Raw genomic sequence first — 72,089 nt, forward strand, 5'->3', positions numbered from 1 at the left:
CTTCGTAAGAAAATTTAGCTGAGTGCTAAGAACCATCAATATCTGACTTACTATTAATTTCAATGAAATCTTTATCACTAAGAAAAAAGAATTCATATTGTTTTGTTTGTGTGCAAAATATTAGAATGACTTTCTTTTTTTTTTCTTTGAATTCAAGAATTTAGGCATGTAGGATTTTCTTTTCTTTTTTTTTTTTTTTTTCCAATTGATGAAATTGAAACATATCAGAATATGCAGTTTTTAGTGCAGCATTATGTAGCACTAAAAAATGCTTACATTACAGTTATGAAAAAGATATTTAAAGTATGCTGTAAAAAAAAAGTCAGCTTTAGTGGTTACTAATTAAAGTTGATGAACAGATACGTATAAAATTTTTAGCTTTTTTTTTTTTTTTTTTGACAAGTATGAATAATGTGCTGCACCAGTTGGTTTTAGCCATATAAAAAAAACCTCACCTTGAGTACAATCTATTGAACCTAACAACTGTTAATAAAACCTATTTATTTCATATTGTTACTTTTATAGGCTCTAATTTTTGAAAGTAGTGAGATCATAGGAGTTAATCTTTTTCATTTCCAATTTCTTGTTCTCCTACCTCTGTTTACGAAACGTATTTTCACAAACAGTAATTGGTTTAAATAATACTGCTTTTATTTTGCAATTTAAATACAAAATTCCCTAAGTATTATTCAGTTGTGAGAAAATTATTGAAAACTCTTTGACCCTTGTCAGATTCATTCTCATGCGTTTCATTCAAAACAAATACAATATGCATGTAGAACATATGACGCATTTCTTAAACGGCAACATTTTTATATTGAATTTGCTTTCTTTTCCAATTGCAGAGCTAAAAGTTGAAAAAAATATATCCATTACATGAGAGAACATGATTTCATCAATAAAAACAAATATTGCATCACGATTTTCACCCCTCTGCTACCTCTCTCAAACCCAGGGAGCTCAAATCTCATTGGTTGATATCAATTAGTCGCTTCAAGTACATACGATCTCGACTTCCCACTCCAAGCGGGTTTTCACATTCACGATGCGATGGAACGGTCGAAAATCGGCGCGGTGCGATGGATTTCAGCTCGGCTGGATATCCAGCGAGCCGCGCCACGCCATCCAAATGGATGAGGCGTTCGGCATTCACGACCGGATTTTGGAGTGGTGCCGCGCCATTCGGATGAATGGAGCGCCCGTGAATGGCGGCCCTTACGCTGGACGAGCTCGACCAGTAGCAACCGATTAATTGTCACGTGACAGCTAATGACGTCAGCTAATGCTAAAGCATTTGAGATGACGTAATTTTTTTAACCGTTGAGCTACCGGCAATTCACCGAACGCAACCATTACCATAAGTTGCGTTCGACGTGATTATTAGCTGTCACGTGATTAACTAACCGGGCGCTACCGGTCGAGCCGAGGCCTTCGGTCGAGCTCGTCGAACGTAAGCATTGAGAAAAGACAATATTTTACAAAAACTAAACTACTACTACTTTTCGAGTTGTGACGTTTCGCGCGGTTCTTTGGTTTCCAAGCATTTTTGCTTTTTGTTTGTTTACTTTCATTAGTAACTCTCCATGTGTCAAAACGAATAATAACTATAAGTTTTAAGAATGTCACGATATTTATCTACTCTTCCTTTACCTCAGGGTGTTCGCTATAAACTTGCTAAAAGTGGGTTTAAGAGTGTCGACGATTTAAATGGTTTTAAACCGCTAGAACTTTCAAAAGGTATTTCTGTCTTTCTCAGTGTTGTGATTTTATTACCCCTACCAAAAAATTTACTGTGTTTACTCTTCAATACAAGTCTATTTTTTTAGAATACCAAGAACTTGTTTAAAGTGAATTTTATTTCTTTAGCATGTTTTTCCTTAGCTTGGAGTCCAGGGCTATTCTGCAAAAATTTCAAAACAACCATTAACTTTACTGACACAGAAAATGTGCGAAGCAACATTTGACTTGTTCATGTGCAGTTGACACGAAGATAATAATTTCAAACCCCATGTGTTTAAAATTTCGTCTAAAAATCGAAATGTTTCTGCTGTTGCCTTGTGTAGTTCTTATTTTTAAAATGAAAGAAAACCATTTTCATTTATAAGTTTTTTCATTCATAAAAATGCAAATTCTCAGTTTTCGGTTTTTTATTTACTATTTCAACAGTAATTCGAGCGGAAAAAAATACTTTAGCTGATTATTTGAAAATCCTGTTCAGATTCAAGCATTCCACTTGATCAAATTTCAAAGTACGCTATTCAAATGAGAGATTTTAGTGAAAAAAAAAAAAAAAACTTATGGCTATTAAAAGAAAATATGATAACTTTTACTGTATACCTAATGTATGTTTTTATTCTAGCAAAACAGTGTATGCAAAAAAAACAAAAAAAAAAAAAAAAACTAATTAAAATATGATAAAAAAAAAATTGGATTTTTTCCCAAGTTGTATTTTTTTTGACCTTTTTTTTTTTTGCTTCATGAATACTGACCAGTTTTAAAATCAAATCAAGGATACCGTGCTAAAAGTTGTCTCTGCCAATTCACCTACACGAAATCCTCCCCTCCCCTCCCCCCACGCACTGGTTTTTCAGTTAAGACATATTTAGGAATTTCAAGTCAGTGAAATGATGAACACTAGAGGAAAATGGCGAAAGAAAACTTTGCTGAAAAAGCAGGGGTTGACATAACAACAGGGATTTGGCATTTTTTAACAGCAGTTCTTTCTTTTAAATGCGACTTTTATGCAAAATAAATCTCGAATTTGATCAAGTTGAAAGTTTAATATTATTTAGCAAGTTGTTATGCCACAAAAATATTTACAAAGCACCTTTAGGAATTAATAAAATTATAGTTTTTCCATGATAAACATATTTTCATCTTGGCTATTCTTACACTTCATATTGCGAAAATGTTGCACTTCAGCATTGATTTTATTGGAAGGGTGATTATCAAAAGTCAAGGTACCCATTATAAAATATTTCATTTGTTATCTCCTTGAATGACTTATGTCTGATGGGTGATTTTCATTTCTTAAGCAGGGGTCGATCCAGCTCCAAATTGGGGCCGCTTCGCGGCCCCTTCACAAAATTCCGCATGGCAAAAGCGGCCCCATTCACAAAATTCCGCGCCGCAGAAGCGGCCCCATTCACAAAATTCCCCATCGCAAAAGCGGCCCCATTCACAATATTCCGCGTCGTAAAAGCAGCCCCTTCACAAAAATTTATAAAAAGGCAACCTTTTCACAATATTTTTTAACCGCAAATGTGTACGCATCTACGCGGGAGCCTCTTCCACCTTCCCCCATCTTATCTTTTTGCTTGCTGCGTGAGGTGTTTTTGCTTGAGAGCGTCAGAAGGGGGACGGGAGAGGGAAACTTGTGATTGGTAGCTTGTTTTCAGGAAAATCTTAAATTTTACTTTGATTATGCAATATATATTTAGTATTAATTTGTGTTGAGTTTCAAAATCCAATTCTAAAATAACTTTACTTAAAATAAACATATTTACATGCTGTTTTTATATTTTTATTTGTTTTGAAGATCTTAATTTCCTTACATCGGCCATGGTAAACGAATTTTTCGCATTTTTGATGTTTACTGTACCTTGTTAAGAGGCAAACAAAGAAAATTTCTTATATATTTATTAACATTATTAAATTGCAAAGTTTTAAACGAAATACCTACTCTGTAAGAACGTCAAAAGTCAAAAAATTAAACGCTGAATGCTGGTGCAGTATTATTTTGGGTTTTAATTACTTTTAAGTTTTTCAAACACATACATGGAATCTTTAATGAGTATTTCACTTCTGTGTTAAGAAATATGTGATATCTTTGAGTCTGTTCATATTGTATTTATTAGGAGTTATCATTACGTTCAACAGCATGTGCAATTTTCATTGCTCTTAAAGTATTTGAGAGGGGCAAACAGGAAATCTGTTGTGAGACTTTCACCTTAAGAAAGTGTGCCTTGCATATGTATATTTGTAAAAAGCAATAAATGTAATGTATGTGTCAAATTACGAATAAAATGTTAAGGGTCTTACTTCCCCCCCCCTCCCCCAGCGCATTTTCTCTTGACTGCTTTCATGCATTCTTCAAGAACTTGCAATCACCCCTGAAACCTGTCTAGGGCTTTTCTATAACGATACGACAGCTAAAAATGCTTTAATATAATCTTTTCCAAGAAAAAAATCACGAGAAGGTCTTTTTTACAAAAACAAAGAAAATTCACAAAAATATTTTGCTTTTTCACAAAAATAACGAAATTTCACAAAAATATTTTGCCTTTTCACAAAATGGGGACCCAAAAAATAAAACCTGGATCGACCCCTGTTAAGTATATTCTAAAGATATTTTAGTTTCGAATTTTAATATTTGTAACAGCTATTTTAAACTTTGAAATTGGTACAAAATTTAAATCTGTGATGCACATCATGGTTCACATAGAGTATATTTTTCTACAGAAAACGAATATTTAAAAAGAAAGGGGGGGGGGGGAAGCATTGGAATGTAGGTATTGTGAATTTTTAAATACAGTCAAACCCTGATTTAATGAACCCCTATTTAACGAATTTAGTGATTTTTCTTTTCCCGTGACTAAAATGAAGGCAAAAACCCCTATTTATCGAATAATAAACCCCAAAATAAACATAACTTTATCTAACTTGTTTTTTTTTTTCAATGCTTATTTTATTTTTACAGTCGATTTACATGATAGCATAGATAAATGGATTAATCAATAAATAATTAATAGGTTGAAATTGTGAGAAGATGAAATTCTTAACTTAAACAGAGTATTGATCCATCCTGTCAAAATTACATCATTCTCAAAAGAGGGTAATTAAGCCAATGAGCATGGAGTTAAGAGAAATTTTTACTTGCGTTAACCTCATTTGCATCAATGAACAGCTAAAAGCAAAGGTGCAGTCAAAAACAACGTAGAAAACTGTTCCACGAAAAACAAGTGAACAGAAGCATTAAAAATGGCAGAAAATAGCAGGAAGGGGATAAGCAATGTAACATTTTAAAATTTGCAGTAAAAATGAAGTGAAAATTTTCTTAATAATTAGCATTTAGTAACCTTATTTAATCATAGATAATTTTTTTTTCCAAGTCAAGTAAATTGATGCATTGGTTCTCCTCACCAAGCAGCAGATATGTATTCAGTATGGGGAATGAAAGTCAACTGTTAATCAGTGAAGTAAAAATACCAAAAAAGGGTTATGTGTCTAATTATTAATTTTCCAACTAACTCTATAACCATAAAATATTTACCTTAGTGTATAGTATGATATTGCTAAATGTTGATTCGAATGTGAAAAAAAGGTAAACATTTCAGCCTTTTGACAACTTTTAATTTTTATATACAAATACAATATTTAATCAAAACAAACATATGCCATATAACACCATGTTTTTTTTCATCCCTTTTACACATCAGTATTACAACCCAAATTCAAAAAAATAGAATGTCAGAACTGTTTAAATAAAACTTATCAGTGAGTCGGGTGAAATGAATGTATGCAAATTAAAATGAGTAAAATAATTCCAACAAAATTAAATGCATTATTTTACTCATGTAAGGGTCTTTAACACATTTGAAAATTATGTGGATTTTTTTATACTGGTAAAAAAATTAGAATAGTCATTTTATTTAATGTGAATTTAAAAAGTAGCTAAAATATTTGCATATTTGTAAACTGTGCAGGTTGTGACAAATGTAAAATTTGGTGCCCACAAAATTTTAAGCTGTTCTTTTGCTGAAAATTGGTTGCCAATGTGATAAAATTAGAAGCAAGGAAGTTGCTTATTGTATCATTGTTTAAAATTGTCTAAAATAATAGTTTTAAAAATGCCTCTTACATCCATATAAGTGTTGGAAAGAATCTAGTTATCGTGTCCAAGCCAACTGCACTTGGTTGATTACGTAAACTGCAGTTGCAATTGCGTGTCCTCATAGTAAAACCAAAGATAAACATGAAGCAAAGACGTACGCTCTCCTGGAGCAAAGAGAAACTCATCTGGGGTATCATCATGCAACAAGACTGAGAAACGGTCTTAACTTGTCATATCATTTATCTAAATACAGTAGGACCTTGTTTATCTGAGCTAAGTGGGACCACAGGATGTTGTGGGTCTCGGTTAGTGAATACTTTGTACAAAAGCATGTCACTCTCAAAATTTTAAAATGTATTAAATAAAATACAATAGAATATTTTTAAAGGATAAAAATGAACATGTAAAAATAATGTTTTACAGTTAAAAAACTAAAATAAGAAAATAACTTATAGTAAGTTTTAAAAGTCGATTGATTTTTTTTACAATGCTAATTTAAATATTAACAGATGCCTTTGAAAAGCACAAAATTTCCAGAAAATAAATTTAGTTTAAAATTGAAAACTCATCATTTTATTAAATGTACATCTTTGTTGTTAAATCTGTTACCATTCTTTGCAAAAGTCCTGAATTTCTGGCAATAGCTTCCTGATCAAGCAATTTTTTAAGCAAAAAAAGACTATTGGTGTCGTTAGTATCTGTCATCTGCTCTAAGTATGAGTCTGTCTTATGTTTCTTAGAAGTTAGGGAACTGATGTGATATACCACACCCTTGGCGACTTTTTCCTGTTGGCGCCAAGAAAGCGTCGCCAAGAAAACGATGTATGACGGCATATGTCATACATCGTTCTTAGCGATGCTTTTTTAGCACCAACAGGAAAAAATCAGATAAAAAACATGATCAAAGCACTTCAGAACACAATATATATAAAAACAACATAAAAGCACAACAAAAACATCACGAATATATATGCTTCAAAAATGTACAGGGCCGGGGTTTTTTGTAAACATGTTAAAATACAATGAAATAAATTATTGTATTAATTACAAGTCGAAATTGATGCATTAATTGTTTTTTCATCATTTCTCCGGGATACGAGCCCTCGGTCTCATAGTACTTTCGTAATGAGACCTCGGCTCGCAGGCCCTGCCTCGGTCTCATTACGAAAGTACTATGAGACCTCTGGCTCGCCAGGACCTCGCTCCGCTCGGTCCGTTATCCCTCCGACTGTTAATATACACTACAGTCGGAGTATGGTCACAATTATGTATATTTATGTATATTATGCAAATTCATGTGTATGTACACCCAAGGGTGGCTCCTTCCGTTCAGTGTACAATAATGACACAGTTTTAAGTATGAAATATGCATCATTATTGTGCAGATTTATTAATAAAATTCAGCATTTTTAAGAGTACAACCGAAAGAACTTTCAATTGTTAACATAAAATTCAGTACCTAAAGGAGGCACGTTAATGTCTAAATAATTCGTGGCATCGATAAGAATTAACTTTTAGAACAAAATAACCAAACTATTTTTGTAAAATTAATTAACATACAGTAAAAATAAAGTTAAAAGCTACAAGAACCCCTCAAGGAGTTGTAAAAAACAAAGAATTTCCGAAGTGAGAATTTTTATGTGAATTCTAAAATAAAGAACTTACCTTTTTATGGTATAAATCCTCACACTCAGTCCAAAACAAAACATCATCTGACAATGGCGCGTTACAGATACACACCACGTTGGAGTTAACTTTTAATTAACCTTCAAGTTTGAAGAAACTGGCATTTTCTAATGTTTTTACTTCAAAACACAACTACTGAATCTAAACTAACACAAAATAAGCATTCCTGTAAGGTATATTGCACAAAACAACACGTATCTCTCCTGCGTAAAACCAAGAACCCAAGTAAACAAGTTCGAACAAGTTTGCCTTCGCGTTGCCAACCACAGGTTAGTTTCACCAGGGATGCCATGCTTAAAAATTTATCGCCTCATTGGCGAGAAAAATATTTCAATTTTGTGCAAAAAATTGGATGTCGCCAAATGGGGGGGGGGTATATCACATCTGTACCAAAGTTAGTTTTTGAGGCAGAACAGCAGGCAGAGAAATAAAACACGTCGTCCTTTTAGAGCTTACGTATTTACGCAAAAGAAAAAAAGAAAGACTTCATTATCAGCTCAGTTAACAGAAACATCAATTAATTGAAGCTCAGATAATCGAGGTTCTACTGTATATATATACATGGGAATGTTTACATATATACATCCACAGTGCACTTTGAACAGAGGCAGCAATTTGGCGCTTGAAAAGGGGGGGGGGTGATAAAAAATTAACATTTAAAAGCAATAAAACTTTTAGTGGCAGTAAAAAAATGAAAAAAAAAAGAGAGAAAAGGACAAAAGGTTGGTTTTGACTTAACTTACATTTTTCTTAAGATTTTGATGAATTATGTACACAATAACTTTCCTTGAAGAAACACTTAGACACGAATTACACTTACATTATTTATCCCAAAGTATTTTGAGATGTGTACTAACACTTGGTAATAATTTCATTAATCAAGTATGGCTTGTTTAAGTAAAACAATTGATTTACTAATACCTATACAATAAATACATAAACTAAAAGTGAGTGCTTGTGCTAAATGATGTTTCGTAAACAGATATACAATAACATAATTACTGAAAAGTAATTATGTTCTGAAAATTTTGACGGAAGTCAAGTTTTTTTTATAATTTTTAGTTTTTGTTCCTATATTGGAAAATAAAATTAAAAAAAAAACCATGAAAAATGGGAAGGCGGTTGTCCCCCCCCCCCAAATTGCCGTCACTGGTTTTAAAGACAGTAAGGCCTCCTACACACAAGGTCAATAGTTAAATCCCCATTTCTGAAAATTTACTGTCAACTAGTTGACTGGCATTTTTCGTTGTCTTCATACAAGGTAACTTAGCTGAATCAACCTTTCTGCTCAAAAGAAAAAAGTACATAAAAAAAGTAATTTCCTGCCTCGCATCACTGGACTAAGATTAATTTTTATGCAAGTAGCTGCTCTACAATGTTATTAAATTTGTGCCGAGTAGACTCAACCAGCTTACTCATAGTGAAAGTTCAGCTAATCGGGATGAGAATGGTAGAGGCACATGAGCCTGATGAGTTGAGTGTTGTGAGAAGGATGCCAGTCGATTCCCTCATTTTTCTGCCTAGATACACTTCCTAATAACCCCCCATTCAAAAGTTGATTCAACTAAGTTACCACATGTGTAGGAGGCTGTAGCCTATTGTTTAAAGGAAATGTTTTCTGTCAAGAACTTTGTTTGTAGATAAAGATTGTTTGCGTTAAATTTAAAAGATCATTTTCAAAATGGTTTTTTTTTTTAATGCTTTCTATTGTGCGATGCATTTTGGCAACAAAACACAAAGTCTTTATTTTCCCCACCAAACCCTTGCAATACCTCTTCCAGATATTGACAAATATATATCTCCAGATATATAAAAGTTCAGCTACTTTGAAAATAGTTTTGAAACAGAAGACAATGCAGGGAATTAAAGACCTGTAAGTCTGACTTCAATGGTTTGTAAGATTTTTAAAACTTTGATCAAAAGTCAAGATTATGAGTTTCTTAGAGACTAATAGCCCGTTGACTAGTTTGCAGCAGGGCTTCAGGAAAGGTAAATCGCAAACCAAATATTGTTATCATTACTAGATTTTTATTTTATTGAAGCAAAGTTTCTGTTTTTCAGTATCTATTTTTGAGTCTGCCTCCAAATTTGTAATACAGTGACAAATCTTGATTTTTCATTTTGTAAATTCGAACAAACCATGAGGCCACACAGATCAGCTTCACGGGCTATTATAGGTTGGCACCACTGTACTACAGAATAAGTTTTGTGTCAAAAAAACTTATGTAGAATGATTAAAAAAACTGTTGCATACAGCACAAAGAGATGCAAATAACCTACTATTGGAGTTACCCATATGCTTTGTATTTATTAAATTAGCTTTTTATTTCCTTGATTAATCAATCAATGTGCAATACCTTATGTAATTTTGCGGCCTTTTCGAATGACCTCACTGAAAGATGTAACTCTGGAAATTTGCCAGGCTTTAGTAGCATTTTTTTGTTTTCAAGGGCATCTAAAAAATGACAAGTGTGCAAAGTATAAAATATAAGAAACAAAAGCAAGATCACAAAAGTATAATAAAAAATAAGTAGTATGAAACAAAAATGATTTTGTTTGTTTGAACGTCTGCTTAAAAATAGCACCCATTACCCAACTAAAATTTTATAAATGTAGTTAAGGAATGCTCTAAGACAGATTACTATTTAATACAATAAGTTTAAAAAAAGAGGGGGGGGGATAGCACATGCGACATTATTTATTTATTTCAGTTAATCTTCGAGATTTTATCACAAATGGAAACAGGCTTTTCAAGATAGAGAAGCATTAGGTAATATTCTTATGAATCTATCTCTGATTAAGAGCTTACAAATGAATATGTAAAATGCTTGCTGTCAACTTCATTTCTTTTTTAATCTTTCGGCACTAAAAATATATTATTGAGTTAACTAAACTGTAACTAAATTTGAAAAATGAGAGGGCATATGCTGAAATATTTGAAGGAACACAATGTGTAACGTGGATTAACGTGTAAAAACACTTTCTGAAAATACACCTAATATAGCAGGATGAAATGCATATTCACCAAGAAACTATAATAAATTTCTAACACACAATGAAAAATAAGTAATAAGAATTAACTTCGAATAATAAAATATTTTGTGTGTTTTTCATGTTAATATATTTTTTTTAATCACTAAAATAAAACATAAAATATGATGCTCAATAAAGCTCAGAATGTATATGCTGTTTTTCAAATGAAACCAGAAGACACACAATAGTTAAATTTAACATTACAAATTATGTCCAATCAAAAATTTTTAGCCAAAATTTGAAGTGGGTTTTAATAAAAATAGTGTGTACTAAAAGGAGAGGAACATGAAAAGGAAATTTAAAAATTGAGTTTATAAAACTTGTAAAAGGGAATTTAAAACCACAAAAATCTCTAGCTTATATAGCAAATGTTTTTTTTTTAATTAATCATTTTCACTATTGTGCTTTCCGACTGAAAATTACATTTTATCATTCTAATACTATGTATCTAAATTATTAATGCAATAGAAAAAAAATAGCTGTTCAAATTAAATAGAACAAATTAAATGCACTTACCAGTTTTCTTGGTAAGGAAGTTACTTTGAAATGTCGACCACATACTTTCGCATACTTGCTTGGAGTTTTCGAACACATTACATAACTACATACACTGTTACATAATTTTATACATGAAATTTTAAAAATTTCCCTAGTAGTAAATGAACCTCTTTAAGGAAAAAAAAACTTCCTGTTTTTTTTCTTGACTATTCCTATCCTCTAGTATAGGCAAACTGAAAATTGTACCTGGCCAGTGAAAATACTTAAAACCTTAGTTGGAAAAACTGCATTGAATGATGTAATCTGTTATGAGTCAAAAAATCAATTTAATTTTTTTTTCTTTTCTTTTTATTTCAGAAGCAGAAATTTACAGTTGAAGAAGCTTTGAATGTTTTGGACATTGCTTTTTCTGCATCATCTACGTCTAAACCAATATCTCAATTATTGAGCTGCAGTGCTTTAGACATACTAACTGAAGAAAGAACATTGTCTCCTATCACAACGTCTTGTACTTCGTTGGATAAAATCTTAGGAGGTGGTATTCCATTGAAAAAAGTGACTGAACTTTGCGGTTGTCCAGGAGCCGGAAAAACCCAATTGTGGTATACCTTTAGTTTTGACAATCTTAGAACTTGGATGATACTTATGTTAACCAAATGAAGTTATTCCGAATTGACTCTATTATATATTTCGGTCATTCTCTGAAAAAGCAGAAATTTTGCAGCTGACTCTTTAAAAAATAGAATTTCTCCTAATATGTTAACTACTTAAGATTAAGTTAGATCAATCCTAAAGTAATTATGCTATTACAGTGGTTCAGATCAAGTGAGCAAATATTTTAAGTTTTTAAACTTACTTTGTTAGTGCCACATCCATGGATAAACTGTCCTCTGATGTGATGACCACAAATGTGATTAAAACAACTGTTTTTTGCATTTAAGATCATGTGCTTTGGAAGTTTTGACTTGAAAGTTGAAACACAAATAGTTTATATTAAATATTATCAATTCATTGAATTAGTGTATTATCATACTTAGTTATTTTAAATCTGTATGAACCACAGATGTGATGAGTTGATCTTTTATAAATCAAGGACAAAAACTTTAAATAAAGTCACAGAAATCTCAAAGCAAGCTTCTGTTTCTGTCTCGCTAAACAAAATGGTTTCTTGAGAGTTGATCCTTCAACCAATACAGTTTGATGAATTTATTGGCACTTTCTTTTCTGTCCACAGATGTGACTATTTCTCTGGTTATAAGTTGCAATTAAATAAATGTGAAAATTAAGTTTAACTTTAAACTTAGAAGTGTGTACTATATGTGTACTTGATCGAAAATATAGCTTAAACAGCTAATTTCTTATTTGGTGCATGAAATATAAAATATGGAGACAAAAAAACATATACAGTCCATGGATGTGATAAATCACATTCTGTGGCCAAAATGTAAACAATAAATAAATTATTTTTTATAGTAATTTTCTTTATAGTAAAAAAACCAGAAACTAAAATTCCTGATTTTTCTGAAAATGACCCATTTAAGACCAGGTTTGGCCTACCTAATGTACTTGAAATGACATGATATCACCAAAAGTATTGAGCAACTTTCCAAAATTTACGTTTTACTTGAGAAGTAAGGGACCAATTGTTTTGAACTTTTGTCACATTAAAGGTATGCTTCAGCTGTCGTTTTCCAATAAAAATCAAATAACTCATACATTTAGGGGATCAGTAACAAATTGAGGAAAACAAAAACATTTTTTGATCATCCTTCATCGTAAATAGTGGGGGGAATAAGCTGTAAATTTCAGAAACTAGTGCTTACTCTGTACAGTTATTTTATCCATTTTTGAGAAAGTATCACTTATATTCATGAAAGTATAAGCATTTGTTTCAAAACTGAATTTTTTAAAAGGTTTTTGACTTGTACACGCAAAGTTTTCCATCAAACCTTAACAAATCCCCAGAAAACTTGACAGCATACAGGAAAAGTATAATACTAAAATTTGAAGTTAAAATACATTGAAAATTTGATGAAATACAAACATTCCAAGCAGTAAAAATTTTTACTGCGCATACGCAAATAATAGTAATTCACAACTTTCATTATTACAAACCCAAGTAGATCCCGCAATGCCTAATAAAATTCCAGTTCAATATCTTAAGAATTTAGAAAGGTATCAGCAATCTAATGAGCTGAATTGGAATAACTCTTGTATAGGCCACAAATTGTAAGGGAAATTGTAAAAAAAAAACTTTTTCAATAATTTTTTCAAAAAAAGTGGGGTTTCTCTGTTTAGTGGGTTCAGCTATAAGTGAGCCATGATAAACGTGGTATTTCTGTGCTTGTATATTGGTTTTCTTTTTTACCCCACAGTTTGCAGCTGTGTGCCAATGTTCAGCTTCCTAAATCTGCTGGGGGAGTAGAGGGCGAAGCATTTTTTATTGACACAGAGGGTAGTTTTGTCATCCAGAGGTTCGTTCAAATTGCCAATTCAGCTATAATGAAATGTAAAAGTCAAAGTAAGAATTATTAATTTGTTTGTATTATTTTCAAATATATTAGTACTAATTTATTTTAAGGGAACACAAATTGCAAAGCTTAAAAATGTATGCTATTTTTTATATATAGTATACTCTCAATATCACGAAGTCGAACGGACTGGACTGTAAAAAAAACTTCGAGATATCTAGTTTTTGAGATAACAAGGTCATAATAATTATAAAATAATGTTCTACAAATGATAGTTCAAAATAAGTGGAAACATATAATGGGAGTTGAAAAAATGTCTTAATACAATAACAAAAATTTTAATTTAAAATGAGCCAAAAATAATGAAAAAAATAAAAAAAGAACGCTCTAGTGAGTAGCAAAATGTAGTGATTTACCGTGACTAAACTTATCAAAGATTTGGATTACCAAGTTGCAGAACAGTTTCAAACGAGTTTCGAGCGTCCTAGAAGAAAAGAAGTTGGACAAAATATTGCGCCATTCAATGTGTCTCTAAAGAGATTTTCTGTTCATCTCCCCCTTTATGCGGAGGTGAAAATAAAGTCAAAAGGTCCAATGAAATGGCGTGAGAAGGGGGAGAAAAGTCTTTAGGTAGGTTTTTTGGGCTTCTCAGGACTTGCATTTGGGACACCCCAAATCAAGTATGGGGGTCTAGAATGAAAGTGACAATAGATAAGCTTCTCCAAATCGTTCCTAACCCCTGAGAGAAATAATGAAGGGTGTGAGAAAATTTTGGAAACATTCCTTGAGTTGCTTCGAGACAATAAACTGCGGTTATATTTGACTTCGTAAAATATTCAACAAAGTTTTGATTAAAAACTCTTTGACATAAGAATGAAAATAACATGAGATAAATATACACAAAAGCAAGGGGAAAATATTTTTTTTGTCATATCAAGGTTTTTGAGATACCAAGAGTATACTGTATTTGAATCATATATTCCAAAATACTTGCAAGTTGAATCCTTATAAGACCATGTGATGTAGTAATATAATTGCACCATTAAAATGGCTAGAAAAAAGTGTCCTTAATTATTGAAAATAAATTTTTAAGAAACGGAAATTTTCGTTAACAACACAAGAATATAATTAAAGCAAAAACAAATGTACATAAAGCACAAATGCTTAAGAAAATACATCATATTGCTATTTCAAGGCTACAAGGGAGCCTTTTCATCTGTGCAAAAAACTTATCACACAACAAGAAAGTTATGACAGAACTGAACGCCACCATGTGGATACCGGTTGTTTTCAAAATGTGATTGTTACTTCACATCAATTTTTTAAATAAGTCCAGAAACTATGAATTAGGTACTTTTTAGATTGGTTCTGTTGCAGCATACATTATTGAGTTTTATTGTAAAAAAAAGTGTTTTTTTTTTTTTTTTCCAAACCATCTCTTTCATTTTTGTAATTTTATTTCTTTGATTTTTTTCAGTTTATACTAATTTGATTTTCAGGTGCAAATATTGGAACTTTAAGTGTAGAAAATTTTTTGAAAAATGTATATTATTACCCTTGCAAGTCATATCCTGAAGTTATAGCTAGGGTTAATCTTCTTCAGGAATTTCTTGAAAGCCACAAAAAAGTAAGCTCCTTTGTACTTCATTTCAAAATTTACCCAAAGTATGTATAAATAAAATTATTAATTGCTTCAAAATCAAGTGTACATATATTTATACCTTTAAATGAAAATTTTGAAAAAAATCTTTATTTATTCAATTTTGCTTTCACAATTCTTTTTGTGTATCAATGTTTATATCTATCTTTAGTAATTCAAAAAGAAATGTATTCTTGCCTCAAAACAACAGTAAGACATCTAAGCCTCAGAATTACGGTCAGATATTCTATTGTTGCAACAGGCTGACATTTTCAAAGAAAAACTAAATATTTTGTAACACTTAACCCGTCCGGGACGGCAGTTCGCAGAAGATAGCGCTCCCTCAGGACGGCGACTGTTACACACGGACTGTGCGCACAGGCCGGGGCAATTTCTCCCGCTAAGCCTAATACGAAATTTCGCAAAGTACGCATATATAATAATGGATAAAATGTATACTTTAAGCAGAAATGAAACCATTTTTTAATATATGATAAAATATATCAAAATTTCAATCATAACAAATTGGAAGAAAATAATTGATATTTAACAATGAAAATGCAAAATATATTGTTTATTACAATAACTAAACGTACCAAAATTAAACAATATATCTTCTACAAAACAGGAAAAATATTTGCGCTTAATATTATGAAATACTTGAAGAATATTGTGACAATTGATATTTTAAAGCCGCATGCAAAATTTCAAAGCACAGATAAATGCACATTGAGCATTTTACACTAATACATAGCGTTACGTCTTTTATTCTGCTTTGAGCAAATTACACATCTCTGTCTAAGTTCTTTGCCTTCTTTTTCAGTGTATGATTTTCGAAAGTAACTACTGTATGAAGAACTCCAACAAAAATAATTTATAGTTGTTTCAATGTGACCCAAAAGATCCATAGATGGATCAGTCATAAATTAAGATATTTCCTCCTCAGAAAGATAACGTGTTCACCATGGCTACTAAATGAACAAAAAAGTAAAACCCCTTGCTAAAATATCTCCCCTCCAATCCCATTATAAATGGAACCGAAACTAGAAAGACCCACTTCAAAATGAGCATACGTTTCCCTTCTCACTTGGGAGCACATGTTTATATTTTCTATCATGAAATCCAATAAATTACAGACATTTGACAGACCCCATTCTGACGTCAGACAGCGAAATACTAATGCAGGAGAGCAATCATTTGAACAGAACATGGATAAGTAATGGAACATGGATAAGTAACGCCATCTAATAGTAAACATTTCATTCCAAATCTTCTGAAGAGTTTTGATTCTATGAAGCCAAAGCTGTAGCCAACGGGAGAAGGGTCCCCTCCCCCTGAAATTTCCAAAGTTTTACAAGCTGGAAAATAGAACTTCCAAAATTTTCTTTTTTCAAACTTCAACTCTGGAAAATTCGAGTTGTCCCTGCCCCCCCCCCCCCCCCCCCAAATATCACCAAAAATCGTCTAAACTCGTTTTCAGGGCTTCAATTTCAAAAAATATTTTGGGGGAAAGCCCCTGAAAACTAGTGAAGAGTGGCCTCCAAACCACTCTTACCATTAACATTACCGAAGATCTTCTAAAACTTGTTTTGTAAAAGCTAACTTCAAGAATTTTTCAGGGGGGGGAATGTTTTTCCACACCCGTCAGTTTCAGGGGATAAATTTCGAGCTTCAGTTGGAAAAGATTGCCGATATGCTTAACGTTACCAAAGATATTCTGCAATGGTGTTTTGAAAATTTGAATTTCAAAAAATTCTTGGGTATTAGCCCCGAATCTCTCTTCTCCCTAACATTTCTAAAGATCCTCTAAAACTGCCTTTTTGCAAACATAATTTGGAAAATTTTCCGGGGAGTGCCCCCTGAACCCCCCTCTTCATAGCATAACAGGTGATATTCGAGAATTATACTTTAAAAGATTAAATCTCATAAAAGAACCAAGGGAATGCCCACTCCTTTTACATTACCTAAAATTGTCTGAAATGCATTTTTAAAACTACAAATTAATAAAATTTCTGGGGTTGGGCCTTTGAATCTTTCCTTCCCATCACCAAAAATTTTCGGAAACTGGATTTTTAGAGTTACAATTTAAAAAAAAATTGTTGGTGAGCTCCCGGTCCTTCTATTAACATAATTAGGGGATATAACAATTGCAGTTTTACGATTGCAATTTCAAAAAATGGGCTGGGAAGTACCCTCAAACAACTTCTTCCCAGGACCAAAGATCGTCAAAAATGCATTTTTAAAACCACAAATCCTTAAACTTACTGGGGGAGAAGCATATTTAAGACACATGTTATGGGGAAAAAACAAAGCCTTTGATGTCATACACCTCCTCACTTTTTTGATCTCAGAATGGCCATGTATGTTAAAAACAGCTGATCCAAAAGGTTTTAACCCCTTTGACAAGACCATAATATCACTAAAAGTAACTTATAATTGCATTTTCAGAATTTTGATTTCGAGAATTTATTTCAGGACAGCTACCAATTACATGATCCTTATGCCGTCGTACCAAACATAATCAAAAATCATATTTCTTTTACTTCGATTGCAAACAATTTTCTCTAGGTTACCTCTTTCCCTTGCCTAAGGTTGTCGAAAAGAACTTTAGAATGTGTTTCATGCAAGGAAAGCTTCTAAATTTTCATTTCCTTCCCATGAACTCACCCAAAGAAAATTTGTAACGGCGTTTTTAAAGTCTTACTGTCAAAAATTTGAGAATCCCCCAAACCTTCTCTTCTTCCCCAGTGTCATCAAGCATAGGCCTAACAACTTCAAAAAATTTCCGAATTAGAGCTACCCACCTCCTCCCCCAAGATGTCAACATGTATTCCAAAATTGCATTTTTAAAACTTCAATAACAAAGTTTTCTGGGGACAGTCCCAAATGCATTTTTAAGGCTTCAAAAATTTCCAGGGGAACGTGAGCTAAACCAAATCCTTTCCATGGTCTTACCAACAATATTTTACAGGCAAAGATGTCCCACATCGGTAGAAACGTATGTTGCTTGACTTTCGACCCAAAACGGAAGAATGATTTGACAAAAAAGCCTACATCTAGAAACAGGTTGGCAAGACTAGTTTGGGAAAAAGCGTGCTTGAATAATAGGAAAGGAACTAAATTGCCAATGCTGATGGTGCTGCATTTGCAATGCGAATCTAGTACTCAGTAGGGGGTGAAGGGGTGGAGATGTTTTCTCTATTCTCTCCCCACTGCGAAAGTGCAGAAAGGGAGGTAATTAAGCCTCATTTGTCCAATGGTTCATTGCTAAAGGTTAGTAAAAAAGACATTGTAGAATCGTCAAGCTTAAGTTATATGTTAGCGGCATGAGATTTAAAAGAAATGGGGCGAAATCAGAATGTCGCAAAAGTATGAAACAAGTAAAAATTTTGAATCCTTAAAATAAATTAATTTTGCAGTAAAAAAGAAACCATGCATTGTTTTTCACTTCGAGATTTTTTTTCTTTTATCCTTTTTTTAAATCACAATTTGCTTAACACCAGGACTTGTCATCAGTCGGTGGACCCTGGTATCAAATATTACAAATAAGCTGCTCGTGAATCCCCCCCCATCCATCCCCCCTTCACTTATTAATTTTGGGACGACATTTTGACCTTTAAAATATCCCCCCCCCCATCTAATTCCAAAATGAGAGTACTAGTGGGTTGGTAAGATAACTATATTTCAAAAGTACTAAATAAACAATCAGCAAACTTCAACATATTAAATAATTAGCATATTAATTTGCATCAGAATTGAACATTTGAAATCTAAATATTTTATTTTAGTTACTGGATAAACCAAAGCATACTTTTTCATTGTTTCAAATATATTATGTTTCTCTACAGTGGATTTTTGCATTCACAATGTTCTAGACTTTTGATAAACGCTAAACACGTCTGTTATTTGTAATACCCTTCTGTTGTTGTAAAGCAATTATTAGAGGGTCTTCGAAAAATAAATTCATCATTTATTGAATTACCTTCTCAAATCAATTTGGCCAGCCTAAAAAATTGAGATGGATGGACATTCCCCCTGTTCAATTCTACGTTCCACATTAATTTTTATAACATTTCATGAGAAAATATAAAACATACACTTGAGTAAAGTCTTGTTTCCTTAAGCACGTGAATCAATTGAATCACTGATATAGTAGAAGTACGCAATTTGCAATTATTCAAGTGTATACGCATTTGCTTATAATCTGAGCTCCTGTTATACAACCCCCCTTGAGATTAAGGGTGCACCCCACCCCCTAAATCCAAGGGCAGGGGGTGCAGGGATGCCAAGACCCCCTGCCCCCCCCCCCAAAAAAAAACTAAAAGAGAATAATACCCCTCAAAATTTTAATGCCGACGTCTGAGCCATGATCCTCTCCTCTAGGTGGGCATCCCTGTGTTATATTGCTATTTAGCCCATTTTATAATGTGAAGGAAACAATTCCTTTGTGATTAAAAACAAAGGCAAACTAATACAGCATTTAATAGCACAAATGTGCAGGAACAGTGCAGACAGAAATTCAACTTACAAGGAACACCTTTATCAATGCTAAAATTTGAGCTCATGGTTGAATATGAATCTCATGGATGAGGTACACATGATCCGACTAAAGATTCGACTCTGGCCGTTCCAAAGGGTTTTGCTCCAATTTATCGGATATCTATTCATCCATCAGCTCAAATTTTTGCATTGATAAAGGTGTTCCTTGTAACGTAGAAACACATGTCTGCAGTGTTCCTGCAGAATTGTGCTTTTTAAGGTTGTATTATTTTGCATTCAATTTTATAATGTTTCTTGAGAACAAAAAAAAGCATTTTTAAATGTGCATTGCTGATAATGCCCAGCAATATGGCAGCAGAACAAATTTAATTGACAAATATTAATTGGCTACTCAGATAACAAAGCAGTTTCTTCCAAAATACACACGAATATACTTTAAATTGTCTCTTTTTATATTTCATTTCATTTAGTGTTTTTTTTTATTTACCAGACACATTTTTTTTTGTTTGTTTGTTTACAAAATAAGTCATTTTTTGTTCTGCGCACTTGGTTTGTAATGATAAAACAATACTTTCAGCCCCGCTTAATTGGGTAATGGATAAACGAATACCCCACTTATACGAATAAAATCTCCTGGAACCGAATTTTCCCCCGTAGGTGCAATGTTAGAGATCCCACTTAATCGATTAATTTCCCCGGTTAATCGAATTATAGTGATCAGTTTTCGCATATATTTCTGCCGAGAAAATTTTTGAATTCATTAAAAATAAATTAATTAAGAGTAATTATTGACGTAAAAATTTAAAATAATATTTTTCGGCTAACAGCATGGGGGGGAAAACATTCATAATCCATTAAAGCATATCCACTATTCTATCTAGTTTCTTTTATCATTGGCATTACCTACAGACAGTTGATAATTAAATTTAAAAACACGAATTATAAACATTGCAGAAGATTAGAAATTGATAAATATTAATTGCGTAAAACACGGTAATTGAAGTTAGAAAAGTGTTCTCAAAATACCTTGAGCAAGGAATTCACTATTATGGACTGTCTCCAAAAAAATATGAACTGAAAAAGGTGTTGAAACAAAGATTCACTACCCCAAGTTGTAAGTTACATATAATTTTCATACGTACTTGTATTATATGTACTTAATTATTATACTAATTTGTTGATTACTTAGCTTATTTAAAACACTTTTTAATCAAAAACATTTTTGAAATTGCGTCTAAAATCAGATACCAAACTCCAGTTTTGAAATACATGTCATTTTGACATGTATTTCAAAATATTAAAAATACTCCTGGTTCTGCTTTTCAATTACAAACGGTTTCATTTGGGTGCTCCTGACCCTAAGAGCTGAAAAGTGATTGGTGGTACATTTTACTATTTCATGTCCAACTTGAGGGCCAATCAAAGGTCTACATGTTATTGGTATCTTTGGCAACTGCGACATTTACAGCACCACACATCGTTTTCTGAATCAACAAAACTTGTACATTATTGAATGTTGATTAACTGATATTATAGTAGTAAATTAAAATTATGTGAGAAAACATTTGCTCACATTTTTATAAAGTAACTTTAACTCTTGGTAATTCAGTAAAATTAATGTCCAAAAGAAGAATTAAAACAACCAATAGTATCGCCTGCTCACTCCTCCCTCCAGTATTCTTCCTAATTTTTTTCTTTTCCTGTTTTGCCCCCCCCCCCTTATTTCTATATGTCTACCAGTGCGCAATATGCTTCAAAAATAATAGCAACAGGTGACTTTTTGTCGAAAATTTATGACCCCCCCCCCCCCCGAAACAAAATTCTGGCTACGGAATTGTATAAAATGGCTGATTCATTTAAGCAGCTAATTTAATAAAGCTGGCTTTTTAAAGCTGTTCTGGTTTTGACAATTTGATTCATTAAAACGGCTGATTCACTTACCCGGCATCCACTGTATTTCATTAAATTTGGCTTAAAAATAACAATAAACTACTGAAAAATAGCTTCATAATCATGTATGTTTTGTGTGGAATAAACAAAATGCTTATTGTTTTGCTTTGGAAATGTCAGTCAGTTTTACAAAAAATTGCCCATTTAGTTTTTCTTTTGTTATGCTTGAGAACTCCAACATGAAAAATATTCAAAATTATTTTTGAAGACAGAATAAAATTACTTACATTAGGAATAAGCTGTATTTTTATTTCTACAAACTCATACTGAAGTATGTAGCATTTAAATGGATCGTTGTATTATTTTTAAAAATGTTGAGTGAATCATAAATTTACATTAACTCTTGTGATATTTAAAAATGTGAAAACTTCAAGTTGTGTTTTTTCTTTCTAATTATAGATTTCTTTAATAATAATTGACAGCATTACATTCCATTTTCGTTATGGATTTGATGGAAATTATTCATTACGTTCAAGACTTCTGAATGGAATAATGCAAACCTTGGTTAAAGTTGCTAATGATTTTAAAATAGCTGTAAGTTTTTTTCAATGTTATTGTTTCTAAAACACATACAGTCAGACCTCATAATAGCATATTTCATAGGCATCTAAATGCTGCAGTTTCAAGTTAATTAGTCATCATCAATCTAGAAAAGCTGTAAACAAACTGGAAGTAGAACACCTCTCATTTAAGCTGAGTTTAGGTTTTTAGACCCTTGCTGGTGTGCTAAACTTATTTTAGCTGCCTACCAGTGTGAAGGTTATCCACATCCTTCCTTCTTGTTTATGATTGCTCATAAGCCTGAAACTGCAGCATCACTAGCTTAGACATTACTTTAGTCATTAAGTAATGGTCTCTCTCTGTCTGTTTAAAATAGTTCATGTTCAAATTTTGAGTTATTTGCAGATTCTATAACATTAATTTGGCGGTTTGATATTAACTATGTTTCTTCCTTATGCGTAGATGATATTCTCTTGAAGAATTATTTACAAGTTTACTTGAAAATGTAATAAATTGAGGGAAATTCCCAAACATAGTAACTTTAAATGTTCATACAAATGAACCTGTTTGTATTCAATATTTTATTGTTGTGTATAATCCTTTATTTCATGAATTCAAAAATGTTGGATAACAATTTTGCCAGCATTTGATTTGAATAGGAGAGAAAAAGAGAGTTAGTGAACTACATTATATGCTATTATGACTTGACTATGACCTCACTATCCATTTTTGTAAAAAGTCCGGGATACCGGAAGAAATTCGACAAAATGGACGAAATGAAAAATCAACTGATTGTCCATACATAAATTTATTGTTATGGTGTAATAAATTTAGTATATAATTCTCATACATTATCTATTATGAATTCATCATTTAATTAAAATAGAATGATTGTTAACTTTAAAATTTAATAAATCCAAAAAGAAAACAAAAATCACATTAGTGCAACCAATTTTAGATCATAATTTACTTAAAAGTAATAAAATTTAACAATGTGAATAAGCTACTGGGTGTGATTACACTATTATATATTACAATAGTAGAAATTAAACTCAATTGAAAAGACAAATGAAATGCTTGGGGACACACATACAAAACGAAGATTTATAGACTAAAAACATTTTACTGTTATGTTTTTCAAGTTTTTATTGATGTCACCCCATAGTAAAATATTTATGTACTTTGCATGTTTTTATGGATGTGTTAATGTAATACAAATTACTACTTTAGTAGGGTTGTGGGCACTCAGAACAGTGTACGGGAAGAGGCTATAAGGAGCAAAGGGGTAGTTAGCTTTAAAATGGCCATTATTCTTCATTGGGGACTAATAAATTGACTCGGTACAGCCTGGCTGGGTACAGAGCCTGTTGGTGATCATCACCTTTGTATTTGTATTACACGAACAGATTTCACTTCATAGCAACTTAGTTTTTTTTTTTTTTTTTTTTTTTTTTTTTTTTTTTTTAATATGATTTTTAATGTTTTGAGACTCCAACCTTTAAAAACTTTTTATTTCCACTTTTTAATTTTAAAAATACATTTATTATGGGCAATAAACCTCCACATCACAGATAAATATCTTAAAATGTACCGCTGATGTGTTTGTTTTTATAAATGCTATTACATACATTATAACTTATTAACACTCATTTGACTTTTACACATTTACATAAACTTCAACTGATCTTAGTTTTTCATTTTCAATTTAAAATATTTTTCAATCAATTGTTTATATACATATCTATGTATGCTATTTTATATTAAAATATTACTTAAATAGGAACAATCTATATAATTATTTATTATTTCCAAACTTCAAATTTTTAACTAAAAACTTTTAGTTTACCAAAAAAGTGGACGAAATGACATTTTTTTTTGTCCTGGGACACCTGGGACGGTTTTTTCAGGTTTTTTTCAGGGTGGACAAAATAGGCCAACCCTGATCCATATGCTAATAAATTTGTTCTAAAAATGTCCGAAATTGAAATAACTTGAGATTGAACAATACGCTATAGATTGAGAGCAATAAGCTTCACAACTTAAATAAGTTAATAAATAGTTCCTTTTTTAATGGCTTTTCTTCATTCTGCCAGCAAAACATTGTCATTTTCATTTCAGTTACTTTATTTTCTTGTTTCTGAAGTTAGCAATTTCTTATTTGCAGGTTGTTCTGACCAACCAAATGACAACCCGAATTGATGGCAGTAATAGTTCTCATTTAATACCTGCTCTAGGAGAAAGCTGGGGACATGCTTGTACCCATCGATTAATTTTTTCTTGGAATGAAAAACAACGAAAAGCTCATCTTTTGAAGTCCCCTTCTATGCCAGAAGCGAATACTTTCTATCATATTAGTGTAAAGAAATCTACTTTTTTAATACTTAATATTTTTAACACTTAAATTTTCTTTTTGTTGATAAATTTTTAACTATTTTTTTCCTAAATTGCTGTGGTTGCACAAGTACAAAAGTTAATGTGCTCTGTTTCTATCATGCAAATTTTTAAACCCGCAGATTGTCACCGATATTTCTGTTTAATAGCTAAACTCTTGTGCAATTTCATCATTATCTTTCACTTGAAACAATGTAATCTCATTTTTTATTTTTCATGAAAAGTTAGCAAATGACTAGAAATGGTGAATCCAAGTAAACTAATCTTGTACAGAAAAAATGATTTATGTTATTTCTTTAATTTTATAATATCCTTCTGAAATTTGCAGATCGTTTCAACAAACATGGTATGTCTGTAGAAGTAAAAAATAACTGAAAATTTTGACTAGTGCCTTGTTTTAAAGTAATTTTAAGCCTTCATTTAATAATGTGATTAAATCTTATCAGGGAAGAACTGGTAACCCTATCAGCTGATAGACAAGTTCCACTTATAAATCGAATGTTAACTTTGTCTAGTTGGTGTGAGAACAGTATATTTTAGAGTAGTTTGTCGAACTCTGGCTTCTAATATGTATATACCAGTTAATTTTTTTTGAATAGAAAGCATGACAAGGGGTTATTACTTTAAGCTATGCAATTCTCAGGTTAGCCTGGAAATTAGGAAAAATTCTTACTTTGGTAGGTTTGTGGGCTCTTGGAACAGCTTACTGGAAGAGGCTGTAATGAGCAAGGGGGTTGATATCATTACGAGGGCCATTGATCTTCATTGGGGAGTTAGCAATTGACTAGGACCATCCTAGCTGGGCCCAGTGCCTGTTGCTGGTTGTCACGTTTGTTTTTGTATACATGGGTACTGAATGTGCCTGAATACCAAAACTAGATTCAAAAGAAATTTTTCCAAAATAATAATAATAATTGATATTTTGACAACTCAAGGGAATCCAAAAACATGTTAAGTTAAGCTGGTGTCAGCTTACAGAGGTTCCTTAATTTCAATTCTTTGAGAATTTTCTGTATTGCTTATTTTGGCCATTCTCAAAAGGTGAGGTAAATACAGATCTAAGTTTTAAAGCCTTCACAGCAAATAAATTGTATTTTAATTCACTGAAATATTTATTGAAAAAAATTTTTTTTTCTATACAGAGACAGGAATTTGATGAATGAATGAAATGAAAGAAAGGGGGACTCAATCGAACTGAGCACTACGACCAGAAGCCTGTTGTACTATACAGGAATTGAATAAATTATTTAACACAAATTCTAGGTAAAATGGATGCTTTTGGACATTCACAATGTTGGGCCAATGTGCCTTCAAAAAGTATTTTTAAAAAATCCAACTCTTTCAATCAAAATTATGGAGAGTGTTGATTATCCTTCAATTAAGGGTAGGTTATCTTCACCTGAATAATTATTTGATAATATTTTCAACAAATAACAGAAGTTAATGACCAGAGCGACAATACGATATCCAATCCCAGAAATAACAATAAGACATCCTACTGTTGCTTTGAGGCAACGATATATGATGTATAATCTTTATACTTGTTTACCTATATTCAAATTTATATTTTAATTGTTCAAAAGTTTTTTAATACATTTTTATAAAGTATCTTTGAAACAAAGGGTACACTAAGGCAACATTTGTTAAATATTAATTTCAGATGTCAAAACTGTGCAATGATTTTCACTCCAATCAGTTTCTACATGTTTATTATTACCCAAATACAATATTAACAATCATTGTTTCATAATTTTTTTTCCTCTCTCCTTAGAAAAATGGGTTTTGTGATGCAGAGTAATGGAGTATATTTGAGAAGAAAAGTCATTTTAGGAGATATTTAAGTATGTGACTTCGGAAGAAAAAGTGAGTTATAATGTATATATTTGTAAAAAAAAAAAAACTTTTGAAAATTTTTAATAAAATCTAACACTTGTTAAATTTGATTTTTTTTAAAGTGATTGAAAGGTAAAACTTGGTGCGACTCCTCTCCCCCCCCCCCCCATTTGCGCATTTATAGTGCAAAAAAGACCAAGATTTTGATCTTTTGTCTTGTGTTTTCTATTGAAGTTGTTTTGTGATTGAGTAATGCAATATTTTTTCAGCCAAGTTATATGATCATTTCAGTAGACTGTTCAAAACTTTAAGAAGAAAGTGTTTCAAGCTTCAAACAGGACTCTAAGGCTGCTGATACAATCTATCAATTTTTTAATCGAAAATCATTTAGTTTGATATTATGAAATGCCAAAACTGTTAAAACGTGGATAGCCTAAAACAGTCTTACATTTTTTGTTCTCATGTTCCATTTCTGAAGAATAGTCATTCTGAAAAGAAAAACTAACTGTACAGTTGTAGGTACATGTTCAAGCTCAAAAGTTTACCATATTTTGTTATATTCAGCACAAATAGGAATTTTTAAAAAATTGAAATTTTTTATATTTTTGAAAAACATTTATTACTAACATTTTCCACAATAAAAAGCTGATTACTCTTACATTCTATTTTTTATTAGTACAACTTTTATTCAGTTTGAAGTTTTTTCATGTACGACAAAAACCAACTTATTATACAAAGTACAAGCTCTTTAATTTTAGGGTGCAATGACAAATCAAGATAATATGAGAATTCTATCTCTCCGGCATCTCTTGTAAAAAAGGTTGGGGATTCAATGCAAGTTCCTTGCAGCCATCTCTTTACATTCCTAGTACTAGAGGGGAAAGGGGGAAAAAAACATAATTTCTCTTAAATTAAGACAATAACATTCTTAAATTGAGTTTTTATTTTTTTTTCTTTGTAAACTGATTAAAAAATTAACACAGCAGTTATTTAAATTTCACAGATAATATTTTATGAAGTTACATGTTTTAGCTAGAGTAAAATTAGATTTGTGACTAAAATACAACAGATTATTTTTTTAGTTTCTTTTATCTCCTGAAGATGATAACAAGGATACAATTTAAATTTGGGTTCAAGAAATCTAAAAACATTTGAAGTAATTCTCATGTATATACCTATTTATAGCAAAATCAAATGGACCAAATAAAAATTTTACTGTGGCCTAGAATTGCGATACAAAAAGTTAAAAAAAAGCACAGTAAAACATGAAGGAGAATTGAAAGTTCTAAGTTACATCCATAAATTTGCTATCTACTAATTTATTGTTTTTATGTGCGACTGTACTTATCTATTTTTATCAATATTGATTTTAAAAATTTTGCTAACAAACTGTAAATGTTACCTGCAGTTTCAAATGTTAAATTAGGTTCAGATAAAGTACAAGAACTGAACATTATTTCTAGGGTATATTTCTAATATTTAGCCCAGTGTCTCAGCGATTCCACGCTGCAGATCCATGTTCGATTTCCCAGTTGAGCATGGTGGACTCGGCCTTTCATCCCTCAGTGGGTCGATAAAATCAGTACCAAGCGTGCTTGGGAACTAAATATTGGGGGTTACGCATTCAGCTGATCACATGACTGGAACATATGCCTTGCACCCCAGAACCCTGGGTTTTGTAAACTGAGATGGGTACAGTAGACCTTATGCCCCCCACACTTCCGGGGCTGTTGCGACTCTGAGTTTCTTATCTTTCTACTGCAGAGGAATTAAATTCACCAATTGTGGCTTAAAATTGGAATTGAAAAGAATAAAATTGAATTTTCGAAAAATTGCTTCAAGGTGCTCATTCCTATTCTATGAACTAATTCTGTGCCAAATTTCATGAAAGTTTGCCGAACCGTCTAGACGCTATGCGCGTAACAGACACATCCAGAGACACAGACTTTCAGCTTTATTATTAGTAAAGATTTAGTTTTAAAACTTACTATAAATGAACTGATCAACATTCATTTTTCAAAACTTAAATAAATTTTCTCTTTTCAATGAGTAAATATGCTAAAGATAAAAGTTAAACTGCTCTTACCATTCAGATATGTTTTTCATGAAGATCACAAATGCCCATTTTATTCTTGCAAAAGATAACTTGTCAAGTTCATCATTTGAATACCAAAACTTATGAATATTAGGAATGAAAAATTGATCCCATAGCTCATCCTTCAAATACTTCAAATTCATTATCATCATCTATTAGAATATATATGCGTAACTTAACAATTTTCTTAAAATAGATATAAAGTATAATGACAAAAAATCATTTTTCACTTACTTCAATAAGTGACAACAGAATATTTTCTTCACAATAACTATAGTATTGTGACAGGGATTTGGCTTTCCCTGTAGCAGTTTGACAAGTTACTTGCTCTAAATTTTTCAATAATGGAGGTAAAGTATTATAAGTTTCCACAACTTTTTTTATCTGGCCATTTACAGCAGCTTCAGCTCGTTCAAAAAATACCTATAAATTTGAATACATACCTTATTCAACTTTTTTTATTATTCATATTAAACAATTATTGACTAAATTAAGATACTGTACAATTCACATCCTTTTAATCAGCCACTTTAACTCTTGAACTCCTGCCAACCATTGTGTGAATTGTAAGTAAGGGCCATTTTTACTTTTTTCTATTTCCAATATATAGAAGAAAGCATTGGGTTTGTGCAAATTTCGAATTTTGACGGATTTGAACGTTTTGAGGTGTGCTGAGTTTTTTCGACCATTTTTGGGAAAAGTCGGTCTGTGTGTGTGTGTCCAGTTTTTTGTGTCCGCTCTACAGCAAAAACTACCGCATGAAATCGAATGAAATTTAGTACACATATGTGCCCCCTATGTGAACTTGTGCCCATTGGTTTTGGAGGCGAATTCCTCTACGAAGGGTTGAGCAATGGGATGTTTCTTGAGTTATGCATGCCTGCTATTTCCCAAGAAGTAACTGGCGGAATCAAACAAAATTTGGTCCATATGTTGCCCTTAACAGGTACAGGAGCTGATTCTATTTTGGGGTCAATAACTAAAAAGGGGATGGCGGAATCGAATGTTCATTTTTTTCCATTGTAAGAGCTATATCTCACGAAGTAATGCTACGTTCTGGATGAAATTTGGAGTAAATGTGAATCCATATGTAAACAGGCATTGGTTCAATTTTGGCATTAATCGGTCCATGGGGGGCTGACTTTTTTTTTGTGTGTGTGAATAAAAATAGCTTTTATAAATGCAACAATAAGAAAGAGAAATCATAATAGACTGTCATTTGCGTATTTCGCGTGATTTTTTGTTGGAAAATGGCCAGAAAATAGCGATGATTTAAACTTTTTAACTGTTGCCATCTTGTTTTTGCTAACAAATAAATGTTTGTAATTATTTTAGCAAGGCTTTTAAAATAATTTTCAATCTTTGCTTTGCTTTTGAAATAAATTGAGAATTGGGATGGTCGTCAAGTTCTGTGGTGTGTAATTTTGTTTTTGTTGGGAATATTACTTCTTCGTCAAGCATGAGGAGGGATCATAATAAAAGAAAGATATAGAAGAAAGAGGTTCCTGATGGCCACAACATACTTGTTGATAATGTATCTAGTAAAATATGGTTCAAAATTTCAACTTAAATTTCTTTTTTTTTTTTAAACATGAATTAGCATTTTTGTACTTAGAATTACTTTAAATTTCTAAATCTAAAATATTGATTAAAAATTGTACTGATTACCCATTGTTTTTTTTTATGGATTGTTATTCCATGCAACAAAAGTAATCGTTATATTTTCCCAATTGAACTTTCAGTACTGTACTTTCCCGAATAAGCACCACATATTGTCAAAGAAAAAAAATTATTATGTGCGCCACACCCAGTGTAAATGCTGCACCTTCCATAAGCACGCACCCGACATTAAACAACTTAAAAGCACAATCAGTAGTAAAGAAAGCTGGATTAAATGTAAATAAATGTTTTTTATTTCTCGATAGTATTTTTAATTAACGATAAGGAAATATTTTTTAAATCCCCATTTTGCAGTTTTGCCTTCGGCATCCCAAAATTGACCATCACTTTCGATGATTATTTTTTCTGATTTCCAACGGCAAACGCATCTTTCGTCAATGCCAAACTCTCTGGCAGCAAGACAATTTCCAATTGCTTCTGTCTTTATCACCTCAAGCTTAAAGGCTGCAGTATAACTTTTCAAGCGCTTAGGAGCCATTTCAAAAGTAACTCTGAAAAAATTCTATAAAAAAAAGATAAGCCAAGAAAGCACGAAAGACAGCAAAAGATGCAACTCGACGATGTGAGTGAATAATAAAGTTAGAGCTAAGAGACAAGTTTCCCAATTAGGTTGCTTTTCTGAGCAACCCACTTTTGTGAGGGGGTGGTAAATAATGATGCGCTGTAAAAGCAAATTTAGCTTTCAAATTAATTTGAACATTTTTTCTTGTACTTTAGAAATTTATTTACTTAAATCTTAAATAGACTTGAATACATTCAAAAAAACTTTTGTCTTCAACCAAACGTAAGAAGCGACAATATATTTATTTATCTTCTGGAACTTTGCTAATTAAAATGGGAGTTAGGATGCAGTTTTATGCATTAGATCATTAGGATGTAGCAAAAGATCATAAATTTGCTTGCTTTGACAGGTGAACTTGTAATTTCAGTATGAATGTTTTCTCATAATATGATTAAATACTACAATCAGCTACATTTGCATTATAGATTTCTTCAAAAAGGAGTTTGATTGTATTAAATTCTAATAAAATATTACTCGTTTGTTACAAAATCTAGCAGCCTAACAGGTTTGAATCTGAATCGAAAACTTTTTTAACAAAACAGCAAAAGTGAGAAATTAAGCTTTACTAAAATCCTGAAATGTACTAGGCGTATAAATATAAGTTGGCATAACTTTTTACATGTCCTAATGTGCTTTATTTTCATTTGTATACACAAAATCAAATAGAAGCTTTTGACCTATGAAATGCAAAATCAGGCTATTAAATTTATTGTTGATAGAACTGAAATTTAATTTTAAAGCATTTGAGGTCCAATGAACCAAATAATGGGGAAAAACTGTGTCGATAATAGTTTCTTTAAAAAAAGTTTGGTGCAATGACTTAAAACTTTCAAAATCAAAATAAAGTACCTTACCTCACAGTTCGTTATGTTATCAAATGCTTTCATATCAGTAAAAGTAAATAGCTGGAATGTGGAAAGTTTTTTAATTTGCTTTTCTATTTCGCAGAATATACTCTTTGCTTGAGTCATAATTCCAGCAAACACATCAACAGTCTGAAAAGATTTCATAATTAATTTGGAATCCTTTGCTTATAGTTTGCACTTGATTTATAAAAATTAAAATAGTGTTGAATAAGAATCGACTAGGTAAATACCATGAAAGATATGAACAAGCAACTGTCTTAAATTGAAATAAATTTCAATTAGTGTGGATGAAAATAATCAAGGTTTGTAATTTATTAAAGAAATAGTCCAAGCCTTGTCAGCTTTGTAGCCAATTTCCAAACAAGAAGTGCACCAATTCAAAAATCAGCATTGATTGATAAAAATGTAACATATACAATGACAGATTATGACTTGTAGGGTTCATAATCATTTTATGCAATGGAAGGCAACCTAGAGAGAGCATCACAGAACCAGAAATCCAGTTTATACACCAAATAACAATAGCCGTAGCTTCATTTGCTGGAATAGGAAGACAGTTTTCATCTTTTTGTTTTATTCATTCTAGCCTTCATAACAATTTAGGAGTGGACAAAGCATCAAAACCATCGTTTTTATACAAACAACTAAATCCTCAGAATTCATTTTCTTGTTGTATGAATTGTGATTATTTCCTTTTGATAAAAGTTCACATTAAATATTTAATTTGTTCTTTAAAATTTCCTTTTATTTAGTTTGAATTATCCAATAACAAAAAAGAAAAAAAATATAGAATGTTTTTAGGTTAAAATATTGAAGTAAATATTTAAATTTAAATAAAATATTTTGTATAGATTCTATCTATTTGAGTAGAATATTCCATATATTAATGTTTATTTCTAAAAACAAACTGTTCCACGCATTTTCCAAAAAATATGTAAATATAATAGAAAAAATCAAATAAATCTGATTTAAATTTAAAAAAATCCAATTTTTTTAATTTTTTTTTAAATTGTGTTTTTTTTTTTTCAATCTTGCTTTAGATCATATTCTGAAATGAATTAAATATAGATTTTATCCATTTTTAAAATCAGTATGTGAATAACACTTTTATTTCATAGCTGCAGAAGTTCATAGCTGCCAAACTTTTTGTACATGAGAACATGCAGTGCAAAACGTTTAACACGAAGCTTAAGGGACCAAAATTATTTTTCATTTTAAAAGAATTTTGTGTTAAAAGTTTTGTATTAAAATGCACCATATACCATCTGGACCGCTATATCATTTCACATTAACCGATTTTTCATGTTAAGCATTTTTGTGTTAAACGTGTTTCACTGTATTTTAGAATATTGGTCAAATGGTGGGGGCCAATTTTTTCAACTTAAATTTTAAAATTAGACCATATAATTAACCACATAATTTTTTAAAAAATATTCTTGTGTAAAATAAATTGTTTCTAAGTTCACACAAAATATACAATATACGAAAATTCTTCACGAAAAGATATAAATCTCTAAGTCAATAGTATTTTCGTCATTGCATTTTATTGGTCATTGCTTCCTAATTTAGAGGAATGATATTTCTGTTCATTAGCAATCGTCAATGCAGCCATAGCCTGTGTAGTTCCGGGCACCATCTGACAGAGATTGGGATTTAAGGGAAATGTTGATTTTATTTAAGAACTGTTGGCCTTATTGTAATGGGAATTTTTTAAAAATTGTCCATGTTAACTTCTTTTCTACTCCTATACATTTTCTAATTTATATTATGTAGGTTTTTTTTTTTTTTTTTTTTTTTTTTTTTTTTTTTTTTGTACTTATTTGACCTTTGCCTGTATTGGCCATTAACCTGGATCTACTAACAAAATCTACATCAACGCAAGCGAAGCCATGGGTAAAAGCTAGTTAACAATATACAGGTTGTACCAAAAAGAATCATCCGATTTCAAAAAATCATAACTATTCTGTTTTTCGAGCTAAAGGCGCCAACAACATACTGTTGGAAAGAGGAAACTCTCAAGTTTTACGTGATTTTTTCTTGTGGGGATTTATCAAGGACTCTGTATATGTGCCTCCTCTACCAACAACAATGGATGATCTAAGGAAGCGCATAACAACAGTAGTGGAATCCGTAACTCAGGACATGCTCGCTGCAGTGTGGGACGAGTTTCAGTACCGTTTAGACATATGCTGTATATCTAAAGGTGGACATATGGAACACCTTTGAAAATGGAAGGACATATGGAAACTTTTTCAGTTTCCCTTTCATCCAAAACAATTTGTAATTTCATATGTTTATTACTGTTCGAAATATAGACATGCCAAATCAGATGATCCTTTATGATACACCCTGTATTTTGTGCAAAAATGTTTTTTTTTTTCCTTTTCTGGTTCAATTCTTTTAATGATTTCTCTTATTATATGCTTCTAATAAGTTGAAATGATATGTAAATCCAAATATTGTAAAGTTTTCCTTTTAAATTACTTAATATCTTTCAAAAGTGGGGGTGGGGCATGTTTTTTTCAATTTCAAAATATGCACTTTTTGCTTTCAAATATAAAGGTTTTAATATAGATGCTCAGGCTAAACGTTTAATTTAAAGAAGATTTTTATAATTTCATAACCTTTTTCAATTTCTTCAAATATATGGAAATTTCAGATGATTCCCATTGGAGTTCAGTTCCTTGCTGAAGTACAATGCAAAGGTTTTCAGTCGATTTACTTAATAGCTTAATCTGAAATTAAATGCAAAACAATTTTTACAAGAACTGTGAGACATTTTCAGTTACATTATGAAATACATTGATAATTTTATAAAAGAAAAGTTGACATTACTTCGTGTGTTTTTAGATTCAGCAAAGCATTCTCCATACGTTTTAATATGATTTTGAGTTTGTTTCTGTATTTATAATAAATTCGTTCCTGAAATTTTTTCATTCAACCTTAGTATATGTAACTATAATTTAATAATAAATAAACAAATAAATAACAATTTAAAAACACTGATGTGCTAGAGGAATTTTAAATTTTTGTAACTTACTTGCAGAGTTATGTTTCGTACGAAAATGGGCACCTCATATCCCATGTGTTCTAAAATTTTAGCTTCGATTGATACATCTTCCAAATAAGTTAGAAAGTTGACTTTGTAATTCAAAATATCTGGTATAATTGCTGCAAAAATAAATTAATAAGTAGAAATAAAGAAATAAAAAATGAAAAAATAAATAAAGTGTTAAAATATCAATAATTATTTTCTAAAAGATATACTTGCATAATTTCATGAAAATTGAAGACTATTTCAGAGGTGGCAAACTGATTTGTTTTGAAAAGTTAGCAAAAGACCTGATGTTCAATACTTTCACCACATATTACTTAATGATGTTGTTGTGTGAAAATAAAATGAATTGATTATTTTGTTTTCAAGAAAAGCGAAAGAAATATATACAAAAAGAAAATTTGCTGCTACTAAAAATTTGCATTCTAGGCAGCTTCTTAATTTGCCTTCTTAAGTTTGGTTGCTTCTCTTTCTTAGAACCAATTGTACTTGCTACTCCATTGCTCTACTTACAACAGAAAGAGTTATTCAACTTCTGATAAACTCTTTGAAAGGAAGTAAAATTAATTTTTTTATTATTTCTATTTAAAAATCCAAAATTATTTCTAAAGGATTGTAAGTCCAAACGCGTGACAAAACAATTAAATTGATTATATCCAGGGTGGGGGATCTTTTTTTTTTTCATTTTTAAGAATTAAATAAAATTTAAACTAATAAAAGTTATGAGAAACTTAATGTGTGATTCCTTTAATATTTTAATATTTATGTAAAGGGTCATTCCACAGAAAAGCCGCCATTTTGTCCTACACAGAACAGCCAATATACACTATGCAAAAATTAAGGACGAAGTCGAAAAATTAGCATATCAGCTGAACGAAGAGACAGAGTGGACAGAAAGACCAATCAGGAGATTAAGTAAGGTGATGTACGGTAGGTAGCGCATGCGCAGATATGCAGGCAGACGTAATGGGGGAGTGTCTGAGTAGTATAAAGCATGTTGTCGGTGTAAGATCAGTATTTCTGGAAAAGAGATTGCATGCCGTATAGCAGTTAAAATCACACCGAGTTGCTGCCTCAGCGAGAAATGGCGAATAATCAATCTGTTAAACGACATCTGGATGCTTTTACCCGAGGTCGAATCATTGGGAAGTTGGAGGAAGGCCGCAGTGTGACAAGTGTAGCTGCAGAGTTCGGAATTGCTCACAGCATCGTTTCATGACTTTGGAGACAGTTTCAAACTACAGGAACAGCTATCCGGGGGTTCAGTAGTGGTCGTCCACGAGGAACCACACCCGCAGATGACCGGTATATTGTCTTACAGGCCAGAAGAAACAGGCGGTAGACAGCTGGAGAAATCGCTAGACACACGACACTGGCGACTAGACGACAGATATCGCATTTTACCGTGGCCAGAAGACTGCACGGTGGTGGTCTGTTTGCACGACGCCCTATACGGTGTGTATCTCTAACGCCTGCCCATCGGAGAAGGCGTTCTCTGTGGTGCCGGGAACACCCGAATTGGAGAGACAATTAATGGAGACGAGTACTCTTTACAGATGAGAGCAGATTCAGTCTGAGTAGCGATTCTCATCGCATACTCATCTGGAGAGAGCGGGGAAGCCGCAATCATTCCTCGAACATCGTTGAAAGGGACAGGTATGGAGGTCGCGGTGTACTCGTTTGGGGAGGCATGCTTGGTAGTCGTACAGACCTTCACATCTTCGACGCAGGTTCAGTCAACGGGACCCGTTATTGTAACGAGATTCTTATTCCATATGTGCGTCTTTTTAGAGGCGCTATGGGTCCGCAGTTCCTTTTCATGGACGACAATGCACCATGGACCATCGCACAGTAGCTGCCCAACAGCTCTTAGAGAGTGAGGATATTGAACGTATGGATTGGCCGGCACGATCTCCGGATTTCAGTCCCATCGAGTATGTATGGGATTTTCTAGGCAGACGCTTGGCAGCTCGTACCTTACCACCAGTAACGATTCAGGGGGCTTCGATTGGCACTGCAAGACGAATGGGCAGCAATGCCTCAACAACTCATTGACACCCTCATTCTCAGCATGGACAGATGCTGTGAAACCTGCCTAGCAGTCGGGGGAGATCATATCCCCTACTAAAGACCGGATGTTTCTTGCTGGACCCCCATCACAGGGATGTTTCGGCCTTCAGTCGCATTGCGCTCCATGCTTTTTTTCAATAAAGCTTCTTTTTATCCCTCTGATTTCTCTTTTAGTAAGTGTTGCTTACATTACACATGTCCTTACGCATTGGGGATCTTACGGTATTAAATGTGTTGATTTGGAAAGCTTTTGTACAAAGTTATACGTAAAAATATATAAAAAAACGTCTCATCCTTAATTTTTGCACACCAGTGTATTTCACATAAAACAATAATTTTAAAAGGTAATGAATAAAATTATTTGCTTGAGAAATCACACATATCTTTGTAATTCAAACAGCAATTTTTTTTTTCAATAATTGGTTTTGATTAAATATCTATATTTGCTGCCATGTGCAGGACAAGATGTCTGTTTTTCCGTTGAACATTTCAAAGTTAGTTACTAAAAATTTGCACTTACTGGCACTTTTTAAAATTTGTACTTTATTTAATAAATTATTGATATATTACTTTAATATTAGATTTGGTAGTATTAGGTTATTTAGAAAAGTATTTAACATTATGATATGTGGTCAAAAAAGAAATACTACAAGACTAACTTGCAGAAAGTGACTTTATAGACTGTGGTTGAACCTTTTTCAACACTTTTGAGTGTAAGAATTTATTTAATTTTTCTTCTGCAATGATTTTCCAGTTGTTGTATTTTTCCAGCATATATGCAGTATAAAGAGCTTCAGTTTTTTTAAACCGTTCTTGCACCTGTAAAATATGTTTTTATATAAAAACATGTTTTTAAGATTTAAAACTAAAACAGTTTTATACATTTACTAGTGGTACCCATATGGCTTTGCCCGTAATAGAAAAAATTGAAAGGTTTTTTGGTTCGCCTGTATATTGACAAATGTATGGTGAATTTTCTCGCCAATTGGCTTGTACCCATGTTACGGTTCCACGTTATGATAATTTCTAATTTACTTGTCCATCTTATGATAATTTTGTTCTTAAAATTGGAATAGAAAAAGAACCACATTGAATTTTCGAAAAATCACTTCGAGGTGCACACCCCCATGCTACAAACTCACTTTGTGCTATATTTCATGAAATTCGGTCGAACGGTCTAGGCGCTGTGCGCGTCACAGAGATCCTGACAGACAGAGAGACTTTCAGCTTTATTATTAGTAAAGATTGTATAGAACTACATTGATATGGGTACTAATATTACTTACCATTAATTTAAAAATACTATCAATATGTCATGAGCACAATGTGATATTAAATTTTTTGTAATCCATTACAGTCTGACCACCAATGAGATGAAAAGGATAACATCCGGTTTGAAGCATTGAGAAGAGATAAAATGGAGTGAAGACTTTCATTCATGAAACCAAGACCCCAAGTTACGTGATAGATTTTAAAGCAAAGCTTTGGGGGGGGGGGGAAGAAATCAGGTTTCTTTTGCTTGTTTCATGCAAAACATGACAACCATTCGTCGTTGTTGAGTCACGTAACTCAGAGTCTTTGGGTCAGCTTTTGCTAAGCCAATGATTGGACTTGCTCCCTCCATTTTATTTCCTGCTCTAAGGTTTGCTGGCAGAAATGGACACATATATTAGTTTTCAGAAATATCAGCAATTGCAGATGTGTGTTAGCATCTAGATTAAGCAGACTGACAATTAAAATCACCAAATCACGTACATTAAATTTTTTTACTTTCCCCCTTTCATTCAGATAGACTTGTCTCATCTGGATGTTTGCCAATTCCATATCAACACTGGGCAGGCAGTAGATGACTACATTTTCTTTTCCACTGCAATGTATTGAATGTGAACAATTTCGTAACAAAACAAAAGTGAGAAAAGTTATTCTTTAATTGGCAGATTATTGAATATGTGATAAAATTAATAACTTTCCAATATATTAAAATGAAGTACACAGTTATGCTCATTTTACAAACTCTTTGGTACCATAAAAAAAGTCTTAAAATTGAAAAATATCTCTCTTGTGCTAATTTACATTATTTGTTTTTGTAATGGAATATTACTTACTTCAACTTTTCTTCTGGATAAAATACCTTGAGCACATATCTGAGTCGTAGGTTTGGAAATTTTAGTCAGCAAATCTTTGACCCACATAATTGATGAAGTTACTTCTGGTATACTTTCAAAATGAGGTGGGTCATCTTTATTTGAGAGAAAATTATATTCATTTTCAGTTATCTAAAAAAATAAATGACAAGGGAAAAGCTAAAGCAGCTGTCTTTATGAGAAAGGACATACATGCAATTTTTACTTGAAGTATTAGCTTTTGTTCTATGTACAGTTAGCAAAACTATATTTAATTGCAGACTAAAGCTTTGAAATTTTTAGAGGGAAGGGTGTTATAGAACGTTTTACTGAGTTTCTTTTGCAGGAGTTTCATTCTTAGGTGATGCACTATTGGTCTTGGGGGATAGGCATGAACAGCCTAGGTTATAAATAACTGCCTAAAGAAACGCCAGATTCCAACCTAAATTAATGTAATTAATCTGTTTAAATAAACTTCATGGCTTAAAAACTTTCAAAAATCTGAAGGCAATTTATACTTTTGCTTTCAGTGTTTAAAAACAAAACAAAGATATTTCATTTAAATTTTTAAAGTGTTTTACAGCTTAGATCTTGAGAACCAGATGTACAAAAAAAGAAGAAGAAGAAGGAATAATACTTACTTCCCTGATAAACTGTTTTAGCATATCATCTTCATTTTTTCTTATAAATTCTTTAATATTTTTTGAAACAGATGTGGATTCAAAACTTTTTGTAATGAAACTTGCATTCTCCCAAGAGAGATTAGAATGGAAAACATTAAATAAGTATGATTTTATTTCACTTTCAAAATTTTCGACGTCTCGATAAAATATGGAAATTATTTTTTTCCATTTTGAGTTTGTTTCAGAATTGAAAACATCATAGTCCACCTTTAAAAATAAATAGATATAATTATATTTCTGATAGAAAAAAATCATTTGTAAAACACTTTAAATATGACCACAATTAGAGCTGACATCAAATTTGATACAGATTTTGAAGCTAAAAAGCATTTATAATGAAATAAAATGGTAGTCATTTTACTTACATATTGTATTCTTGAAGTCATTCCAAATATTCGTGTTTTTAAAACTGCCAAACTTTTCAGATCTTGAGCGAAGAATTTCAAATTTGTATTAAATATATTATAAAGTTCCATCAAAGTCTACAAAAATATAAATTAAACATGTTAATTAAAAAGTTTAAACATAGTATAGGAATTCATGTGTGGCTAGCCAAAGATATAAATGAAAAGAGTTATTGGGAATATCAAGGAGGAGAGGGAAGAGCCAACATTGAGAAACAATATGCAAGTGTGTTTTTTACTTAGAAAAGGTTCTCAATATTTGAAACAATGTTAATTAATATAGGTTTTCCTACAAGTTTCTTGTTTAATGTGTTTCATTAATTGCTGATAACTCAGACAAATAGAATGAATAGAGATTTTTTTTTAGATTTAGACTAGTAAAGATTGTTAAGAGATTTTTTTTATTACTATTAAATGTTTAAAGGCCGTGGGGGTCCTTCCAAAAATCTAGCTCATTATTTGCCTAACACAACATGGGTTTTCTCGCAGTAAAAATGAATCCAAAGTAAAAGTCTTTCCTTAAAGATCTCCATAGATCCACAATTAACATTAAGACAAGACACAATTAGTGCAACATTAACATTAATGAAGAAATCAGAAACATGACAGTAAAACTTTAGTCAACATACAAACCTGACCACTTAACCCCAAGAAAATAATTCTGTTATTACCGCTGGATATGAGAACATTAGTTCTAATACATAGCACAGGCTCCATTATTAAATTGAATTCGCAGAATGAGGTAGTTCTTTTGGTAGCTCACAGCGATCTCCCTCCCACCGCCGCCCTGAGTACTGTCTTACAAAGGTCTCTATTATGCCCATCACTATTACAAGTGATTTAACAAGCATGGTGTATGATTAAACTTATCAGATCTATATATGATTTTAAATGGGAAAATTTGGAAAATTAAACTAAGCGAAGATAAGATTTAGCTTATCATTAAAAAATAATTTAGAAAATACGTGCAATCCTTTACAGCAAATAAACATAACAAGCAGCTTAAAAACCTTTTTTACAGTTCCATTAAATAATCTTTTGTTTGCATATTTTTCTAGAAAAGTTTTAAGTTATAACTTACTTTTGCGATTTCTTCTAAATCACTGCATATTTCAATAATATAATCAGTTTCTAAAAAAAAATCTTTGACATTAAATCCCCACCAATAAGGTTCTCCATACTTTTTCACATCTTCATACGTTTGGTTGTAAATGTATTTCCAGTGTGTCAGAAGTTTTTTGGATTCAGTGACAATTTTATAAATCTGTTAAACAAAATGTACTTTATTATTTTGAATTTATTATTTACAGTAAGATCTCTTCAAAATACAGTGAAACCCCGTTACAATCAACTCCAAGGGACTGATAAAAAAAATTGTTACAGAATATTCTTTGTAACAGAATCCTCTAAAAACTTTCTATATATTTTTTAAAGTGTTAATTTTTCTAATCTGCACCCAGATATGATTAAATCTGCAACATTTACCGTTACTAATGATCTAAAATATAATTAAACTCACTTTTTCTATAAAAACAAAAAGAAAAATATTGAACACTAACTTTTATTCGTTGGTGATCTTTACAAAAAGTGTTATTTTCTTTTTACGAGAAATTTGGTCGCAGAGGTAGCTATAAAGAAGTTCAATAGCTTAGTGGTAGCACTTAGTGCTTCCACACTACAGGTCCGGGTTCTATCCCCGGGTCTGGCATGGTTGACTCAGCCATTCATCCTTTTAGCGGGTCGATCAAGTGAGTACCAAGCATTCCTGAGAACTAAACCCTGGGGGTCTCGTGTTAGACTGGCCGTTGTGCCACTGGGTTTGGTTTGGACATTATAAAATATTCTAATTTATGAACACCACTTAGACTGACCACAGAAAAAGTTGAAATCTTGTTGACCTCCTTGCAAATTCGCAGGGTGCCTCACGTTTAGTGTGCAGAAATCAACTATGCCCTGGATTTTGTCGTCCCACATCAGCTTACGTTCCAGATGAGCTGATTTCCTCATTGAATGGGCCTTCTTCAAAAGTACAAACGGCGTTTCAAATTACGACTTGTGAAAGTAGTTTATAATTTACGAAAGCAGAATTAAGTAAAGAATATTCAAACTGAGGTTGAGAAAAACATTTCGTTGTAATGAATTTTTGAAGAAATTTGTTTCGTTAAAACTAGATTCTTTAATACATTATCTTAATGGGTTTTAAAGCGGGATTAAGCATTTTGTTCGTTGTATCGGTATTCATTGTAAGGGGGTTTCACTTGTTATAAAGAAGTATTCCACTTGTGAGCAATTTTTTAAAAGAGAAAAACAAATAATTACATTAAGCTTTTATTTTCTGAGGAAGTATAGCAGCGTACAAATGCATGGTGGTTGTTTGCAGAGACTATGTCGGTGGTGAGTACAGTACCATGGCACTGGGGTTTTTTGCATGCAAGACATAATCAATAACCACTATAGTAAAAGATACCTGACAATATGAGGGCTAAAATCTGACTTGCGACTGTGAACAATAAAAACAACTTTCCAGTATAGTTTTTCTTGTTTTTGATATAATATGCATTGAGTATACATCCTTGGCCCCTTCTAAATTAAAAATGATGGAACTGGATATAAAACCTCCATTTTCATGTAGGGGTCATACACAGAGGAAAATCTAAGAACACAAGTGTGGTACAGTAGAAGACCGTTATAACGCACACCTTGGGACCAGAGCTTTTGCGTTATACAGGTTTTTGCGTTATACAGATCATTTCACAAATTTTGAAACTAATATTCAAAATATATCTATATATTAGCACTTCAGAATGAGTTTTATCTGCAATGAGTATTAAAGCACTAATATTACAAACAGTCATTCACAATTAAATATGTTTCAATATCAAAAGAAAGTGCATTATCCTGCACTTCTGCTAGCTTCATGTTTTGCATAACAGCTGCATTTTCAAGAGCCATCTGGTATTTTCTCTTTACTATGAGTACTCATTTTCAATTTAAAAGCTTTGAATTAAGATGGAAAGATGAAAAACTGTCTCCAAATTTAATTTGCCTAATAATTTTTATGTTTGCAAAGCAAAACAGAGGGATTTCTTAGGCTTCAAAACCTATTGTTTACTTCTGAAAAGTTGTGCGGTTTATAGAGAATTGCGTTATATAGGTCGGCGTTATGATGGTCTTCTACTGTATTTGTTCTAGAGCTTGAATACGTCTCCTTGGAATTCAAAAAACTAGTCAAAGAGGTAAAACATTTCAATTTTGCATGGTCAAGGGAGTCAAGGCAGGTATCTCATTGGTCAGGTCATATCCTAAGTAAGTGGGTGGATCTTGGTTTTACCTCTTTTAACAGCCATTGGGCAGAGACTGCAGCACTATAATAGCTAATTTGAATTGAAAATTGGCACGAGTAGGGTTGCAATAGAAGAGCAAAGTTTGTCATTTTTACAAACTCAATGCAGTTTCACTGCAACCCAAACATTTCAAGTCTAAATAATCACATAACAAAACTATATTGGCATACTTTTTTTTTTCACTTCAATTGATTCTAAAAATCTTAAATTTTAACCATTAAAACGATGTATGTCATTTTTTATAATAAAAGTATAAACTTCTACAAACTTATAACAGCGAACGATAGATGAATTAAATGATTTCACTCAAGATATTTTCAACTACCTATCTCTATTGAAATAAATTACAAAATAATAAGGTTGCCTTTTTTTTTTGTCCTCATAAGGTCCAAGAATTATTTCTCATTTTTACAAAACTAGTTTGTAAGAAAAAAACTTGTTTGTAAAAAAGTCGTTCACAAATAAAAAAAATCTTGTAACAAATTATTATCCTTGTGCAAGTATAGAAATATCTTTTACTGTGACTTGTGTTAAAAAAATAATGCATTGTTATTATTTCTGTATAATGCAAAAAATTGACTAAACCACAGGAAAACAATTATAATTGCATAAAATTTGAATGTCAACATCGATGTTTGTCGTTGCCAACCGCAGAGGGTCTAACAATGAACTGTCGGAAAGCGAGCTCCTGTGACGATTCTTATAAAGTTCATTGCAGGGGTGGAAAATCTGCTCCGATTGAGCTAAACTGCCAATTTTCAAATTTTGATGCAACCTAATACAAAACGACCAAAATCGCGATTTTTGCGCCAAAAATGCCATTTTATTTTCCAAAAAAATTCACTACAAGAAAAATATAGCTGTGGCATACATTTTTTGTCATTGGAAGCGAAACAAAAGCATACAAGTAAAAGATGGGGTAAAGAATTGCTTACATTCGCCGAAAATTGCGTGCTGTGCTTTAAGTTTCAATCCTTTTGCATCTTGTAAAAGTTTCAACAATTTTGAAAAGTGGAAGTTATTTTCACCTATGTTAGTTTAAATTGGCTTATTTTATTTCTTATTTTGTATTTATTTCATGTTTTGAATAAAATTAAGATGTAGGGGAATGTGAGGAAAAGTGAAATAGTGGATCGAAGTGGAATAGGAAAATATTTACTCTGCTTTAAACGCCACCTATCTGGTATTATTTTAACTAAGTAGTAACGAATGTAGTCTTCTCCAGTCAAGAAAAAATTATCTCTGAAAAATCAAAAAATATGATATTACAAGTCATTTTCAAAAATTGATATTCATATTGTAATAGTTTGTTGTAAGTCATAAATTAATTTTTCCATTTTTAAATGATAAAGTTCTTGTTATTAACATTTTAAATATTAATTTAGACTTACTAATTATTCGGTGCAGTATTTATTTGCTTAATATCATCCTTATTTATATTTTAAGGGGCAAAGTGAAGTAGTTTGTTTCATTTGCTTATGCAATCCTTTATGAAATCACTTACGTATTCATTCATTAATAATTTCCTTTACCATCCTTCATTTAATATATTCCCTTTTTTATTCATTCATTTACTTATTTTTTTTTATTAATTCACAATTTTATTCCTTCATTTACTCTTTCTTATAAACTAACGTATTATTTAATTTGTTTATTGTTTCATTTCCTTTTCATTAAATTATTGCTTTTTTTTTCCTTTTACTCTTTTATTTGATCAATAAATAGAAAATAATTTCATTAGAAAAAAATATTTTTCACTTTGCAACATTAAAAAAAAATGAAATTTTTCCACCTTTTTTTTAAAGGTTCAAATTTACTGCCAAAAATAAAAAAAATAATGTTTCAATGCAGGTTTATTTTTCAAATACATTGTTTTTACACAGTTCATTGTTCATGCAGCACATATTTTCAATTTGTTCATTTTTAAAAAAGTAAGTTCTCTTAACTATTTCACTTTGACCTACATGTAATTAAATAATATATGTAGAAAAAGCGTCTTAAGAGTTCATAAAAATATTAAAATTTACTTTTTAAAAAACTGCATTTAGACAGTATAAACTCTATCACACATACATTCATCCAATTCTTTTAAAATATTTTTGAAAAAGTTTCTTTAGCACATTATGTACTGGCTACCAGGCATACCTGCATCTATTATTTAAATTATATTTAAATAATTAAGTTATTTAAATTATAAAACAAAATAGTTTGTTCATTACATTGTCTACCGGGGAGACTACCAATGTTAGGTAAGAAAATTTTCTCTGGTACCTGGTGATATTTGAACTTATCAAAAGTGACACATCAACATTGAGTGAAGTTAAATATAATTCAAATATGTGTGTGTGGTCACGGCAGGTAATGTGTAAATCGACATATAAAACAGTAATATGGAGTCCGGGTCTTATTTTTTTTTTTAAATATTTTTGTTCAGCCAGTGAAATGTTACTCCTGAAAATGAGTTGTTTAATAAAGTTAAAAGTAATGTTAATCTATTGCCTAAAAAGAATCACTGAGTTCCCTTTAAATATAAATGTTGATAAATAATTTCTTCAGTAGTTGTTAATCAAAATTTTGAGACACTTTTAGCTTCTTTTTAAAGGTTTTTTTTTTAATATTCAAAGGGCTAAGTACTGAAAACGTCTTTAAAGCTTGAGGAATTTTTGTATGTTTATTTATTCATGTTTTAAAAAAAAATTTCAAAATTTTATGAGTCAATGCGTGGCCCCACTAAATACGCTTACGGGCCTTGACAATTTTTGACTTTTCTGTGTTAAACCGATGCAGTTTAGGCATCCACCAATCACAATCAATGTTTCAAAGTTTGTTTATATTTCTGATTAGACGTCGCTCATTTTGACCGCAAGAGGCGCCACTGGGAACCCCTACATCCACCAGTCAATGGCAAAGTAATGGAAACAGGGGCGTCCTCTTTGTTGTCATTGGTTTCAGCGATTGCCACGGCCTATGAGAATTAAGTGGGGCAATGGTCATTGCAGGGGGGCCTATTAGTTCATGTACACTCAAACCTGTTTTTGTGCGAACTTTTTTTGTGCGTTATATGAAATTTTCAATCAGATTGGGATTCAATTGACGAAATTATTTATAAAACTGAGGATTTTTTTAAGTATTTTTTTTTTTAATGCGGTCCCCCAAAAGCAGGTTTGAGTGTATTAAAAGTAAAATTCCAGATATTGATGCAAGATGAGAAAATTTTAACAGGGTCTATAAGCTTGGTTGTGTATGTCTGAATAACTTATTAATATAATGGTTTCTAAATTATTATATTCATGACATGTTGATATATAAAAATTTATTTCTTCTAAGTTAATTCATGCGATTTTACCTGATACAAAACGGATCATTATGATACAAAACTGTTTTTTACCAATACAAGTTTTCGTTCTGGTTCGAAATTGGCATTTTTGCTGGTACAAAGCTGAAACAGAAATGAATTTTTGATTTTCCACCCCCTGTCACTGCCGATAAAACACTTAGGCATAAATATGTGCTCCCAAACATGGAAGTGATGAGAGCAAATTTTCAATTTCTTTTTCGAAAACAACAAAGGCCGTAAAATCACTGAGGGAGGGGGGTCTTCATTTTTAACCAATTGCAGGCTGGTTTTGCTTATCTGAAATGTTACTCTTTTCCCTCCCTGTCTCCCCCCTCCAACGCGAGGCAATACTATTTCTAGGAATTCATTTGAACACCAGCGTACAGGGTAGGACTGCTTGACCTTGACATGTAGATGTCCTGTATCTTTTTCTCCCAATACAATGAAAGCAATCAAGAGGAAATTTCGGGACCCTGGCTTGAGCAAGAATGGTAGTCTGGGATGCTTCTTGATACATTAAAATGTCGAACTAAGAAATATGCTGAATAAGAAGTGGGCGGGCCGCATGCGGACTGACAGTTAAATAACCCTAGATTAACCCAAACTCTCTGTTAACAAAAGTCTGTTTCTTCTCTTTTTTTTTTCACTTTCATCCAAAATTTTTTCTTAATAAATGTGCATTTTTAAAGTATTCCCCCCCCCCCCCCCACATTCCTTTTCCGGGCCGGACTGGACTCCTCGAAGGGACGCAAACCTTAGAACTTCAGAGGGGCGCAAGATATGTATGCACTTATTTGCCAATTGTAGATTATATATAACAAGATGGGTGCGAGGGAGGAAAGGTTTCCATGATGTGTCATTGCTCATTACTAATTACAAAACTTCTTGCATACGTGTTCACACGAGAGGTGCATTTAAACTTTTATTTGGGTGTTTTGCGGGGTATTTTCGGGAGGAGGGGAGTCGTCGTCCTTGTGTGTGTGTGTGTGTGTGTGTGGGATTATAATATTTTGCCTGCTACCTTTTTTTTTTGATTGACCTGAAGAGAGGCAATGGTATTAGGAGAGTAGTGCAGGTTTTTCCTTTAAGTGAGATATGTATGCTCTAAAATTTAGTGTTTTCTCCTAACAGGGGCGCAACAAGAATTTTCTTTAGAGGGAACACATGAAAATAAAAAGAAAGATAAAAGGATTCAGATCTAATAGGGAAAAGGAAGGAAGGAAAAGGTGGAATCCGGGGGTTCTCCCCCGGAAAATTTTTGACACTTGTAGTTTTAAAAAACGCAATTTTAGACTTTCTTTGCTGATGTTAGGGGAAAAAAATACATTGGTTTCAGCGGATATTCTAGAAATTGAAGCTTTAAAAGAACGATTATAGGCCAGATTTACTGAATTAGGGTAAGGAAGGGAGCTTCAAGGACTGGCCCCAATCGATTTAAAAATTAAAAAAAAAGATCGAAATCAATTATTCCTCTCCCTTCAAATTTTCGAAATTAAAACTAAAAACTCATTTGTCGACAAACTTTGAAGATTTTACGTTAAGGAGGTTCTGGAGCTTTTCCCTGGAAAAAGTAAGGATGTAAGTGTAGTTTAAAGAACCTATTTTTTTATGCATTGATTCCCAAAGTGTGTTCCGTGGAACACTATGGTTCCGCCACGAATTAGTTATTCCAAAGTATATTTTCTACAGTAAATTTAAAAAAAATATTTAAAGAAAAAATAACATTAAGAATTTAAAATGCCACGACAGATTGTAATTGTAGTCGTCATTGTGTTTCGCATCGCCATTCCACATGACAAAGAAAATTCCACCTGATTTGAAGCAAATTTTTCCTTTAGCTTTAACAGTATTTTTAACAAGTTTCATGCCCTTCAGTAAAGACTATTTAGCTATATTTATATTGTTCATATTAGAGACATGAGTAGTTAACACAAATAACTTCTTTCCGAGACAGAAATATGCTAAAGTTTTTATGAGATTGAATGAACTTCCTGACGAACTGAAGCTTTTTTAACTGGAACAAAAAACATCAGTATCTATAAGCTTTCAATGTTTTTCCACGCGGAGCGATAGGGATAACAAATATGTACCGAATTTCGTCCGATTCTATGCTTTACGCTTTGAGTTGGAGTGCCCACAATAAATCGGTCAAATATATGTAGACGCAGACACACGGACAGATTCGAAAAATACTTAAAGTAGGTTGGACACAACTTAAAACTGACTAATATGTCAAAATATGAAAAATTTCTCGAAACCGAGTTTCTTCTATATAAGTAATTATGATAGCGAATGATTATTACTTTTCATTTGACTTTTAGATCGTTAGCATTTTGTCTTAGGGAACCCTTGAAGTGTAAGTGAAGTACTAAGGGCTGAAAAAGTTTGGGAACCGCTGTATTAGAGGCTCGGGGACCTTTGCTCGAATATAAGTCTTAAAAATGCGATTGTAATACAGTGGGCACCGGTTAATTGAATCAGTGGTTAATTGAATCAACCGTTTTAATGAATCAAATTGTCAAAAACAGAATAAAATCCAGCTTTGTTGAATTAGCTACTTTATGGAATCAAAACTGTTTAGAGCAAACGTGATTTATATAAGCGGTGGTCACTGTACTAGAGACAGTAAGTTTTCGAAATTAAAGCTCCAAAAACGCAGTTTTCAGCGATTTTCGAACTTGCTGGGTATTTGGGGTCTCTCCTGGAAATTGAGAAATTGGAGATTTGGACATGAAATTTCGGATGCTACATAATGCTTTCGGCGTGGAAGGGAGGGGGGGGGGGTTGTCCGGAGGAGTAGCATTTTGAAGACTTACTTATTTTCAGACGAACTAGGAGAAAAAAAAGAAAGGAATAGGGATTGGGGGGGGGGATAATTAACTGAATAAGTTGTAACTATTGAGTATTTTTCATTCAAAGATTTCTTCAAAATAAATTAAAATTTTCCCCGGTAACCGTAATTATTGTAATTATTATTTTTACATTAAAATCACTTCGTTTTCTCAATACGTGTTCTTTGCTTCTCTTCAATATTAAAGAATAGTCTGAAAAACATTCAACTCAGCGTTTTGGGGGAGGGGCACCCTTCAGGTTGCGCCACTGACCTCCAACCAAAATTTCTTTAATAATTGCATAGAAATTTTGCAAAAGGAACCTTTAAAGCTTTTATGACGTTTCTACTTCGATTAAATTTCATTGACTTTCTTGCTCTTTTTGAAAGAATTAAAATATTATTGTTTACCGATACTTGATAATATTCAATATTTCATTACAATAGAAGAAAATATGATTCTTTTGGATTTAAAATAATATTTAAAAATTGATTACCGTATCATAGTGTATAAGAAATTGCTCTTTTGGTCAACATTAATACCACATCCAAAGCTAAAGTAACATGACTAAACATATAAATAAAAACGTAATATAATGTTATCTGAAAATAACGGAGTAAAAATTAAATAATATAAATCTATAAATAATTGTGAATAAATTTTACGAAATAAGAAAATGAACTGAAGTCAATAATAGCGATTGTGGAATCAGATAAGGGAAGATATGAATTAACAATATATGTACATAATGATGCCTCTTAAAAAGGAAACATTTTTCTCAAAAAAGTAAAAGGTAATAAATATAAAGTTTAAAGGATTAATTTAATAAATATTCTCACAATGATAAAAGTAGTCTCATTTCTTGACTACCTTCCCACAGTTTGTCACCAACTTTTTCATTGTAAATTGCAATAAGTTTCTGTTGTCTGAAAATGTATTTTTAATAAGTCTTTTCAAAATTCAAGGTGGCAAAAACGGACCCTTCAAGAAACAATTCGCCTACAACAATGTATAAAAAAAATACCCTTGAAGACCTGAAAAATGGGGGAAGAGGCAGACCCGGATTTACGTAACCGCACGCCGCAGTGCGGAGGACAGGGCACACCACAGAGGGCCTCCTTTACCTTAAAATCAGCCTGACTCCGGGCTCTTCGCCTCTGACTCCGCAAACCTGGAAAAAAGACATTTTTGTCGCGATAACGTGAAATGAAATAACTGAAGGGGGTATCTAAAAATGCAACAGAGCGCTTAGAAACTGACTAACAATTACAAGAACGGGATGTTTGTCTTAATTCTAGATTGAATGAGCTCTCTTATCTGCAAATGTTTTTTCAATGTCTCAAAATATCTGTTTAAGTAATTTTAAAATTAACGATCGCAACAAAGGGGCCCCTCAAAAACTATTCTTTTAAAGACCTGAAAAAAGAAGGAAAGAGGGTGGGGGTGAGTCACAATATGGCTGCAGGGCGCTTTAAAATGACAGAAGGGCGCAATTGGGCGTTTAAAATTTTTCGATTACAGGTACGAGGTGTTCGTCTGCATAAGGGAAAAAATTCTACAGGGTTTTTTAGAAGGCAAAAGGGCGCAACAAGATGTTGCTTTCTGCCAAATAAAGATGAGCCACCTCTAGATGCTCGATAACTGTGTGAATGCAATAGGAGGTAGGATAGCAAGAAAACCGATGATTAAAATTGCAATGGAAAATATTGCAGTCCTAATACACTCTTACAGAAACGAAACGACCTGTACAATTTTTATTTAGGAAAAAAAGGAAGCAAAATTTATATTACTATTGAAAATGATAACGTAATACAGTGAAACCTCCCTTAACGGACACTCCCGAATAACGGACACCTCTAATTAACGGACACTTTTGCAAGTCCCTCAATATAGGTCATTCCATGTAATTCACTCTGAATAACGGACACTCCGAATAACGGACAGTTATTTCACAAAAAATTTTCCTTGCGATCGTAGCGCTTCCGGTTTTTTTTTCTTTTCACAGAATATCTTAGTAACTGCTTGCCTTACAAAGCTTTTCATCCTCCACAACTGATATTCCATCCCCACCCCCGTCATTTCCTTATCACTGTTTCTTGGAATTAAAAGGGTGGTAAGGGGCAGAGGCAGCGATTGGGGCTTAAAAGTTGGGGGCAGAAAAAAAAAAGAACTAAAAGACATGGTACTTTTTGCGGGCAGCAAAAAATGAAAAAGAAAAAAGTCATAATTTTGTAACGGCTAGTTTTGAGAGTATTGAAGCAGATAAGTGAAAACTGATGTCAGCCTAACAATTAACGTACGTTTTTCTTAAGATTTTAATGAATTTTGTACACAGCAACTATTCAAAAGTTTAAGATAAAAAAGAAGAAACTGGGCGCTTTTTCTAAGTGGGGCTCTCGGGAGATGCAATTGAGCAGACCGGCGCCGGTAGTAGTCGGCTTTATGGCGCCGTGGTTTCGTTGGGTTGTTTAATTTTTTAGACATGAAAAAGATTCGACCATATTCAAGGTCATATTGCCAACTGTCAATCATGCAATAGTGATACTCGAGATAAAATAAATAAATTAACCATAAAAAGTGTGTGGGGGGAGGGGGGTTGCTCCGCCGAATCGCTGCCGTTGGTAATGCAAAAAAAAAGATGTCAAACTGTTTTAACTGATTACTTTAGTTGATTAAATGCTTTTTAAGACAAGTGTGTGCTGTCAGTATACCTTTATTAAGAAAAAACAGATTTATTACACTTGACGTAAAATGTAGTAAACCTTTCGCAATTGTTTCGATTGTGTTCTACAAAGGGAACAACAGCCCATTTTGAAAAAGGTAAATTAAGTAGTTCCTCCTAATAGCGGACACCTCCCAATAACGGACAAAACTTCTAGTCCCTTGACTGTCCGCTATTCGGAGGTTTCACTGTATATGCTACTGATAATTGTTTAAGGAATCACCCAAGATAAAAACTGAACTTTCTTTCATCTACGTCAACCCACTCTCCTCCCTCCATCCAAATTACCAATGTAAAATTTCCCTGCCAGAATTTCAGAGGTGATTCTGGGTTTTGAGTAATCTATCAGCGGTTCCTGGTTCCGGGAATTTATGTTACTCGTCAAGACACCTTAGTCCAAGGCAGTGGGGGACTAGGGATTTTGACCGTCAAATAACTTTTAAAGTCGTCCAGCACAATGATTGAAAAGAAAGAAACAAGTTTTGAAAAGAAAAGCAAAATAATTCGAGGCTCCTCAGTGATTTGCTAAAAGACTCTTATTGCTGTAAAACTTTTGCCTGAAGAATTTCGAGGTGCCAGGAATAGAGAGTATAAAAATTGATAGTTAAAGGGGAAAAAAATTTTAAGCAAAAAAAAAATTTTTTTTTGCAAAGAACCTTTTTGAAAAAAAAAAAAAAAAAAAAATCCGGCGTAGGGGCGCACCGGCCATGTGGCCGGTTGCACGGCGGGCCAGTCCGGGCCTGTTCCTTTTGTAAGCAAGCCGTCTTTGAAAACTTTTACCGAATTTTGCAATTGACGCAGATGAAAATGCTACAGACATTCTGATTTCTGAACGATAGTGTCACTGAGTTTTCAAGTCTTTACGTAATGAAAGGTTTTGAAAATTGTGGGGTTAAACAAATCACAGATTGGTTGAATTGTGACGTGGAAGATGCAGGCTTCCAGTTGTTCAACAATGAAGAATTAAGAACAGAAGTCAGAAATTCTTCAGACGATGATGAAGATAAGAATGATCCCGGAGAAATAAGATTAGTAATGATGATGCTTTTGACTGTTTCTCAAAAGGCCTTCTTTGATTTTAATAACAGGAGCAGTGTGATTCATGCTTTTAAGAAAATTTCCGGTTAGGGCTGTAAGCCAAAAATGGCCAATTTAAACCAAATGAAGATTTTATTTAAACCATTGTAAGAATGTGTTAAAGAAATTCATATTCATTTATAATTTTATTTTATTTAACCGTTAAAATAGTCATAATAACAGTCCAATGACGATACTGCATATTAAACTGGATGATTATTGATGAATTTTTGATTATCTGAAGTAAATTCGGTCCTAATTACTTCGAATAATCGAGGTTCTACTGTACATACTGACTTCACGAGAGAACTCGGGATCATCAAAATGGATATATCGGGCGTCCACGTTCTTAGGTACTCATGCATGTGCGGTCGGGCCGAAAATACGACTCAACATTCATTCGAGGGTGAGCAAAATGGAAATTAAGACCTATATTTGAGGGAGGGGGGAAATGTCGTAAATACAATAAATTCTTCCTACTGATCTATTTACTTAAATAAAAAAAAAAAATCCTCAAAAACATTCCCTCCCCCAGTGGCGTAGCTACACTTTCTGCCGCCCGGTGCGGTTCCTCAATTTGCAGCCCTTTTGATGAGAAATAATTGACACATAAAGAGTCAAAAGTACTTTAATAACATTTTAATAAAGAAGAAAAGGAACGTAATTTTTTTCCTTCTTATTTTTCTGGCAGAAGAAAAAAAGAAATTTAGAGCCCCACCAAAAAATTGCATAAATTAAGTCAAAATTCGGAATTTTAAGCAATTTTCGGTAACGTTTATAGAAAAGATGCTTTGAGCTCCCTCCAGATTTTTTTTTCCTCTCTTTTCTTTCAATTAGTTTTATGCTTTCTTTGGTGATGTTAGAGGGCCGGGACTTCTCAAGGAAATTTTCCGAAACTGAAGTGTTATAAAATAAATTTTAGGCTATCTTTGGATACATGAAGATATTGGGGAAGGTTCGGGGGCGTTGTAAGGAAAGCACTTCAACTAAACTAAAAAACAGGTAAATGTAGGCTGTTTCTATTGGTGTAAGGACCTCCTCTAACTCCCACAAAAACTGGATTTTCCTCTCGAAATATTTTCAAATTTGAAATCAATTTTAGTCTATCTTTGATGACTTGTTTGGCGGACAACGTTATGAGAAAGCAAGGGCGTATATAAGGGAGGGGCTGAAGGACAGAGGGCCCCCTCCAAAATCTGGAAAAAAAATTTAACTAATGGTAGTTATCATTTGGTTTCAGTTTGCTCACTGATAATTTACAAACTTTAGGCAACAAAAAAAAAAAAAATAATAATAATAATAATAATAATTAATAAATAAATGAATGAAAAAAATAATAATTGTGCTAATAATACTTATAATACGTTAGATCAGGGATTTCCGAACTGGGTGCCACAGGAAGAGGTGAGGGGTGCCGCGAAGTGCCCATGGTAATATGTACATAAAACTAGACTAGATGCCGTGAGAAAATTCTAATTTTTCAAAAGGTGCCGAGATAAAGTTTGGGAACCCTGCGTTAGAAGGCACTAGCATTGGTGTGGAGTTCAGAAGGGGTCAGGGGTTCCGGACTCCTTATTCAAGAAAAGAACGCGTCTTGGGAAAGCGAAGTTATTTTAACAAAAATAAAAGCAAATAATGTTGGGGGAAAAAACTGGATTCTTTCAAAAAGAAATCTTTAAATTAAAAATATTTAACAGATGCAGGTTGTTGCTTACAAATTATAAGTTCCCGTATCTTTCTTTTATTCTCTTCCCTCCCTTTTTCCCCCTAGTCAGTCTGAAAAGAAGGGTTTTCAAATGTTTCTCTCCTTAACTCTCGTCCCCTGCAAGAAATTTAAAATAAGTTTTAGTTGTTCGATTGGAGTAATAATGGAAATTGATGTTCTAAAAACACATATATGTTTAGGCACTTTTCGACCATCAATTTAAAACATTTCTGGAGGAAGGTCCCCGAATCAATATCCTTTTAATAACGTAACGACCAATTATTTTTTTATTAAAAAAGAAAAAAAACCGCTTTAAAAAAACACCCAGGTACTAAAGCAAAAAAATAATTGATCACATTTACATAAAATTTCCTACCCAAACATGTAAATCAAATTTATTTTACAATTCCAGTACAAAAATCAACTAAACTAAACACCAAATTATAAAATAAACACTGATTTTAAATACTGTGCCACAAATTGTTTTAATACCTATCTAACTATATACGATCTCTTAATTTTTAATCACCTTTTGAAGTCAGTGCCTCCTATAAACTAGTACCTAACCTACTGAAAACCCACCGAATCCTGAGTTAGACAATAATTTAACTAGCACGAAATTAATCTTTAAAACCAATCCTAGTCAGTTACAATAGGTAGTAGTTTAGAGGATTTCAATTTTGAAAAATTTCGGAGGAAGATCTCTAACCGCTCCTAACTTCTAAATGAAAGATAACCTGAAATTGAGTTTTACCTTTCAGGGGAGGATTCTCTCTTCCTTTTCAAAATTTGCCTAATGTTGGGGAAAATTTTGAATTGCGTTTGAAAAGAAGTAGTTTTAAAATAAAAAAAATTCAAAAGTTGCTGTATGTTCATCGGGTAATCACACTAACGGTTCCAAATATGGTCCACAATCACGTTTTTAAGACTTCAATTACGAAAAAATTTCGGACAAGGCTCCGACTGCTCTCGTATGAAATCTGAAAATGAAAAAACCTACAATTTCAAAAAGTGGAGGGTATTTAAATCCCTTCTCCTAGTATCACTGAATATCTCTTTAAAACTTCGTTTTTTTAGGACTTCAATTTCAAACTAGTTTTTGTGGAGAGCCCCAGAACCGCCCTGCCCATAATATTATCGAAGTTAGTCTGAAACTGCGTTTATAGAACTTCAATTTCAAAAAAATTGAGCAGAGGGGTGATAAATTTCGCTCTTTAATTTTTTTAAATCATTCGGGCGGGCAATTTAAAGAAGTCCCGTTCCTTTCATTACCCTAACATCAACAAGTAGCCTATAATGGCGTTTTTAAGATTTCAAATTCTAAACATTTTCGCAGAAAGCCTCCCGAATTTTTCCTCCTCGTAGCATCACCAGAGACCGTCTAAAACTGTGTTCCTAGGACTACAATTTCAAAAAATTTCGAGGGAAAACCCCCGGAGCCCCCTTCTCTCCTTCGTTAAAAGCGAAAGTTTAAGAGTGTCCTCCTTTTTTTATGGTTGTGACATTGGGTGGCAGTATGAAGTCCCTGCCCCACCTCGAAAAAAATGAGAGGATCAAGGCCCTGTTGCTCCCCCCCCCCCACAAGAAAAATGGAAATTGAAAAAAAGGCGGGGTGGGGAAAGGGGATCTTGGTTTTGGGCCCCCTCCAAAATAAAAACATATATACGCCACTGTGAGAGAGAATTCGGAGGGTGATTCAAACTCGAAATCTTTTTCGAAACTGTTGCTCATTTTAAGCTCTTCATCACCGAGAAATAAAAGCTTTGCTGTCTTCCCTCAGAAATTTTGGGCCAACTGTGATGACGTTAGGTGATTTCGTTCAGATCTGGAGTCCCTACTTTAGAATTTTTCTTAAGTTTAAGTTTCAAAAAACCCAACTTTAAGCTATTTTTGGGGACATTGGATGAGATGGGGGTTTTAACGTTCCAAGTTGATGTCCTAAATACACACTTAAAGTATCTTTATTCAATATACAGAAAAGGTAAGTGCTTGATCGCCCTGAGGAATTTGTTGGTATTGAAGTTATAAAAACTCAATAATCTATGTTACTCTAAAAGATGAGATGTGAAGGGATGAAGTCGGCGTTATCCCTTGGAAATGTTTCGAGACTCAAGGCCTAAAACTGAACTTTTGGGCTGTTTGATGAAGTTGAGGGATAGGAAGATTCGGTTTACTCTTTCCGAAAAATGTGACATTTATTGAGGGTTTAACAATGTAATTATAAGCTGTCTTCGGCCGATCAAAATTCTCCGTCCTCAAAACATTTTTTAAGCTATCTTTGGCACACTTTTGACAGCGAAAGCAGGTGGGGGATTGAAAATGGAGCTCCCCAAAACGCTGTTTCAGGATATGTTTGGACAAGTTAAGGGAGAAAGGGATGCTTGCTTTGCAGAAAATTTTTCAAGGTTAAAGTCCTGAAAATGCATTTTAAGCTTTGTGACAGTAGGAAGAAGCGTTAAGGTCGGGGAAATTTTCGTAATTTAAAGTTTTAGAAAAGCAAATTTAGGGTCAATTTGGTTTCTCAAAGGGAGTTATAACTCCCATTTGGATCGGTGCTTGAGTTACTCCCCTAATGTTGACAAACTCAGAAGTTGCCACCCAGAGTACGAGCAAGACTCACCCCCTCTTCTTCCCTAGAGATCCGGCACTGCTATATCACCAAATTTGATGATTCTCTTTTTTACTAATAGAGGTCGAGAAGATCAAGAGGTCCTTTACATTCGATTAACGATACTGTGATTCATGAGAATAAAAAGTTGTGCATCGAAAATCATTTCTTTTGATGTAAATGTGAAAGGCTTTGCCTAGAAATCATTTTACTGATTAAAAATGTTTCCTTAAAATGAATGACTAAGTGTGAAACTCATTGTTTAAAGGAATTCGTTGATATAAAACAGTAATACAAGCAATTGTTATTCGAGTTGTGAATCATTGCTTTTATAAAATAAACATAACATTCATTCTGTTTTGGAGAAAATTTTGTAGTCGGTGACCAATCAAAGCAATTGTTGAAAAAGATAATGCTATCCTGAAAATGAGCGAGAAGTCGCCCTCCATTTGAGATCTCTCTCCTTGTCCCTTTTCTTTAAAAAAAAGGTGTTTTTATTTATTTATTTATTTATTTAATAAGGTGGTTTCCTAGGAAATTATTTAAAATCAAGTGATAGCTTCATCATATAACGAAAGATTATGAAATTTATTGTTTCCTACGCAATAGTTAACCTTAACAGCAAAAAGAAGAAAAAAAAACATGTTCCCATGACTTCACACTATCACCTCAGTCTGTAGCTTCAGACGAAGGAAGTGAAAAAACAAACACAATAGTACTGAGATGTCCACGTGAAAAACACATGTTTTGTATTAGAGTAATTTTATTATCATAGTCGTACCAAAACCTTACAATTCGAACACTTTTTTTTTCTTTTTTCCCTCCAGTAATAGATCAAAAGCATGATTTCCTTATTGGGAAAACGCGTTACATTTTTTTGCATCAAAAGTGTGAAATTGCTCCCCCCCCCAAAAAAAAAAGGACCGTCCGGGGCGGACCGCCTTCTCTGCCCCTTCCTAGCTACGTCACTCCCCCCCCCCTCCATTTCAATGACATGTTTGTTGTAAACAAATATTATTATTATTTTCTAAATATCGGTAAAGCAGGGGTCACTATATTTTCGAGTAAGAAAACAAAGAAGCAAACGTGTTCAATATTGTTAACATCAATTCCAGTTTTTGAAACGACTAAAAATTTTTACTCTAAAGTAATAAAATTAAAAATTGAACAAGATGTTGAACAGTATCTTAATCTCAGAATTCAAACAAAAATTTTAGGAATTCAAAAATTTATACCTGAGACAAAGAATTTCTAAATAAAATGTCAACTCTAGCTTGTTGTTTTACTTTTTCTTTTAACAAGAATGCAATTCCTTTTATTATTCTACTCATGTTCGAATTCTGCCCATAATAATTTGATTGGATCCAAATCATTTTCAGAAGCAAGAAGATATCATCAAGTGATTTTTCAGCATCTTTTAAACTTTTTTCTGGTGAGAGATTCTACAAAAAATAAATAAATAAATAAATAAATTTTAAAAATATATAAAGGGGGGGGGGAATCATAAATCAATAAAAAGAAATAAAATACTTAGAAAGTAATTATCAGATTGCAATCTATAAAACACATTGCTTTTTATAATAAGAAATAATCTTAATTGAAAAGGACACCTTCAATTATATATGATCATCCATAGTTTAATAAAAGTAAAACATAAGTATCCATAAAAATATTTGATTTAAATAGTTCGAAGTGAGATTCACTAAATTAATTGAATTTTCTTTTGAAATTTCATTAATTTAGTGCATCTCACTTTTTTTTTCAATCACAAAACTTTAGTTAATAGTAATAAAATTCAAAAGCTAAAAAAAATTTACTTTCAACGAAAAATAAAATTGTGATCTTGACCTGCAAAATAAGAAACAGTCTAGTTAAAACCAGGGCTGTAGAGTCGAAGAGTCGGACTGATTTTGAGATAAAGGAGTCGGAGTCGTTTGAAAATATGTCAACTCCAACTCCGGGTTCTTTTTATTTCTGGTGGTACCCACCAGATGGGTGTCATCAGGGTGGAGGGAGGACCGCCCCCTGTCAAGAAAAGTTTTTTGACTAAGCAAAAAAAAAAAAAAAAAAAAAAAAACCCTCAAGTTACAGCTTTCAAAAATTGAAAGCACAGGATTTGATCAACATCTGTTAGTTAAACATTAAAGGGGTGCAAATTAATCCTATTCATTTTTTTAGTTGGATTTTTAAGTAATTTCACTTTAGAAATCGCAACTATTGGATAAATTGATTTTCAAATTGAATTTCTAACGTTGTATACATCTTAGGTTTACAATAAAATACAACGCGAAAATTTCATAAAAAGTAATTAATATTTTAATCTCTGTTTAGGGGTTTTACCCCCTTCCCATGAGGAAGGAGCATTTGGAAAAATAAATAATAAAAAAGTCGGGGTCGGACGTTTCAAAATCCAGGAGTTGGAATCGGCTATTTTACTTTCCGACTCCGCAGCCCTCTATAAAACTGAGCTGGTAGCAGCCTTTTGTATACATAAACTGCATTCATATCAGATGGATTTACTTTCAAAAATGAAACAAATAGAATTCTTGTTTTAATTTTAAGCGAGTTGTATGAAGCCCAGAGCAATACTTATAAAATAATAGTTGAATATTTATTTTGAGAAACGAAAATTCCTGTTTTCCTTTGATGCATTGACATTAATTTCTTGACCATTTTATAAAAATTAAAGACATTAATTCAAATAGATTATTTTCTATAGCTGGTTTTCTTAGTAACAACTAGACAACTAGGAATTTTTAAAGTTTTTAAATTCAAATGCATGAAAATGTTAATAAATTAAGTCCGTATGCGTACAAAAAAAAATATTATTAAAAAAACCTTTATACACTCTGTCGCAATAAAATATATGCACCCAGAAGAAATTGAGCTACACTCACGAAACTTGGCAGGCATGTAGTGTATAAAGAGATAAGAAGATGATTAAAAATTCAGAATGAAAGGTAATTTTATTAAGCAGTAACAGCAAACAAAAGGTTACAAATCAGTAAGTAGTAAATCCACCTCTCGCAGCTATACAAGCCGAAACATGACGTGGCATAGAATCAATGAGGTCACTTATGACCCCCTGCGGAAGATCATGCCATAATCTTTGCAACTGCGTCGTTAATTCCACTGTATCCCGGGATGGCTGCAGTTGCCTTCTCAGCACGTCTCAGATATGCTCTATTGGCGAAAGGACTGGTGACCTGGCAGGCCTTAGAGTGCGTCATATCCCTGAAGGCAATGTTGCGAGAGTCGTTCAGTATGTGAACGAGCATTGTCCTGCTGATTAATGGCACCTTGGTGACTTGATAGCATAAGCAGAACAATCGGCGTTAAAACGCTGTCCACGTATCTGCGAGCTGTCAAAGTGCCTTGGAGAGGTGATCGTGTGTCTCAAGAAATCGCTCCCCACACTGTCACCCCTTGTGAAATGGCTGTATGCCGTTCGACAACTAATGCCGGATTGGAACGCTGGCCGGTGCGCCTCCACACACGTGTACGGTGATCATAAACACTGAGACTGAATCGGGATTCATCGCTGAAGAGCACACGCCTCCAGTCTGTTACACTCCAAGCTGCTCGAGGTTGGCAAAAATCCAGTCTACACTGCCTGTGATGTGGGGTCAGAGGCAAGCGTCTTAATGAACGTCGGCTCCTTAAGCCAACTTCGGCCAGTCGTCTTCTAATGATTTCCCTTGATACCACTGGATGCCTGGAAGGAGGTAAGTGGCGTGAATCGATGCTAGCGACGTTGTTAGTGCCGACGTGGCTGCTCTTTTGATTGCGCGATCCTCGCGTTAATTTATGTTCCTAGGACGCCCTGACCCTCCGCGACGCTAGACTCTTCCTTCTGTGATCCACTGTTGCCAACACCGAGTACCTACCATATCACTCAGACCGAAGTGGCGGCCGATACTCCTGTTTGACCAACCTGATTTCTAAGGTCTATTATACGGCCCCCACCAAACTCCGTCAGCTGTTCGAACTGCCGCCGGTTACGTCTTATTAGAGGCATCTTAAGTCACAATACAGTCTACCGAAGTCAACAGATTCAATTGAATAGCCCTACGGCACAAGTACTCATGCTTTTAAACTCTCCCACCTGTGCAACTCACATGCTCATAGCGCGCTTAGCCTTGTTTCATTGGCGCTGAAATTTTAATCATTTGCATACCGGCTACCAAACTGCATTTGTGTTGAGTTTCATGATTGTGGCTCTAATTCTTCTAGGTGCATAGTATATTTTTTTTTTTGTGACAGAGTGTATTTTAACTTTCAGAATGGAAGTGGCGGAAGATCCTTGAACTCTCTCTCTCAAAAAAAAAAAAAAAAAAAAAAAACTCATTTTAAAGATCAGTCATCGGGGGGGGGGGGGGGGCTATTGGAAATCGTTTATAGTTGAAACCGCATAAAAAGGTCATTTTAGACAAGTTTAGGGAATAAGAGAGTTTTTTACTCCAGATCCCCCATCTCTACCACTATTTCGTTTAACCAGTTGGATGAGACCTTGAAGACAGCTCTGGGTAATCTACTCTCTGTTGGAAAATTTTTTCAAATTGAAGAGCTAAAATGCAATTTTTAGTCATCTTTCGTGGCATTTGTGGAGGAGCATAGGAATATGAAACTCTTTCCGAAGAAAGTTTTAAAATGAAAGCCATAAAAACGCAAATTTAGGCTTTCTTTGGTCTTGTGAGGAATATGTGTAATCCGGGGACAGCAGCAGTTAAAGATCGTCCACGTACTGTCTGACCATGGATTGTATGGAAAGGCAAACATCGTTTTGCTGGCGGAAATGGACGCATTTATTCGTTTTCAGGGATGTCAGCTTTTGCAGATGAATGTTAGCCTCTGAATTAAGCAGAGTCTCATTCAAATGAGCCGATTGAGCACATCAAATTTTTACTTTTTCCCCTCATTCAGATAGACTAGTCTTAACTGGACTTTTACTAATTCCATACACTCCAGCTTCGACAGTACCGATAATTGGCATCAAGAAATGATGTTAACGATGGAGTAAATTTTTAAATAATACAGTCTCAAGTAGAAGGATATAATTCTCTTCAAATAAAGCTCTACATTTCTCTTAAAGTAAAACACTTGTGAAAAATGTTGTTCTTTTCTCATAATATTTTTTTTTCTCCTAAAACAATTCTTACATTCACAATGTATCGGGAGAGGCCATGGCCCCTCTCTTGATCTGCCCCTTCTCGGTGCTTCGATCATTTTCTCCCCCCCCCCTTAAAAACTTCAATGGCGCATTCTGCACCATAACCCCTTGCAGGTGGGCACCACTGCTACACATTAAAAGTGGTCCTGGTTTTGTCCTGATATTTTTCTCAAAGCCAGTACGAAGTCTGAAAATGCTATGAATAATAAGTTTTGTTATTATGAATGAAAATTGGCAATAAATTTCTTGTTGGAAAAAATGATGCAAAGAATTAAACTGCAACATTTCGATAAAGGCAGATATATTTTCTTAGCTACTTGAAACTCAAACTGAAGCACAATTAATTGTTTAAAAATAAAATACAATCAATAATATTGGAAGTTAAAAGCTCACTTGCAAGTTATGTTCTAATATTGAGAGATAGTTAACGTTCTCTGTTGCGGTATGCAGTTCATTTTCAATTTCTTTAACTTTGAACTGAAATTCTTCCAGATCATTGTCAGCAAGCTCTAAGATACGGACAGTTTCCTGTACTGTTTTATGATGCAGGTGATCATAACATGTACTAAACAATAGCTTTTTCTCTTTCCAGAACTTAATTTCTTCAAAAAGATGGTTTTCAGGAGGTTCCTGGTGAAAAATTATTTCCAATAAATATGAATATAAAATTATCAACAAATTGGAAAGTTAATCAGGAAAAATGAGCTAAGGGTAATGATTTAAACATTACTTGAAACTAAATTTCTAAAAACAAATAAATACATACATACTAATAATTGAACACATAACAAAAGTGACAAACATTATTTTACAATCATAAAACAAGCTCAAGTTGATTTTATTTAATTAATTAATTAATTTATTTACTTATATTTTTTGTTTTAAATAAATTATTTTTTAACTAGAAAATCGCCCGTCAAGGTATAACGGGTGAAAATTGCTTCTACATTTGAACCAAGCAATTACCTGGTTGGTAATATTTTGTTGTAGTTCAAATTTTAACACAACTCCAGTGGACTAACCCTAAAATCCTGTAGATAGCGTTCATTGTCGACCAGTATTTCGTTTCTTCATTCTATTCTATTCTATTCAAGAGTCACAACTGACTTCAACTGTATTTATGTCGAGGTCTGCATACTAGTGCCTTGCCTCCATTATTTTATATACCGATAGATGGCAGCACCATCACCGGATCGAACAGTTAATGAGAATTTAGAACTAGTCCAAGAGCTAATAGCTACCTGGTACTAGCACCCCCAGAGGTATCGTTTCACTTGGAGGACATTGAGACCACGAGCATATTTAACGTCGCCCAGTCCCCTTTAATGACGACGGTGGGTCTTCGACCAGCGGGGATCGAACCCGAGCCCCTCCGGCCCCGAGTCCAATGCCCTACCGATCAGGCTACCACGGCCCCGTTTCTTCATTCTCCTAAAATGAGTCTTAAAAGTGAAACAGTTAAGATACCGGATACAGTTCAGCCTTGTCAAAATAAGGCATTCCCTGCATGTGAAACATTTCCAAAAAAATGTTATCAAATTATCATGTCGTGGAGCAAGTTTCATTGTTGTTGACGTCAGGAGCATTACTCGATCATTCGCTATTATATTGTGACGGATCTGGCGAGACTTCCAACTTTCTTGAAAGGACGACACAGTTCTTGATAAAAACACAGGAGCTTCATTTACACTATTTACAGGAGAAATCATTAACAACTGCTAAATTAATCATCAGCAATTAAACAAATATCACTCAACACCGTAAACTCAACGGTTACACACGTATTTACTTCCAAATACGAAAACAACACAGCGAAATGCCTCGCAATAAACCGAGCTAATACACTCTCAGTACAAATTCTCAATCGAAACTAAACTTTTTATCACGCGGGACGCTTTTATAAACATCGAAAGAAATCTCTCAAATATTCCACAAGATTCCAAACGCTTCTCGAAAATAGTAGACTGTTATCAAATTTTATCAATGAACAAAAAAGAAATAGGGGGAGCGTATACTTCAGCCGAATGTATAGGGGCTGTATATTCATTACGGGGAAACTATTTACAGGTTACGTTACAACAATAATTTATATTTACAGAATTTGTAACATTGCCCCCTTCCTAAGGACTGCACGTCCCGGGCAGTACAATCCCCAGAAAGGGTGCCAAACTTCTATCGCAAGTTTACAAATATACACATTAATTAACTAACAGATACAGAAAACACAATAATAACAAGAAATATTACTAAACATTAAAAGCAAAAATTATCTACAACTTTTATGTTATCAACCATGGTTGTTCACGTAATACTCATGAACTATGGCCATAGTATGGGGCTAATCGATCATAATGTACAACCCTAGGTTTTGCATAAGGTGATTTTTGGATCCTCACTACGACGTTATTCAGTCGGTTAAGGACTTTGTAGGGTCCATCCCAATGCGACTGCAATTTGGGTGAAAGACCTTTCCGTCGGATGGGATTCCATAACCAAACCTTGTCGCCTTCGTTGAATTCATGTCCAGTAGACCTTGTGTCGTATCGGGTCTTCATCTTCTCCGCCGCGATGTCATTCACTCTCGTGCGAAGTTATGAACGTCTTCCAACCGGGCCTGGAGATCCTGGATGTACTCCTCAGGCGATGAAGGCGCATCCGGAGGACGACCGAAGACGAGATCACAAGGTAGCCGAAGCTCTCGTCCGAAGAGCATCTGAGATGGGGCATATCCGGTAGTCTCGTGGACAGCACTGCGATAGGCCAGCAGGAACAAAGGTAGCTTCTTGTCCCAATCCTGTTGATTTCTGGAGACCATAAGCGAGAGATTATTCAGGATTGTGCGATTAAATCTCTCCACCATGCCGTCCGATTGTGGGTGTAGTGGTGTTGTCCTAGTTTCCTCAATTCCGAGAATTTGACATAGGCCCTTAAACACAGCAGAGATGAAATTCCTCCCTTATTCGGAATGGATCTGCAAAGGTGTTCCATATCTCGAGATCCAATGCTGGACTAGAGTCTCTGCTACGGTGGTAGCTTCTTGATCTGGAATGGATATGCTTCCGGCCATTTGGTGAAGTAGTCGATGGAAACAAGAATGTATTTGCTCCCATCAGCAGTTCTTGGTAGAGGACCCAGGATGTCGATCCCAATTCGTTCGAAAGGAGCTCCAACGTTGTACAGATGTAGCTTCCCTCGGCTTCTCTTCTTCGGTCCTTTACGAGCAGCACAGGCGTCACAAGAATGGCACCACTTCTCCACGTAATCCTTCGCCTTGCTCCAGAAGAAGCGCTCCCGAACTTTAGTGAGGGTTTTCAAGACACCAAAATGTCCTCCAGTCGCACTACTATGTATTTCTTTCAGAACATCTGAAATCCTTGATCGGGGAAGTAGTAACTGCCACCTAGATGTTTTGCCGTCATCAGATTCCCATTTCCGGTACAGTACGCCGTTCCGTAAATGGAGTGAGTTCCATAAAGCCCAGTATCTTTTTGTTGCAGGACTGAAGATGGAAACGTCCTGCCAGCTAGGGCGCCGACTGTCACTTTCCATGAACTCCAAAATTGGTTTTATGTCGGGGTCTTCAAGTTGATCTTTTCGAACTTGGTTGTCACTCCATGGATCGGGTTCTGATGATGTTGGAGTCACTGTCACCTGATAGGCAGTAGGGCTAGTCGTTCCATACTGTTTCTCAATTCGGGAACAATAATTGCAGTTCTCAGGACAGGGTCTCGTTGATAAAGCGTCAGCATTACCGTGAGATAACCCTTTTCGGTGCTTGATCTCCATGTCATATTCCTGGAGCCGCTGTATCCACCTGGCTATCTGGCCTCCTGGATTCTTAAAGTTCATAAGCCAAGTTAACGAGGCATGATCTGTCCGAAGCAGAAACTTTCGGCCGTAGAGATAATGATGGAAGTGTTCTACAGCTTTCACTATGGCCAGTAACTCCTTTCTGGTGACGCAGTAATTTCGCTCCGACTTTGATAAGCATTTGCTCCAGTAAGCAATGACATGTTTATGCGGTCAATTTCTTGGGATAAAGCAGCTCCGATGCCCTCGTGGCTCGCATCAGTGTCTAGGATGAAGGATTTTCCAGGCTGAGGATATGAGAGAATAGGCGTTGATGTTAAAGCCTCCTTCAGTCGTAAAAATGCATCTTCGCATTCTTTGGACCATTCAAACTTTTGCTTGCTCTCCGTCAGCTTATGCAAAGGTCGTGCAATGTTGAAAAAACCCTTCACAAACTTCCTGTAGTACGTGCAGAGCCCCAGGAAACTTCGCAGCTGATGGATGTTTTCGGGACGACTCCAACTCTTGACCCCAGATACCTTTTCTGGATCGATTTGTACACCCTCAGAAGAGATGATGTGACCAAGATAGTTCACTTCCCGGCGGAACAAATTACATTTGGGCGGGCTTAACTTCAGATTGACTTCCTTAAGCTTTTGCAGCACTTTCCTAAGATTAACCAGATGTTCATCGAAGCTGCGTCCCACGATGATGATATCGTCTAAGTAGACCAGACAGGATTCGTAGGAAAGTCCTCTTAACACTGTCTCCATAAGACGCTCGAACGTAGCTGGTGCATTGCAGAGGCCGAAGGGCATCACTTTAAACTGCCATAAGTCTTGTCCAGTTGTAAACGCCGTCTTCTCTCGGTCATCAGGGTGTATCTCAACCTGCCAGTAGCCGCTCTTCAAGTCCAGGGTCGAAAATCACTTGTGTCCGGAAAGAGTGTCCAAGGTGTCGTCTATCCGTGGAAGAGGGTAACTATCTTTCTTAGTGATTTCATTCAGCCGTCGGTAATCGACACAAAATCTGATGGAGCCATCTTTCTTTCGGACTAAGACGATGGGAGAGGCCCAAGGACTGGATGAGGGCAGAGATGGGCAGATTCGTATTCGTAAATCCGAATCCGAATTCGATTCACTGTACCTTAATGTGTCAATCCGAATACGAATACATTCGTATTCACAAGTGTGCATTCGAATAGATTCATATTTGCAAGTGTAAATCCGAATACGAAATTCGGATTCATACCTATGAATCCGAATCTGAATCTATTCAGATTCAGACCTATGAATCCAAATCATTTCTGATTCACATCTGTGAACACGAATCCATTTGAATTCACACTTGGATTCACTGAAAAATTCAATTCAAAAGCTCAATATAAATAAATAAATGTCTGTCTATACCTCGCTACAGGTCGAGTTTTGGGTGTTAGTGAATTTCTGAAGAAAAATGACGATATTGTTATGGGTCCAAAAATTTTAAAAGTGGAATTCTACCAAAGTAATGTAAATTGAAACTTTGATTTGTTTACATAATTTTACCACAGATTATTCATGTGATGTTTCAATCTGATGTTGCTGTGTGATGTTAACACTATTGTGTATGTGAGAATCTTATGAAATCACAATTTTGAATTCATAAACCCTTGATATAATGAACACACACTGTATAACAGTATCTTCCCGTCCCCTTGGCAACGCAAAATGTTGTGATATCTACCTTTTTTTTCTCGCATTTTCTGTTTTTCGTGAAACATTTGGTTAGTAAACTCACAAGTAAATATAATGAAAACGCTAACTTGATTGAAAGGTTGATAAACTTGATCATAATACTAATTTGTTAGTCAAGTGCCCATACTTGGCAGGCTATGTGAGTTGAACTTTGATGTATCAGTTTTATGGGCTATTTTTATGAGTTTGAAAATTTGAAAAAAATATGCAATTTTTAAGTATGGAAATAATTTTGGTTACCTACGCAAACTGAGCAGCATTAGTTTGAATTCGTTTCACAATTCGTTTCGAAAAAATATGCAATTTTTTAGTATGGAAATAACTTTGGTAATCTTCGCTAACTAAGCAGCATTAGTTTGAATTCGTTTCACAATTCGTTTCAAAAAAAAATGCAATTTTTTAGTATGGAAATAACTTTGGTAATCTACGCTAACTGAGCAGCATTAGTTTGAATTCGTTTCACAATTCATCTCGATTTTGTACCCGCGTCTCTTTTGGGCAAATTCATTTGCACCCAACTAATTTAGTTGAATTTATTTATTCATAAATTTGAGAAATTGCAAATATGTTCCACACTTGGGACAATGATCCAAGTTAAGGAATTAAACAATAAATAGTGTGTATAAAGAATATTGAGGAAAAAAACTGCATAATTGTATTAAAATAAAAGCGTATGGATACAAAATTTTATAAATTCAGTGATATTTTGATGACAATAAATATGTCATACCATAACAGGACAGAACAGTTGTCATTGGGAAAAAAATTGAAACTATTCATGAACAAAAAACGTTTCGTCAAAAAAAAAAAAAAAAATACATTTGTTGTGTCTACAAATGAAAATGAGTCTCTAAGTATAGATCAGGCTAATTCATTTGAATGAATTCGTTACTATGAAGGAATGAAAAGGAATGTGAAATGATGTGAAATAAGGAACATTAAAAGCTAAAAAATAAGCTTTGCTACTAATTATTTGGGTTTATCAATTGCTTTTATGTTTCCAAGAGGGGAAAGCAGAAATATTACATTCAAAAGAGTTAAGAAGGCAGGGGAGACCTTCAATGTTTTCAGAGGCACGTGTACATTCTGATCATCGCTGAAAGTTTACAAGATCATATTATTTCTATCTAATGATATTTTTTTCTTTATTGGGTTGTAAAATAATTTTCTTTAAAATGACAGTCGGTGTCCCAAACTATTATCTTTTGCTGAATACATGAAACAAAGATCAAAATAAAAAGTGTCCCAAGTTAGGGAGGGAGGTCCCTAACTTGAGACAATGAACATTTTTTTGTTTTATTTTTAAAGGGACGAAGCTACACACTTATACGTGGTCTTGAAGGGACGTAGCAAGGCACATCCTGAAAATAGAATACTTTGTTCGAATGGAAAACGTATGATTAATATGCTAGTAGAAGTAAATTTCAAAACTGTAACAAGTTTGGGCCCTTGACTGTACGAAAAATTAGCGAAATTTTTTTGCGTTTATGACCATAAAATCATGATTTTTAACTTTTTATGGACTTTTAAAACCTGGATCTAGTCGTATTTGACTTAGGGTTCCAAATAGTAGGAAGTTCATTTTCGGGTCAATTACTTAGTTTGAAGCCAATAAATATACATCCAAAAACTCGCTAACACCCAAAATTCGAACTGTAACGAGGTACAAACAAACATTTATTTATTTATAATGGCCTTTTAAATTGAATTTTTCAGTGAATCCAAGTGTGAATCCAAATGGATTCGTATTCATAGATGTGAATCAGAAATGATTTGGATTCATAGATCTGAATCCGAATAGATTCGGATCCGGATTCATAGGTATGAATTCGAATTTCGTATTCGGATTCACATTTGCAAGTATGAATCTATTCGAATTCACACTTGTGAATACGAATGAATTCGTATTCGGCTTGACACGTTAAGGTGCTGTGAATCAAATTCGGATTCGGATTTACGAATACGAATCTGCCCATCTCTGGATGACGGTTCGATGACATCATTCTCATTCATCTCTTTCAGGAGGGTCTCAATCTCTTGCTTCTTGGCGAACGGTAGTCGTCTTGTATGTTGTTTAATCCAGTGTAGATCCTATGCTGCGTTTAATTCGTCCGGCCCACATCCTCCGATGTAGATGAAAACAGATGCTTGAAGTCGTCCACCAATTGTTCCGCAGCAGTTCTTTGATCTTTCGATAATGGCGCACTCCCAATTAACTTCGATGTCAAGGACTCAGAAGACACAGTCTCGGGAAAATTGATTCTTCTAATGATGCAGTTTACTGGAGTACAAGTTGCCAACACTTCACCTTTCCGGATATTCCTTGGCCTTTCACTCACGTTGACGACTCGCACAGGAATTACATCTTTAGAAAGGTCCACAAGCGTAGATGCTACCAGCACTCCTTTTGAGTTATCGCTTAAGTTGGGGTATTCAATGAGTCCAAATCGAAAACTATTGCTTTCTTCAATGGAGCAAGGTATTAATGATTCTGACCTTGAGGGAATCGATAAATCTGTTTGGGCTATTATTTGATGAGCGGATTTTACATCACTTTCTGCGGGGAAAACGGCTATGTCTTCTCTCATCGAATGCAGCTCATTAGTCTTGAAGTCGAGGATGAAGTGATACTTCTTTAAAAAGTCCAATCCGAGAATGAAGGGATCTGTGATAGCAGCAACGAATGCCGTATGATGGCAAGTGGCATTTCCAAACACAATTTCTGAGTTCACTTTACCTTCAATCTCGATCTTGTCACCTGTCACAGTTTGGAGGGTAACGCAGGGCGGCGTCCATAGAATGTTGAGTCCAAATTGACGAGCCACATCTGTTCTAATGATTGTAACATTGGCTCCAGTGTCAATAATCAGTTCGCAGGGAAACCCGTTTACATATGCGTAAACAAACAGTCCATTACTGCCGCCACTTGTCGATGAAATCTGGAAAACTTTAAGATGGGGCTCATTCCAATTTGGCGACCTCCGCCCCGCGAGATTGCCAATTCTTAGTTTTCCTGGACCTGAGAGGGAGAGGCGCTCTTCCCTCTGGGTTCTTCGCGAGCTTCACAGTTTCTTCGTAAGTGACCCTCGCCGCCACATTTCCAGCACTTAAGTGGTTGTCGATTTTGATCCTTGGGAACCGAAATCCTTTTGAGGGTTCCTGCAATTTCTTTTATTTGCTTTTCAAGTTCAGCAAAACGTGACGAAATCGGATCAAGCTCATCAGTTTTCACGCCGCGGATTGAATGGCGATCCTTGCAGGTTGCTTGCTGGGCGGCCTCCAACTTCATAGCATACACAACAGCAGAATTCAGGTCTTTGACATCCGCCATCCGTAGAGCTTTCTGGATTTCCGGATCTCGAACCCCGTCGATGTAGTAGTTGAGTGCCAGGTTGTCTCGAACATCCGCAGGACAGTCGCAAAAAGCAAGATGAGACAATCTCTCGACGTCCGCCGCTAGCTCTTGCAGGGTTTCCCCGGTTTTAAGGAAACGGGGCTTCAACTGGAGTCGGCTGAAATCTTTCTGGCACTTCTCACCGAAGCGAAGCTCCAATGCAGATGTGAGGGCGGGCGAAATCCAGGCGCTGGCTGTCCGGAAGGGTCTGGAGAATGTCCGCTGCGTCACCTCTCAGGGATGCTGCAAGATGACAGGCCTTGGTAGCAGAGTCCCATCCATTCGCTTCCGCCACTATCATGAATTGAGTTTTGTAAACCTGTCACGAAGTTTTCCCATCAAATGTGGCAAGTTTAATGGACGGTCGAGCAACCGATGTGGGAGCGCCAAACTGTACAGAGCTGCTTTCCGCGGTAGCCAATCTCCATTCCATGTTTTTAATTTTCTGATCCAGATGATTTTCAACTGTTGCGATACGGTTTTCTATTGTTTCAAATTTTTCA

At 33.8% G+C, this 72,089-nt stretch overlaps 2 protein-coding genes across 2 annotated transcripts; one reads left to right on the plus strand and one right to left on the minus strand.

Annotated features, from left to right (window-relative positions):
• Positions 1–1,527: 1,527 nt before the first annotated feature.
• On the plus strand, positions 1,528–26,376 carry LOC129222743 (DNA repair protein RAD51 homolog 3-like). Its single transcript, XM_054857274.1, has 8 exons — positions 1,528–1,737; positions 3,956–3,960; positions 11,414–11,652; positions 13,426–13,571; positions 15,021–15,148; positions 22,010–22,144; positions 24,276–24,467; positions 26,274–26,376. The coding sequence occupies exons 1-8, from the start codon at positions 1,620–1,622 to the stop codon at positions 26,298–26,300; spliced, it is 990 nt and encodes a 329-aa protein (XP_054713249.1). The 5' UTR covers positions 1,528–1,619; the 3' UTR covers positions 26,301–26,376.
• Positions 26,377–27,019: 643 nt separating this feature from the next.
• LOC129222982 (dynein axonemal heavy chain 10-like) lies at positions 27,020–39,526 on the minus strand. The gene is made up of 10 exons (XM_054857545.1): positions 39,428–39,526; positions 38,769–38,939; positions 37,323–37,482; positions 34,579–34,697; positions 34,374–34,460; positions 34,163–34,273; positions 31,527–31,667; positions 28,665–28,853; positions 28,422–28,582; positions 27,020–27,206 (listed from the first exon to the last, which is right to left on the minus strand). Exons 1-10 carry the CDS (start codon positions 39,449–39,451, stop codon positions 27,020–27,022), a joined length of 1,350 nt encoding a protein of 449 aa, XP_054713520.1. The 5' UTR covers positions 39,452–39,526.
• Positions 39,527–72,089: the final 32,563 nt, after the last annotated feature.

The sequence above is a fragment of the Uloborus diversus genome, chromosome 5 (assembly GCF_026930045.1).
Source record: "Uloborus diversus isolate 005 chromosome 5, Udiv.v.3.1, whole genome shotgun sequence".
In the NCBI taxonomy this organism is placed as follows: domain Eukaryota; kingdom Metazoa; phylum Arthropoda; class Arachnida; order Araneae; family Uloboridae; genus Uloborus; species Uloborus diversus.

Coding starts and splice junctions, on each gene's coding strand:
- LOC129222743 (XM_054857274.1), top strand. CDS start 1,620: ATGTCACGATATTTATCTACTCTTCCTTTACCTCAGGGTGTTCGCTAT. Junction 15,149..22,009: donor TTCTTGAAAGCCACAAAAAA/GTAAGCTCCTTT, acceptor TTCTAATTATAG/ATTTCTTTAATAATAATTGA. Junction 22,145..24,275: donor CTAATGATTTTAAAATAGCT/GTAAGTTTTTTT, acceptor TCTTATTTGCAG/GTTGTTCTGACCAACCAAAT.
- LOC129222982 (XM_054857545.1), bottom strand. CDS start 39,451: ATGCTAAAACAGTTTATCAGGGAA. Junction 38,940..39,427: donor TAAAACAGTTTATCAGGGAA/GTAAGTATTATT, acceptor TTATTTTTTTAG/ATAACTGAAAATGAATATAA. Junction 37,483..38,768: donor TATCCAGAAGAAAAGTTGAA/GTAAGTAATATT, acceptor CATATTTTACAG/GTGCAAGAACGGTTTAAAAA.